This window comes from Myotis nattereri (genome assembly GCF_964212035.1).
Source record: "Myotis nattereri genome assembly, chromosome: 18".
In the NCBI taxonomy this organism is placed as follows: Eukaryota; Metazoa; Chordata; class Mammalia; order Chiroptera; family Vespertilionidae; genus Myotis; species Myotis nattereri.
Window position 1 is genome coordinate 2,278,641 of NC_138093.1, and position 70,837 is coordinate 2,349,477.

The following is a 70,837-nucleotide window of genomic DNA, read 5'->3' on the forward strand; positions in this document are numbered from 1 at the left end:
ATTACGGAAATGGCAGGGAAGCATCAAGTCCAGGCCCAGCTCCAGCTCCGCCGTGAACTGAGCGTTCCGGGGGCTCGGCTTCCCCGCCGAAGGGGAAGGCCGGGCGGCGAGGACCCGCGGGAGCCGGGCATGTCTGCTCGCACCGCCAGAGGCCCAGCCTCCCTCTTGCACAACCGGGAGGTCAGCAAGGGCAGCGTCCCAAGAGCCGAGCGTCATTTCTGACCAAGGTCCCAGGCAGGCCTGCCTTCCCCAGAGACCGGGACAGGAGTTCATGGGGGGCGGTGCGCCCAGGGGGTGGGGAGGGTCCCGTGACAGCTGCGGGGCCAGGATCTCAACAGTCACCCTCATGCCCGCGATTCCCCGCCGCCTGAAAGCTCCCCAAGACTCAAACCACTGCGGAAGCGGGAGGGTGAGGGAGAGGGGAGGCCAGTTTACCACTCTAGCAAGTTCTAAGGGAAGCCTCGAATTCGTCATGATTATCTATAGCCAATCAGAGGAGGGCTGGCAGCAGGCAGAGGCCTCGGCCAAGTCAAGGTGAGGCCCTGTCTTTGCAGAGCGTGGAGGAGAGGGCAGGGGAAGTGCCTTGTACAAACACGAAGACCCCCACAGGGGCCCTGGGTGCCGCTGGCGGAGGCCAGCCAGCCCGGGGAGGACCAGCCTGGGCTCCCCCTGCCAGCCTGGGGAGGACCCGGCTGTGGGCTCCCCTGCCAGCCCGGCAGGACGGGCGTGGGGAAGGAACAGTTAATGAGAGCGCTCGCTGTGCTGTGCACGTTACAACAAAGGGCTGGCAGCTCCTGGAGGAAAGGGCTTGGGAGCCGCGCTCAGACTTGTCAGTCAGCGGAGCAGCAGCCGGCGCCGCCCGCCCGCCTGGCGCACCCTCATTACATGTGTCTGTCTGGCTGACCGGGGTGTCCATCTGCTCCCAGACGCCGCTGCCCCGCCGGCGGCCCCGGCTGCTCCCTGGCGGGACTGAGGGCGGATTTGTCCGGCTCCCGGTCACCCCTGCCCCTCTCCCAGGGAGGCTCCTGACCTATGGTGGCCGGGGACTTCCTGCAGCGTCGGCCGGGCTGGGACTCCTAGGATGGACGAGGCGGCGCTGCTGCGGGAGCGGCTGCAGGCCATCACGGTAAGTGCGCGCTCCCAGCCCCGGGCTGCCTCTTGGGGGGCTGCCTGGGGGCGGTGGCTGCCTCCGGGGGGCCGCGGAGCCCCCGCAAGTGGAAAATGAGCTGTCATCGCGTCTCTGCCGCTCCCCTAGCCCTCCGGACCCTCCCTCACCCCCGGGTTTCCGAACCCCCATGCAGAGTACGCGCTCCTGATTTCTGCAAACACTGTGCCTGCGTTTCCAACAGCCATCGGAGCGCGGAGACAGCCTGGCTGACTCCCGGCGCCTCAGAGACACAGTTTTCCCTGAAATCCCTATTTTGACAGACGTGCGATCCAAGGACAGGTCCCCACCTTGGAAACTGTTTAAAACAATCCCTCCAAAAGTTAAAATCCTTTTTAAAAGCGGGGAGAGAAAAAGACAGAACGCAAACAAGTGGAAACTCCGTGTTTGCGTGGGGGAGCGTGCCCCAGAAAGCCCCGCAGGATGGAAATGACGGTCCGTGGCTGGGCTTGGGAGAAGCGCGTCCGTGAAGCCCCAGCCCTCGGTCTCCAGCGCGGGGCCTGACGGAGGAATGCGGGGCGGGCGGGGCGCTGGTTCTGGAAAATATTCCGTTGATGCCGGGAAAGAAAATAACGCATTTTTTTAGGTGTGTTCTGGGAACGAGTCAAAGCAAGAAATGAATTGCTTTCCTGAGGTGATGCAGCTTTTTAGATTTTAATGTTATTAAATCCTCTGCCTGGCAGGGACTGGGAACTCCGTGTGCCATGATCACTGATCATTAGCTTCACTTCGTTGTCTTTAGGAGAAGGAACTTTGGGAACTGGCACCCCAGCGTCTCCGCGTTTTCTGCCACTGAAGTGAGCTGCCAGGACCAGGGTGCTTTAGAGAAACCCGATGCCACAGCGGGGCGGGCAGGGCGGGCGGGGGGGGGGGGGGGGTGTTGGTATTTTCCTTTGCTCTTCAGAGTCTCCGGCATAAGTAACAGCTAATCCCGGCTCTGGGTTTCTATGAAGTGGACACAGGGTCTCAGGGCCCCCCAGGGGGTTTGGGGAGTGGAGATATTCTCCCGGCGGGTGGGAAGGGCGGCACCGTCCGTGAGACGTGAGACAATGCTCGTGGGACGTCTGGCTTCTCGCGTCCACTTTCCTTTCTCGGGAGAAGGCGGGTCCGAGCCGCTGCTGGCTCGGTGTGCTGCTTCCTGTGTGAGGCCCGGCCACCGGCCGGCTGTCCTGTTCGGGGGGCAGGAGCTGGCCCGGCCGTGTTGGCTGTGGCCAGGCCTCTGACCCAGCAGCTGTGGTGCCAAGGTTACTTCGTGCGGCTGCGTGAGCGGTGTGGGCACGGGCTCCGCGACCTCTGAGCGCCTGTCTCCGAAGGAGCTGAGGGGAACGATGAACCCCACGAAACGCACAAGGATCCTGGGTTCCGCATTGTTCTCTTTTGAACGGTGCAGCCCTGCCCGTGGCCCTGGCGCCCACCAGCGCACCTGTGGCTCTTACTGATTGTGCCCTGCCTTCCAGAGGCAGGACTGTGCCCGGCCGGCGTGGCTCAGTGGTTGAGCATCGACCTATGAACCAGGGGGCCATGGTTCAATTCCTGGTCAGGGCAGGTGCCCGGGTTGTGGGCTCAATCCCCAGTGTGGGGCGTGCAGGAGGCAGCCGGCCCATGACTCTCTCTCATCATTGATGTTTCTCTCTCTCTCCTTCTCCCTTCCTCTCTGAAATCAATAAAAATATATATTTTCAAAAATAATAAAGGTGGGGTGTGACAGGTATTCGGGAAGACGGGGACTCTTCACTGAGGCGCCAAACACAGGTGGAGACAGAGCAGGGGGGGCCACGGCAAGCGAGCGGGGAGGTCCCTGAATATAGCGACGTGCACTTTGGGGACATTTAAAAACTGTATGAGTGTTTGGACCATTCCATTAGCGTCCACGGGCCCCATTAGCCAAGATTAAGCAGATCTCCCAAGTGAGATGCTGAAGCAATGCTGTGTTGGAAGTTATATGTTTGCATAAAGGTCGCAGGGAAAGAATTGGGGGAAGTCTACGGGAACAGATTTCCTCTAGCTGAGTCCAGTCTCCAGGTCCAGGGCGGGCCCATTGGTCACCACCGAGAGGAAGGCGGGAGCAGCGCTGTGACCATGGAAACCACACAGGCCCTTACCTCCCTCCCGGACACCCTGGAAATGCCAGCTTCCTGCAGCCCGGCCTCACCCAGGAAGCCACCTCAGCTGTGCCCCTGCCCCAGGAACACGCACACGCATGCACATACATGTATATTCACACACGCGCACACACACATGCGCATACAGTATCCAGAGACTGCAAGGACTATTCCTCTTTGGGAAGCACTTAAGATCCTCAAAATTTCCGGCCCAGGGACAATCTTCTCATTTTCACTGTTTCCCTCCCATTTCCCTCCGCACTGAAACCATCCTGTGTACGTGCCTCCAGAACAAAATCATCAGGCGATTGCGCGGTGCTTCCAAACACGCCAACTCCGAGACGTCACTTTGTTAGAATGGGGAAAGAATGTTTTACGCTCTGAAATCTATTTGATTTTCATGTCGAGATGTGCTCCTCCAGTTCCTGGCTGTCAAACGCACTAATCTCCAGGCCGAATTCCTTCCACCTGGTTTTGAGTATCCAAACCGTCATTATTTCCACTGCGAGGAACTGGAAAAACAAATGCATGTGCCCGTAACTTCACAGAACCACGGAGCAGCCTTCCTGCTCCTCTTAAAAAAAAAAAAAAAAAAGGATCGCCCACAGTCAGCCGTGAAACGTGGCACTGGGGCCCTCACACCGGAAACCCAGTCGCCGTGATGGCGCCCTGCCGCTCCACCAGCGAGGCGGACTTCAGAGGAGGCAGAAGTCTTTCCAAGGAGAACGACGCCAGCGCCACCCAAGGCGGCTGCTCAGAAGCAGGCACTGCCGATTGCATGCGCGGATCCGGGCCCTGCTGGGCACACGGGCTCTCACCTTCCCCCTCGCCTGCCTCATCCCCGCGCAGCGCTTCCCCTCCCACAGGACGGCCACAGCTCTCTCCGCCCAGGAGCTCAGCGTCCGGCCGCGGCCTCCAGCCGATCACGTATAAGTACTTGGTGAAAACGTCTCTCGAGGCTCATTTCCGGTCGCCCACACGGAAACACAGCGGCTGGTCCACGAAGGCGGGCGGTGGAGGCAGACCGTGGACTGGAACTGGCTTGCGGTCAGCAACCTGGGGCTGAGGACTCCAGGCCCGAGTGTTCTCAGGAGGAGCGAGACGGAGGACCGACCGAGTCACCCCAGAGCCCCCCTCTGCAGGCGCTCCGGCCCCACTGCGGAACAGGGGGCCCGGGCAGCGGCTCTGTGGTTGGAGCGTCGTCCCGTGCGCCAAAAGGTCGCAGGTTCGACTCCCAGTCAGGGCCCATGCCTAGGTTGTGGGTTCCATCCCTGGTGGGGTGCGTACGAGCGGCAGCTGATCAATGTATCGCTCTCACATCAATGTTTCCCCCTCTCTCTCCCTCTCACATCAATAACCAACCATATCCTCCGGTGAAGATTAAAAAAAAAAAAAAAAACAGGGAAGAGGCCCAGGGAGTCCCCTGAGAAGGAGAAGCTCCCGTAAGATCGGCCATGTCCCGTCCGCTCCTGCGGACTAAGGGACACCCTCCTGCTCGCGTCTCCATCCGGCTGTGGGTTGGAAAACACGGCCCCGAATCGCATGGGGACTCAGGCAGGAAAGCTCCGGGTCTGCAGCTGGTGCCTCACACACTGAGGAGCCGGAGGGGGGCTCAGAAGGCTGAGCCCTGGGATCCGTTTTCAGAGAACAGACCAGCGGGAGGAGAGGGCAGGAGGGAGCTGCCAGCCACCCTCTCACCCCTTGTTCAGCTCACGGTGCTGAGCACCTGCTCCGCACAGCCCCGTGCGTGTCAGTGAGAAGGAGTGGAACTCGGGAATGGTGAGCGTGGGGGGCGGGGGGCAGGGCGAGAGGGGGTTGTTATTGGCAGCTGAGTGGCCGGGATCGGCCCGGAGAAATGGATGCGAAGGGGGAGAGCGCTGTCCACGCTGGGACATAACCATAGAGCGGGCACCTGCCTCGGACCGACTCCACCTGGAGAGGAGCCACGGGGAGTTCTGACCCTGGGACCTGACCATGGAGCCAGATGGGCAGCCAGCGCCGCGGGACCCGCGCTCATAAGGAGCTCGCACCCCGGACCCCCTCCCTCCTGCGGAAGCTTTCCCCGGGGCAGAAATCCACCGGACACAGCAGCGCCGGCACGGCCGCCCGGTTCTCCCGCACCCGCTGCCCCGCCACGGGCCCTCCCGGGCGGCTCATCGCCTTTCCGTCACTGTGCGGTCTTCCAGGTGTTACTGAGGCCGTTCACGACCTCCGAGCAGGAACGACCTCACCGTGGGGCCCAGACACGAGGACAGTGTGGGGAGCCCTGGTCAACGGGTGCCCCACACTTCAGGACGGCAGCCGCGGAGCATTCAGGGACATGCTGGGCCCTCCTGGGCCTGCAGTCTTGCAGGGCGTCACAGTCAAGCGCCCAGGAAGTGGCCCTACTCGCACCTCCCCTCCTCTCCTGCCCCTGCACACGAGGGAGTGGAAGCAAGAGCGAGCAGCCGGCTCTGACTATAGGGAGACACCGCGTGTGTTTGGACCACTGCGCTGTTCAGCGTTGTCGGGACTTCTTTTTAAATATATTTTCATTGATGTCAGAGAGGAAGAGAGAGGGAGAGAGAGAAGCATCAATGAGGAGAGAGAATCATGGATCGGCTGCCCCCACTGGGGATCGAGTCCGCAACCCCGGCCTGTGCCCTGACCAGGAATCGAACCGTGACCTCCTGGTTCATAGGTCGACGCTCCACCACTGAGCCACACCGGCCGGGCAGGACTTCTTAAAGCAATAATGGCGCAAAGAGAGCATCCGCACCTGTTTCGGGGCTCAGACATTGTCAGAGGAGGAACTGATTTGTCACGAGCATCTGGGGGTGCGCAGGAAGATGGCACCGGAGCTGTAGGCGTGCCTGCGTGGAGGACGCCTGTGCCAGGAGGTGCGAACCATGAGGCCGGGCACAACTTCCCACCGCGCGGTCCCAGGATGACTCGTTTCTCCCAGCGAAGGAATCGCGTCCTCACGCACGTGCCCTGCACCTCTGTGCCAAGCACAACAGCCACCCACACGGAGACCACGTGGGGAGGCGCCACGATGGTGGGAGCTCACTAAGGAAATGGCGTTCTGGTAACGGGCCAGCTTTCCCATTGCTGCGGGGGGAGAGGGCCGCCTCGCCAGCCCCGACCACAGGATGCCCTGAGCGCGGAGCACCACGGCTCGGTGCTGCTGGAGAGCACTGGGAGCTGCTGGAGAGCACTGGGAGCTGCTGGAGAGCACTGGGTGCTGCTGGAGAGCACTGGGAGCTGCTGGAGAGCACTGGGTGCTGCTGGAGAGCACTGGCTTGGTCCCCGAGAGACCAGCATCTGCGGGGGAGCCCGGTCCCGTGTGGACACTCCCAACCCCGAGCCCCAGAGGACAGAGCTCCTCCTAGAATCAAGCAAGAGAGTATTTTTGCCCAACTGGTGTGGCTGAGGGGATGAATGTCTACTGAATGAACAAGCGGCCACTGGTTCAATTCCCGGTCAGGGCACATGCCCAGGTTGCAGGCTCGATCCCCAGTAGGGGGCGTGCAGGAGGCAGCCGATTGATGATTCTCTCTCATTATTGATGTGTCTATCTCTCTCCCTTCCTCTCTTTTCCTCTCTAAAAAAGTTCAATAAAAAAATATTTTTTTTTAAAAAAAAAGTATTTTTATTCTACTATGAATATTTTAATTAAATGGAAACACTTCAGTTTTAATAAGAATAAAATAAGACTATTTTCACTTATGTAAGTGGCTGTGGGGTCACTTTGGGAAGATGTACCGTACTGCCCTCAGAGGGTATTCCCAAGCTCCCCACCACCACGGCAGCTGAAGCACCCCCTTAGCTCACACGCACCCTCAGCTCACACGCACCCCCTCAGCTCACACGCACCCCCTCAGCTCACACGCACCCCCTCAGCTCACACGCACCCCCTCAGCTCACACGCACCCCTCAGCTCACACGCACCCCCTCAGCTCACACGCACCCCTCAGCTCACACGCTCCCCTCAGCTCACACGCACCCTGCTTGGGCCTCAGTAACGACATGGATCCGTTCTGAGGCCAGTCACTTGTATACATGATTTTCTTTCCTCATGAGAATGTAAGCTCCTTGGCGGAAGCATCTACTTCTAAATAATTTTTAAATGTTACACAACTCCTAGCGTCGCCTTGAACATAGCATGTGTATGGAAGTGCCTAAATGTTGGATAGACTAATAATTCAATAACTCGGGATCACTCCTGCCTTCCTCACAGATTCGGGCACTTTTATCATATCAGCTACATCAACATCAACAACATCTCTCAGATACTCATCTCTAAGTATTGTGCTTACTTTGGGATTGAGGTCATATCATTGAATCATTGACGGTCACAATAGCCTTATAGTTGTCCCAGGTACATAAATTTTCATTATAACTAAGAGGTGGCCATTTACAGAACTGGGATTTGAGGGTGTCACCTGCTGAAACAGTCTAAGTCAAACAACTAAAAATCTAGGCAATTGTTCTGTGAACAAAAAGCCCCTTTGTTAATTGACTTTAGACGGAAACAGAAATAGAAGTTGTCCGTAATGGTTAACACTGACACCCCTCGGGTGCCAGGTCCCAGCAGGTGTCTGTGGAGACGCGCGGGCTCGTGGGGGAAGGTGGGGAAGCAGCTGGCACTTCACATCTGTTTGTTTCATGATGATGTGGGAAGGAATGAGCTGGCGAGGGTAACGTTTGGCATCACCAGCTGTCGAGCTAGACATACAACTTAGACGGGCTGATCTTTTATTTCGCACATTATTTCTCAATCATGCTCCTATTCCTATGAAATCCGGCAGCAGGATAATCGCTCACTGCTGGGGACGATCTCATGAGGAAAAGGTGCTCCTTGCTTCAAGTAGAATCACACCTACGACATTATAAAATTTCCTTCTTAACGGCCTGGGTGATGGGAGGCATCACATTACCGACGCCCGCGTGACCAACAGCGTAGTCCTTAGCAACCCTCTGCCAGGCTGGTGTTGCCAAAACACTGGGGACGCCCCGCCTCCCCCCTCCGCCTCCGGCCACAGCCTTCATTACCTTCTTCCAAACCCCGAGATGAAACCGGCCCGAGTGGCTACGGACAGGGGTGGGGCAGCGTGGCCGGGGCCAGCAGCCACTGCCGCACACACCTACCTGCTCCTCTCTGTGGGCTCCCCATGGAGACAGGTGTGTGACTGCAGCAGGGAGCTAGCAATGTGCTCCCTTCCGAGGAGGCCCCCCCCCCCCCCCCCCCCCGCTGCTGGCTGTGCTGGGGCAGGTCCAGACCACAGTACTCCAGACGGCAGCTGTGGGAGCAGGACTAATTTGGCACCTAGAGGTTAGGGACTCTGCTAAAACCCTGCCATGCAGAAGCCAACACCCAACAGACCACAAAGAATTACCCTGCCCCGCCTTGGCCGGTGTGGCTCAGTGGATAGAGCATCAGCCTGCAGACTGAAGGGTCCCCGGTTTGATTCCGGTCAAGGGCACGTACCTCGGTGGCAGGCTCCTCCCTGGCCTGGGCCCTGGTCAGGGGCGCATGCAGGAGGCAACCAGTGGGTGTCTCTCTCACATCCACAGTTCTCTCTCCCCCTCCCACGCTCTAAAAATCAATGGGAAAATATCCTCGGGTGAGGACTGAAAAATAAAAGAATTACCCGGCCCCAAATGTTAACGGTGCAAGGTGGAGAAAGGGCAGGGTGCAAGAAACCCTAGCACCTGAATCCAAAAGAAAGACTGTGCCCGTCTCCATGGTAATAACGATGCCTATAATTCTTATTTAAAACAAGTACAAACTTTAATTCTACCAACTGGGCAAGGGGAGGAAGACCCTCCCTCGTGTGCCCTGGGAGAGGCAGGGCGGGCCAGGCGGGGTGGGTGGGAGGGAGGGAGGGAGGCAGAGGTGTGATCAGAGCAGTGATTCTGCAGCGGGTGTTGCCAGCTGAGGGGAGAAGGTCTGGGGCTGGGCAGCCCTGCCAGCCTGGGGGGGGGGGGAGGGGATCTGGGGTGCCCCTGACTCATGCGGGGAAGCACTGGGCTCCCGGTGGTGTGAGTCCCAGGAGGTGGGGGCGCCCGGCCTTGACTAACCACTAACCGGATACAGTGGCGACCTCGGGCTTCAGGTTCTCGGGGGCCGGAGACCAGGATGGTGTGGCCGGGGCTGGGGGTGCCCTCACATCGGGGTGGGGCGCGCGCAGGGGCGGCTCAGGGCGGGCGGCGGGGGCCTCCCGTCCGCATGGCTGCAGGGGGCGCAGAGGCCCCGGCCTGGGCACGAGGGGAAGGGCCGCGCCGAGTCTCCCGATGGGCGCGAAGGCGGAGCGGCCGCGCTGGGGGCTGTGCCTCCTCCTCTTGGCGTCCGGGGTCTCAAACCAGAGCGGGCCGTCGAACTTGGCCCGTCCTTTGCTGCACTGGCTCAGCGCCTGGAGCACCGTGTCCCGGGCACAGGGGTCTGGGCGCTCTCGGCTCGGGGGGCATGTGTAAAGACTCCCCCTGCGCTCCGGGGGGGCGATCCTGACGGTCACCGGGCTCTGCGGGCGCCGTGGGTGGCGGGCACCGGGGATCCGCAGCGTCACCATGCCCTTCGGAGCCATGGGAACAGCCCGCCCCTTGGGGCCCGGCCCGGGCGGGGGGCCGGGGAAGCGCCTCCTGGCTTCGGGCATCCGGCCCCTGCAGGCCCTGGCTCGGTGCCAGCTGGGCGGCGTGGGGGGCGGGGGTTGGGTGGGGGCGCACAGCCTGGGGTGCGCACAAGGGACGTGGCCCTGTTCCCCACCCCGCTCCGGACCCCGCAGGCCAAGGGCGGGTCCGGGCGGGGGGAGCGGGCGCCCCCGGGCGGAGGGCCGTAGCGAGGCGCGGGCCATGCGGAGGTACCTGCTCAGGTAGCTGCCCATGATGGGGCGACGGGGTCGATTGGGGTCCAGGGGCCACTGGCTCCCGGACCGTCCGGCTGTTTGGAGATTCCAGGCGGGTAGGCTAGGCTGACCGTTGGCACCTCGGGGCGCAAGGACAGCGCGTGGGGCGCTGGCGTCTGGGGAGGCCCCGAGCGCGGGTCCTGCACGTGCCGGTGACCTGCGCGCACGGGGAACTCGGACCCGCCCCTGCGCTCTGAGGCGGGGAACCCCAGCTCCCACGGCTGGCCCTGGCACTGGGCACAGGGCTTAGGAGGCCTTCACGTCTGCACTCAACACTCAATGGGAGGAAATATCACCATTTCCTCCAGGTTCTGGAAAGTGTAGAAACTTGGCCGAAGGGCGCGTTCTTCCACGTTGTAAAAACGGACACACACACTCGCGAGCTCTTATAGGGAAAACGAGGGGTCTCCTTTCAGTGGGAAAGGGGTGCGTGTGTCTTTCTCCTGGAGCGGTTGCTGATGTCACTTGTTGCAATTCTGCGCTTGAGGAGGAGGCGAGAGCCACTGGGGATTCCATGTGTTAGCACCAACAGCGTGGATTTAACGGGGACGCACATGATTTCCCGTCCGCCTCCATTCACCGGCACATCTGTTCTCTCTGAAGGCCACTGTGCTCACCAAGGCCGTGTCTCTCCATTCGTTTCCGCTGGTGAGGGTGGGGGAGAGTGAGGCACAGCTAACACCATCGTTGGAAACATCCAAGTTCAAAAGCAAAGCACCCGCAGGCCTGGAGCGTTGGTGACAGTGCTCAGGTGCAGAGGCTGGTGGGAGGCGGTGGGACTCAATCCCTTCTTGAGAACTTCCCCCTCAGAAGGCAACTGTTGGGCCGGCCCCAATGCCGGGAGGGGAGATGGACAGAAAGGAAAAGCCCCCAATCAATCACACCCACGAGTGGACAACAGATCCCCCCCAGACCTGAGAGGCAGACAGCTGGATGGTGCGGACGCTGAAGAAGCCTTCATCGGGGGACCAGAGGTCCTGAGGTCAGAGATAGGCCGTGGTCTTGGGAGGCAGGCAGTGCCCAGCTGGTGGTACCTGGGAACGGGATTCCTAACAGTCTCCACTCACTGATGATTTTTTTTTTTTTTTTTGCCAATTCCTTAGTTAAGGGATGACCCCCAGGTATCCTGTGGTATCATTTTTTTCTGAAGACATTTTTCCTAATAGAACGACTCTCCGTAGCTCCCTAACCTATCTCTTACGGTGGTGATGGCATCAGACTACATGGCCTACCGCCATTAGGGTTGGAGTCCTTATCCCGTATTTTTTCCCAGTGTCTGCAGAATTCCCCACGTCCTATCTGCGCTGTGACCCAGTGGGTGTCGTTCTGGCTTGAGGCCGATGCCCTCTGACACACCCGCCTCCTGCCGGGAAGCTAGAGGCATCAGGGAGTCAGCCACCGTGTGCTTTCACCGGTAGGTCAACATGTTGACCCGGTAAAACCCGTTTTCGTGGCCATTGGAGACGTCCTTCTCTTCTCACGCTCCACCACGCAGCGGATCTCACTAGTTGGTGGGTGCTGGAGATTAGCGTCTCTCCGTGGTGCTCAGCCAGGACGTTGAAGAAGAACTGGAGATGTGTTCCGTTATCACTTCTCGGGGGCACTCCTGGCAGCCAGTGGGTGGAGGTCAGAGATGCCGCTCAACATCCTACCACAGGACAGCCTCCCACGACACAGCCATCGGTGCATGGGTGGGGACCACGTGAAATTGATGGAGAACAAACAGTTCATGGAGAATAGCAACTTGTGGGGAATTGGCATTCACCATGCCTTCATGATGTCTTCCTAATCGTAAGGTGGCACCAGTTTTATTAATTCAAGTTTACTGTGTCCCTTAGGAATGTTTCACAAGTTCTTGTTGACATTTTACGTGAAGTTCACTCCCAGGTGTTTCAGTTCTTCCAGTTTCTAGAACAAGTAGAGCACTTTCTTCCCTGGTATCTTCTCACTGTGATTTGTATGCGTCAGAGGAATTGACTTCCATACATTAACATGGGGCCCCACTAATTGTTTCTCTAATTTCCTTTCTCTTTTTCCGTCTAACTTTACTGGCTACTGCTGGAACCTAACTCAATTTAATATTTAAGATTCGGAACCCTTTCCACACTGGGCATGCTGTTTCCTTTTGAGCTGAGATTAATCTAGTTTATCAAGTTAGGGAATTCTTCTTAAAATGTTAATGTCTCATTAAAATTTTTTAAATGGTGAATTTTGTCAAATGTCTTTTAGGAATCTGTGGAAATGGAAACAGGAGTTTCCTGCTTAGATGTGCTGAGGGGATGACGTGTTTTAATCATAGTGTGTCGTTCCTAAGACGGACCCTCCTTGCGATACTGAAAAAATCCTACACGTGGACAAAGTACATAGTTCTTCTGATGCGCTCTGGATTCTGTCTCTAATAGCTTATTTAGCTTTCTCTTTCCTAAATATTCTTGAAAGATATTGGCCTATTGTTTACTTTGGGAGGAGGATCCCAATTTGGGGTGGGTTTTGGTTTCATTGTTACCTTGCCTTCAAAAAATAAGAATTAAAGCCCTAGTCGGTTTGGCTCAGTGGATAGAACGTCAGCCTGTGGACTGAAGGGTCTCGGGTTCGATTCTGGTCAAGGGCACATGCCCAGGTTGTGGGCTCGACCCCCAGTATGGGGTGTGCAGGAAGCAGCCGATCAATGATTCTCTCTCATCGTTGATGTTTCTATCTCTTTCTCCCTCTCCCTTCCTCTCTGAAATTAGTAAAAATATATTTAGAAAAAAAGAATTTGGGGGCTTTTGTTCTTGTGGGGAAAATTTAATCAATAAAAATCCAGTGTAAACCGGTAAAAACAGTCATTATAGTTTAATTTATTAAATGGGACCTTGTGTGTTGGTGCAGTCACCACCACGTATACTTCATTTCTAAAGGAGAAACCAATGCCAGCCAAGCCCAAACTCCTCACATAGAATAAAACTCGTATTTGGGGGGGGGGGGGGAAATCCCGCTCTGCCACTGACGGGTTGTGAGAGCGTGGATTGGCCAGTGACTCCCCACACCCGCTTCTCCTCCTGCGATGCCTCCTGTAACTATGACTATTAAGGGAAATATCACAGCACATCGTGTTGTTATAACTATCGAGTGTAACGGTGCCCGTAACGACGTTCCACAGCGTCTGGCGCAGGAAGTTAAAATATGACTAGTATTTGCTCCATACCAGCCTCCAGAGCGGGTGGCGACCTGACTCATGCGTTTTGGGAGTGTTTCTTCCCAACGGCCAGATCTTATCCAAGGGAAAGAAGTGGCCCGGCTGGTTGCCTGGCGATTGCTTTTCCAAAAGAGCTGCTTCCGGAAGATGCCTGGTGAGGTCATCATCTCCTTCCAGGCAGGGACGAGCAATGACATCAGGCTGGAGCGTGGGGTTGTTTTCCTTCAACAAATGTACCTGAGCTTCCACATCAAAGCGAGTTCTTATCTTCAAAGCGGCCGCCTGGGGAGGCCGCCCTGCTGCAGTCACGCTGCCAAGTGTGTTTGGATCTCTTCCTTCTAACCGCCTTCCGAGCCGGCTTCCGATCCCTCCGATGTCTCCACTGGCCACACACTTCTGTTCTGTGGGAGCCTCCATTTTTTTGGAAGCAGATTTAAAACCATCTCTTATAAGTCAGATGGACCGCATTGCCACCTCCGGTAAAAAATGACAATGGTGACCAGAAGGAAACAGGGCCTTTTGGCGCAGCTTGTAAAATCTCTCAAACACCTCCAACCGCGGCATGCGTGATCAGAATGAGTGCCTGGCGTTCTGTGTGGTTAACAGGTTTCTTTAGCAAATTTTATTCCACGGAGACTCGCAGGAGACCCTGTGCCAAGCACCGTTCTAGGAACTCTTGCACATATCCGCTCATTTCATGCCAATGCCTCATGAGGCAGGTAGTGTAATCACCCATATGGTGGAGATGAGGCGATCGAGGCACCGAGAAGTTAAGCACTTTGTCCGGGGACACCGAGCTGGCAAATGGCGGAGCCGGACCTGGAGCCCGGGCGATGGAGTACACGGGCTGTCTCTTTCTCAGCGGTGCAGGCCGCGTGCAGGACCAGCCGTGCGTTCCGGGTTTTGTGAGGTCCTGCAGTTTGAAGTCGGTGAAAGATACAGTCTCGCTCCATGAGGTTTTTCTAACCTCAGTGTTGACAAGCAGCGCCTCACCCTGTTCTCTCCATCTTCCCACAGCAAGTTACACAAGGAGGGAGCGGTGCCCGGGCGGCCCCCGAGTCCGGCCTGCTTTCCCACACGCACAGCCCTTTTCCTCACCCTCACGCCGGGACGAGTCCCCCTCCCCAGGGTTCCCCCCCCCACCCCCCGGCCTCCTTCAGAGCGCCCTCCCTCAACTCGCTTTCCCATCGCACCTCTCCGTAGCTCCATCTTTCGTTGTCTTTCCTGATCATCTACTTTTGTGAAATGTTTCCATCACAGCTCACACCCAGCACCATTCTGCGTTAGTTTCAGGCACACAGCCCGGCGGCCAGACAACCCCACACGTCACAGAGTGGTGCCCTGGGGCCTCAGGCACCCGCCCGGCCCTCTCATGGCCACCACAATCCCACGGGCCAGGCGCCCCAGCCTGTACCCCGGGTCCCCACATGCCTGCTCTCTAACCCCCAGCCTGTCCTCCACAGCTCGACCTCGCTGGGCTCCTGGGGAAGACAGAGCGAGGAGAGGGGCAGGGGGGGCGGGAGCGGCTTGGTTCTCTTTGAAAAAGCGCCGTGTCCTCCTCCAGCCACAGGTGCCTGAACGGCCCCTCTGCTCTCCTTGCTGTGCAGCAGGAGTTTGCAAAGCAGCCTCGTACCCGTGCCAGGTGCCCGTCGCTGGCCACCCTCTCCACCCCGGCACCAACCCGAGGACACGCGGTTAAGGAAACCGATGTAAAATGGGAAAGGTGACGCCGGGACTTGTGTATTTCAGGATAAAAGGAGAATACAGGAGGAAATCGCCGAGAAGCGCCTGAAGATAGAGGAGGAAAAGCTGCAGCACCAGCACCTGAAGGTAACGCGTCTTCCCCTCCGCCCGGCGGCTTCCGCAGGGCCCTCCTGGCGCTCGGGTTTCAACAGGAAATCGCGTTAGGAAGAAAGACAGCCCCGCACAGCCCTCCTAGCACCCACCCAGCACCCTCCCAGCACCCTTCTAGCACCCTCCTAGCATCCTTCCAGCACCCTCCAGCACCCACCCAGCACCCTCCCAGCACCCTTCTAGCACCCTCCTAGCATCCTCCCAGCACCCTCCCAGCACCCTCCCAGCACCCTCCCAGCACCCTCCAGCACCCTCCTAACATCCTCCCAGCACCCTCCAGCACCCTCCTGGCTCAGAGAGGCCGGCAAGCAGTGCTGTCCGCCTTCCCGGCAGCATGTGCGGAGCTGAGCCTGCCCTCACGGGTCGGCCTTTACTCTGAGTGTCCTCAGGTGCCCGGACGCAGGGAGGGAGGCCTCAGCCCTGGCCTCTGGCCCCGACACGGCCTTGCTTACCATCCCGGGGGCGGGGCCGCGCGGAAGCCCCTTTTCACATCCACGGAAGGCCGGGCCCGCCCTTCCCCAGGGGCCAGGCCCGACCCCAAGCGGCCCACCCACCGAGGACGGGGGGCCTGAGAGCGTGGCCCAGTGGGCGCCATGTTGGCTGAGAGTGGTTTGGGTCTTTGTTTTATGTTCTTCAGACGGAACATGAGGTCATAACCCAAAATACAGCTCCATTTTACCACCAGACTTTCCCTCTCCCGTGGGTGTGGCCACTGTCACTAAAGCAGCTGCGGCTCAGCATTTCCTGCCACTGGAGGCAACCAGGCCACACCCTGGGCTCCCTGAGCCGGCCCGAGCAGAGAGCGGTCGGGTGGCGGGCTGCTACCAGCAGGGGGGACAAGCCCCTCGTGGGATCGGCCTACACTCACGGGGCCCACACCCCGAAGTCAGAGAGACCCGTTCAGCTCAGCCCATCTCTCTGGTGGATAAGGGCCGCCTCTGAGCAGACACGTCGCTGGAGACTCCGGGGCCCTGGTGCTCAGGATTCTGTGTGTCTTTGCTCCCATACGAACCGGCGTGTCCGCGTCTGGCGGGTCGGGGGGAGGCAGGGCTGGCCTGCTACCCCAGGGTGTCCCCTGAGTCACCGAGCAGCGGACACAGCCAGGAAATGCAGGGTGTGCTCCCGGGAAGCCAAGGCAATGAGAACCAGCTTTACCAAGTAATTTCACTGCAACGCGACCGAAGTCAGAAGTCAAACCTACAACAGTTTTTAAGATGGGCCATTTCTAACTCCAAAATCAGTGCTGTGGGTTGCTGCCTCTCTCTCTCTCTCTCTCTCTCTCTCTCTCTCACACACACACACACACACACACACACACATACACACACACACACAGAGTTTGGTCTCCCAGGGAACAAGTTACTGCTCCTAAGCAAACACGTTGCTCTCTGCATTCAGCGATTGGTTTTGCTGTAGAACAAGCAGGTGTGACCATTGCCTGGGTCCCTTGGTGCCTGGGTCCCTCTAGGACAGCGATTCTCAACCTTGGCTGCACATTAGAATCACCTGGGAATCTTTTTAAAATCCTGATTTCTGGGCCTCATCCTCCGGAAATTCTGTTTCTTTGTTACTTATGTTGTGGCCCCACCTCATCACAAAGGAACAGAATTTCCGGAGGATGAGGCCCAGAAATCAGGATTTTAAAAAGATTCCCAGGTGATTCTACTGTGCAGCCAAGGTTGAGAACCACTGCTTTAGGATGTAAGTTTCACACAGGAACCCTCTCACCCACGGGAAGGCCCACTCCGAGGTGGCTGCTCAGTGCAGCGCTTGCCAAAGCCGTCCACAAAGGAGAACATGATCTCCCATAGAACCCAGCGGGACTCTTCTAACCCAGCCCACCAAAGTGCTCATCATGCTTCCGCTGGTCACAGGTGTGCGGGCTGTGCCCAGGTGTGTGGCTGTGCCCAGGTGTGTGCCCAGGTGTGCGGGCTGTGCCCGGGTGTGCGGGCTGTGCCCAGGTGTGTGCCCAGGTGTGCGGGCTGTGCCCGGGTGTGCGGGCTGTGCACAGGTGTGCGGGGTGTGACCGGGTGTGCGGGCTGTGCACAGGTGTGCGGGGTGTGCCCGGGTGTGCGGGGCATGCCCAGGTGTTCAGGGTGTGCCCAGGTGTGCGGGCTGTGCCCAGGTGTTCAGGGTGTGCCTAGGTATGCGGGCTGTGCCCAGGTGTGTGCCCAGGTGTGCAGGCTTTGCCCAGGTGTGCGGGCTGTGCACAGGTATTCAGGGTGTGCCCAGGTGTGCAGGCTGCGCACAGGTGTGCGGGGTGTGCACAGGTGTGCAGGGTGTGCACAGGTGTGTGGGGTGCGCTATGCTCAGGGCTACCTGGGAGCGGGCTGCTGAGACCCTGCCACACCCCCACGTGCACCAGGGCCTGCGGCCGCTTCTGTCTCTGCACAGGGAGCTGTCCACCCCCAGAGCTGTGCACTGACCCCAAGGGGTGGGAGTGGGGAACCACCCTTCCCATCTGCATATTAATGCCATGGAGACCAGCATGGCCCTGGTGGGCTATAGCCCTTCTGCCTGCAACCTAGTGGGAAATTCAAGATGAAGTAAATAATGAGGAGAACTTAGATGATGATTTTTAATTTAAATATAAGAATAGGCAGTAACAGGGTTCTGTGGAAGGGGGTCTGAAGCTGACTCTTAAGTGGAATTGGCGTAGGCGCACATCGGGCCTTTCCATCAATAAATACCTCTTTTACTTAATGTTTTTATTGGTATTTTTAGAGAGAGAGGAAGGGAGGGGGGAGGGAGAGGAAAGGAGAGAGAGAGAGAAGAGAGCCACATCGATCAGTTGCCTCCCATCGTACCCAGACGGGGGTCCGAACCTGCAAGCGGGGCCTGTGCCCTGACCAGGAGCAGAGCCAGCAACCTCTTGGTGTGCGGGACGACGCTCAGCCAACTGAGCCACACCGGCCGGGACAGTAACGATTTCTTAAACACCTACATGTGCCAGGCACTAAGCTGGACGCTCGCCAAAGCTTCCAGAGAGTATAGAACGAAGTCCGGCCTGCGCCCTCACCGTGGAAGCTGCCACGCAACCTGTGAGGCATTTGTGCCACCATGAGACTGCCTGGGAGGCCGAGGGGGCGGGAGGAAAGGGCGTCTGGTGAGCAGGCTCATCTCCCAGCTCTGCGGAAAGGGCTGGCTGACCCAGCGGCCACCGGGCACCCCGCCAGAGCACACTCAGGAATGTGGGCGAGCATTTGAAAACCTATCCCGGAGTAGGCGCACCCCGCCCAGAGCGCGCTGGCCTCCGCCGCGACCAGGGTCCCTTTCACTTGCTCCTTCACCGCTTGGCCCCGCGCCCCACCTCGCTGACCGCGGGCCTGGTCAGTCCACTCCAGCCACCACCCTAAGCGATGCAGGTGCACACACAGGAAGCGCACTCATTTCAAAGAGCTGCAGGCACTCCCTCCGAGCCCCTTCGCTCCGGGTCCTGCAAACATCCTGACCACACGCTGGGCAGGTGGCTTTCCCGGGATGTTGTTAGCGTCCTGACACCCGGGCCTGCCCTGTGGGTCATCTTGCCAAGCATCCTGGTCAGAGCCTCAAGCCACAGAGACACATAAAATACACCAAACCTAGCCGAAACCGGTTTGGCTCTGTGGATAGAGCGTCGGCCTGCGGACTGAAAGGTCCCAGGTTCGACTCTGATCAAGGGCATGTACCTTGGTTGCGGGCACATCCCCAGTGGGGAGTGTGCAGGAGGCAGCTGGTCGATGTTTCTCTCTCACCGATGTTTCTAACTCTCTATCTCTCTCCTTTCCTCTCTGTAAAAACTCAATAAAATATATTAAAAAAAAAAATACACCAAACCTAGAAAATGTCTCTTTTCTGGGAGTCCATCAAATTCATGGCTTGAAAAACAAATTGATTCCCAACGTCTGTGCCATGCTGTGTAGGACGTAGAAGTGCTTCGGGAAACCTTTCCCCAAAACACTGCCCAGCCCGACCGCTGGCTTGGTGGTTGAGCATTGACCTATGAGCCAGGAGGTCACGGTTGGAATCCCGGTCGGGGCACATGTCCAGGTTTTGGGTTCCGTCCCCAGTTGGGGGTGTGCAGGAGGCAGCCCATCAACAGTTCTCTCTCATCACTGATGTTTCTATCGCTCTCTCTCCCTCTCTCTTTCTCTCTGAAAAAATATATATTTTAAAAAAAAAAACTGCCCAAAGTAACCGGAAAATGTAAGCAAATATAATTCTTTAACTGCCAAAATGTCTGACTCCCATACCACTTACATTTTCACATAGTTAATATGCCTTTGATTCTGAATGTCCCTGTGAAATACAGCCTATATGTTCATTAACCTCCTATGCTTAAGTCTAACTCGCGACATAACAGCAAAATAACTGTTTTTATTACTAGAATATGGCACCGCGTCATTCTGATTGCACATCCAAATGATAGGCTTTCCGTTCCTGCGACGAGCTCTCTGCCAGGGGAAATGGCGAGGTGTGGGTGACACACCACGTTTTACGCGGCTAAAAGGAAAATCACTCTCCTTCCCCGCCAGGCTGAGAGCCAAGAAGGCAGCCCCTCGCTGCCGTAACCACGCCACAAGGCTTGCTCTCCGTGTACCGGCCAGCCCGTCCCCACGGCCGGGCAGTGACCAGGCCGCATGTGACTGACACTCCCAGCGAGGGGGTGGGAAGGGCAGCAACGCCCTCTGACAGGGACCGCCTCTGCGTTACTGGGCACCATCGTCCACCAAATAAAAGCAAATTAAAATCCAGGTGAATTCTTTAAAAAGGCGGCAACTCAGGCCCACGGGGCGTCTTGGACTTCGGGAGATCAGCCCTGACCTGTGGGGATAACACCGACTGTGTCTGCGGGAAAACGTTTCCACAGCAGCTCAGCGGCTATAATTAGAGGCTGAGAGGACGCTCTGGCTCGCTGGGCGCGTTGTCCACGTGCCCTTGAACTCTGAGAGGTCAACCCGAACACCGTGACCTGGGAGGAGGGCGTCGCTCACCCCCGTGGTTTGCAAAGGGTGCTCCGTGCGTCCCTGGTGGTCTGGCTGAGTGGATAGAGTGTTGGCCTGGGGACTGAAGGGTCCTGGGTTCGATTCTGGTCAAGGGCACAGGCCCCAGCTGCAAGCCTGATCCCCAGCAGGGGGCGTGCAGGAGGCAGCCGATCCATGATTCTCCCTCATCATTGATGTTTCTATCTCTCTCTCCCTCTCCTTTCCTCTCTGAATTCAATAACAACATATTTTTTAAAAAGAAGGGTGCAGAGAAGGAAAAGGCCAGGTTTATTCGGGCAAGGGGAGGATACTTTCTCTCTGAAGTGCGCCCTAGATTTGAGAGGGGTCAGAGGTCGGGGGCTGTGGACCGGTTTAAGGAAACGTCTCGTGTCCCCTGACTCAGAAAAAGGCCCTGCGGGAGAGCTGGCTGCTGGACGGCGTCGGCGGCGGCGGGAAGGAGCAGGAGGAGCTGAAGAGGCAGAACCAGCAGGACCAGCGGCAGATCCAGGCCCTGGACCAGAGCATCCTCAGGTAGGGCCTCGCGGAGGCTCCCAGCCGCCTGTGCTCTGATTTAGCCCCCACGCTGCAGGGGGAAGAGCCGTTCTCACGTTTGGGGACAACGTCGGATCTTCCGTTTGAAATTTCTCATAGAAGCTAGGGAAACACACCGAGGGGAACCATGGCGACGGTGCTGTAGATGTCCCCTGCGCCTAGCAACGCAAGAGGGATTCGTCAAGTGCAGATCGGTGGCTCCGCCAACGTGCTCATGCACAAGATAGTAGCACTGATAGCCTTTAGAGCAGCGCTTCGCAACCTGTGGGTCGCGACCCCTTTGGGGGCCGAACGACCCTTTCACAGAGGTCGCCTAAGACCATCGGAAAACACATATATAATGACATATTGTTTTTGTGATTCATCACGATGCTTTAATCATGTTCAATGTGTAACAATGAAAATCCATCCTGCATATCAGATATTTACATGATGATTCATAACAGTAGCAGCATTACAGTGATGAAGTAGCAACGAAAATAACTTTATGGTTGGGGGTCACCACCACATGAGGAGCTGTATGAAAGGGTCGCGGCGTTAGGAAGGTTGAGAACCGCTGCTTTAGCGTGATTGGCAGCTTACAAACTCCGATGCGAAGCTAGAAGCACCTTCCTGGCCCATGGCAGGTGACCAAACAACAGGCCTTCGCAGCCCCAACCCCCGCCCGCCCCTGAGGACGGGACAGCTCTACAGATGTGCTCCCGCTGTCCCCCTCACACCGCCCAGGCCTCCCTGGCCACACCCAGCTGGGAGGAGAAGGCGCTGCGGGGAGACCTCACAACAGTGTCTCTCATCTACTTCCCCGATGATTTGGGCACAGGCAGTGACCTCCCTCCCCAGGCCCAACCCTGCCCATCACACCTGCTCAGTGCAGCCGGCAGCTTCTGATCTAACCACGCTTTCAATCGCCTGGGTTTGAAATGAGGTAAAGGGTGTGGGGAAAAATCGGAAAGGTCAAATATACGATAGGATTATCAGTGTTATCACAAAATAGAGACAGCATGGGAGAAAGAGAGAAGAGGAGGAGGAGGAGAATGTATTTTATAGCCACTTTAGACAGGGTGTCCCCCAAAAATGTATACACACTTTAACAGCTGGTAGCTCAATTTAAATGTATATATATATATAAGTTTTTATTGATTTCAGAGAGGAAGGGAGAGGGAGAGAGAGAGAAACGTCAATGATGAGAGAGACTCATTGATCCCCTGCCTCCTACATGCCTCGGATTGGGGACCGAGCCCACAACCCAGGTATATGCCCTGATCTGGAATCAAACCCTGACCTCCTGGTTCATAGGTTGACGCTCAACCACTGAGCCATGCCAGCCAGGCCAGCTTCAATTTCAACAAGGAACTCCATGATGTAGAAATAGAAAGGTGAACGGATTTTGTTGCTGGTTATGGTTTAGCCAAATTTAAGTCATTCTCGTTCCGGTCCACGGTGAACCGCTACCTAAGGCTCCCATCGACCTGCACAGGACAGTGTGTGCCTTAATGAGAGGAACGTCTCCTCACAGCCAGCCAGCCACGTCCCGCATCACATTGCAGCGACGAAGACAAGCCGCTCCCCTGCGATCACATGAGAGGGGAGAGAAACGGGGGAAAGGGCCAAAAGGGAGAACACAAAACACCCACCATTTGTTTCTTCTTAAATTCCCCGTTGCCTAGAAACACTCAAGAAATTAATCGCGGCAATTACAGGAGTCAAACCATTCCCAGCATGCTTCTCGCTCTCCGTGTTTAACTCATTGGTTTACCAGATTTGCAGCAGTTCATCTGTTGTTGTTTTTAATTTCTCAGATATTCTGATCATTTTTAATTTAGGAGCTTTTTAAGTTCAACAAAAGGAGCTAAGTAAATTCATTTTCCAGGAAAAAAGGAAGAAATCTATTCACCACCACCCCCCAAAAATGCCTAATACATGCCTAGCACATAGCATGAGCATGTGACTGCACAGCTTAATAAATGAATGGATGAAAAAAATGGATGATGAAGAGACAGAAGGATGGACAGATGGATGGATGGGTGGATGCATGGATGGATGGATGGATAAATGGATGGATGGATGGATGGATGGATGGATGGATGGATGGACTTAGAAAATATCGATGTGAGGGACCAGGTAAAGACTAGACAATGACTTGAACATTAATGAACTAAAAAGAAAAGTCTTGAAATTCTAAGCTTCTCAAAACACCTCTTTTTATATCCTTTAACTTTTCAAAGTGCTTTTGCATTCAAAACAGTGTAAGGAACTTGAAACATAAATATGAGACCACCCACCGAGGGGACACAGACCTTGGGCTCTGGATGTGACTAAGGAAGGAAGGAAGGGGGAGGGGGTATTGGTTTCAGTGACCCATCCCCCAGGTCCTGGTCACAAAGAAAGAAAGGCAGCCCTGGTTGGCTTGGCTCAGTGGATAGAGCATCGGCCTGCAGACTGAAGGGTCCCAGGTTCAATTCCCGGTCAAGGGCACGTACCTCAAATACAGGCCTTGGTCGGGGTGCGTGTAGGAGGCAACCAATCTATGTGTCTCTCTCACATCGATGTTTATCTCTATCTCTCCCCCTCCCTTCCACTCTCTCTAAAAATCAACGAAAAAATATCCTCAGGTGAGGAATAACAACATAAAAAAGAAGTGCAAGGACAGAGACTCATGGTGAGGGAGGAAGGTGTGTGTGCCGGGGGCGCAGGCTCACTCATTCCCCGGAGAGCTCCATACCCCCCCCCCACCCCAGACGACGGCCTCACAGCCTTGCAGTGCATCTCGTCCACCAGAGGCAGATGTCGCTCCGTCCCTTTAGACCACCCACGACTAGCGGGCCCTTGTGGGTATCTGTGCTGCATGAAGCTAGCACATGGTCTTCAGAGAATGGGGTCCTGCTCTGGGCGTGCAGTGAGCACAGTGAACACTGGGCGAAGCGAAATGCAGTGGCCGGGGAGCAAGAAGACAGTGGCGGCTCTGTTACCCGGAGAGAAAAATGTGAGGGGTGACCAGGACAAAGCCGGCGATTGTGTCCAACAGAGAGTCCGTGGCTACAGGCGTCATTGAATGGGTTGTGTCGTTTCATTGTGCGATTACAAGTAGTTTATTCACTAAAAATATTCTTCCCTGCCACTTAAAAACAAGGAAAGAAAAAGGCTTTCCAAACTGAAGGAGAGGAACATCTGTGGTTAGCTGGCCACGCCCTGGGCACCATCGTTGAAGGCCACTTGGGAATCTCCAGTCCCCTACGCAGAGGGCAACGTGAACTATGATTACACGTATTTAGGTCTTATTAAATGCCGGCACGTAGTACGTGGTTCCCAGCAGGACCTAATAAAAAATCGCACACCCAGCCCAGCCGGTGTGGCTCAGTAGTTGAGCCTGAAGAACAGCGTTATCGCTCGGCCGGCGTGGCTCAGTGGTTGAGCATCGACCTATGAACCAGGAGGTCACGGTTCGATTCCCGGTCAGGGCAGATGCCTGCTTGCAGGCTGGATCCCCAGTAGGGGGTGTGCAGGAGGAGCCGATCCATGATCCTCTCTAATCATTGATGTTTTTCTCTCTTTCCCTCTTCCTCTCTGAGATCAATAAAAATATATTTAAAACACACACACACACACACACACACACACACAGCTTCTGCCTGCCAATGCATTTGAGAGGCCCCCAACCACCCGTCCTCCACGCCCACCTGCAGGGTGCGCGTTCACGGGCACCCACGTGAAGCTGCCTGTGTAGCCAGCACAGGGAAGTGCCCGGCCCCCTGCCAACCAGTTGGGTTCCTGCATTCTGACAGCCGAGGAAACCCTTCCTGTACAAAATCCTGTTCTGACGGAGAGGCTTTGCTTGCCCCCTAAATGATTCTCTCGTGACATCGCCTGCCTACCTGGCAGCCTCAGACCATGGTGGTGTCCCCTGCCCATCAGATAATGACTAACGTTTACGGCATTCTAGCTGGTGATGAGATTCCCCGCGTTCCTCGAGCGTCACTAGGAATTACTCAGCTTTTCCAGGCCTCTGCTCTGTCCCCAGTGCTCAGGGCCGACGCACACTTGTTTCAATGTCATCGAGGGTTATCTGAAGCCGCTGGCTGTGTGCGACTGCTGTTCTGCTCTTAAAGGTTCAGGATTAAACGCAGGAGATCTGGCTCGAGGCAGACTCGCGCTTGCCCTTTGCCAAATGCCCTTCAGTCCCCTGGCGCGCTCCCCGGGGCGTGTGACTGCTCCGGTGAGTCCGCGCTTCCTTATTGTCACTGTCCACAGCCGCGCAAGGCCTGGCCGTACGCGACTCCCGCCCTCCCTCCGTGCAGAGAAGTGCCTTGTCTTTTCCGATAGACTTTCGTTTCAGCTGGTGAGGACGTGTGCCTGCCACGTCGTAAGTGCTTATGAAACGTTTGTTAAATTTTTGATGAAATGTATCGGACCCGTCTTTAAAAGAATACAACAAAGCAGCCCACGTTCGACTAGCCTACACTCTCAATTTTATGGAGAAGGTGTGGCTTGACATTAGCCTTGGCCAAACGATCTCTAAAGATAAAATATCTTTACCGCCGACCCATTAGGAATCATCCACCGCCCATCACAGGTGACCAACCCCCTTCGGTCAGGGTTGCCTGGCCCAAGCGTCCGCTCTGTGCACTGAAGGGCATCGGCGAGGCCAGGGCTGTACCATTACAGCTTCTCCCCTCCTTCTCCCCAGCACCCCCCTCCCCCCCACCCCCCGCCCCCCGACGGACCGGAGGCATCCATATTAACTAGCTCATGACAATACAAAGCATCTCGGATTTGACGGGTCATTCAGAAATATGTAAATTCTTTACCCACCAGAGCAAAGACTGAATTATCTTTTTTCCATTTTTACTGGCTAACTACCCCAAAATGCAAGACCTGCCTGAGCAATCTGCAAACCAATGGGGCCGAGGAGGGGGGGGAAGGGGGGCGCGGGGGGGGGGGCGGTGGTATGATGGGAAAGCTCATGAAATCGGTCACTGAGGTTCCTCCCCATAAGGTTATGGGGAAATGGGGTTGCGATGTTTGACGAGACTCCAGAATAGCAGCGGCCTGAACAAGGCGAGGGAGGTTCGCCTCTGTCTGGCTGGGAGTCATTCCAGGGGACGCGGGCAGGAGGCGAGTCACCTGATCTGCCTGTTGTTACTCTGCTCCCCCACCCCACCCCCCAAGTGGTCCCTTGGTTGCGTGGCCACCGTCAGCTCTCCACTGCCACCTCCGCATTCCAGCCTGGAAAGGGAAGATAAACGGAGGACAAACACCTCTATTTTAAGGATATGACCTGAAAATGGCAGAGGTCGCTTCTACTACTGTCCTATTGGCCAGAATTTAGTCACATGGCACCATTTAATGCAAAGGGGGCTGGGAAATGCAGTCTATTGCCAGGTAGCCAAAGAGACACGTGAAACCCTTACTGAGAGAACAGGAGCAATGGGGGTGGGGTATTAGCAGGTGGCCAAACAGACTAGTCGCTAGCCCGTTCCTTCATTTATCACACGGATCGCATTTATTAATCAAGCACCATCCCATAACTATTACAACAATCCTGGCAATGTTGGAGCGCATTTTGGTTTTCTGTCGAGAGCAGGATTTTCAAGGACAGGGTGTCCCTGAAGCTATATTAGCACCCCTTTGTTCCAAAAGCATCAATATTAAAATTGAAGATCATAAGAGCACCGCCCCCATACGTCAAGGTTTCAGGTCAGATCCCCAGTCAGAGCATACAAAAGAATCAACCAATGAATGCATCAACAAGTGGAAAAACAACTTTTTAAAAATATTTTTTTGTTGATTTCAGAGAGGAAGAGAGAGACAGAAATATTAATGATGAGAGAAAATCATGGATCTGCTGCCTCCTGCACGCCCCCTACTGGGAATTGAGCCCGAAACCCGGGCCTGTGCCCTGACCAGGAATCGAACCGTGACCTCCTGGTTCATAGATCACACTCAAGCACTGAGCCACACCAACCAGGCTACAACAACAAATTGATCTCTCTCTCTCTCTCTCGCTCTCTCTCTCTCTCAAATTGATTGATTGATTGATTTTTTAAATTTTTAATTGAAGATTGAATCTCCAGATGGACCTGGTAGGTTTTCTCTTTCCCTGGAGCTGTCAGAGCCGGCCCTCCCCCCAGCAGACGTGGAGGAGAAGGGACAGCGAGTCATTACTGAGGAACACCTTTTAGGTCACACCCTGTGCCCGAGGCTTGCAAACAGGACCTCATCTACCTCCTCCAGAAAGCCCTCTGGGAAACGATGACCCCAAACGAGGGAGCTGAAGCTTGAGCGGTTCAGTAACTCCAACGGGTGCCAGCTTTGCGCGGGCTCCCTGTCTGTCCGTGGCCAGAGCTGGGGGCGGGGGGGGGGGGGGGAGCGAACCTTCACACACAAAATCACAAAATAGAGGCAAACCACCAGCGGCTTCCCAGTCTCCCGGATCCCGTGGGGGAGAAAGGAACGCGGCTCCCTGGTCCAGAGGCAGGGTCCAGGATCAGGGGTCACACTGCTCAGCACTCGGAGCTGAACTCAACACCTGCTGGAGGCCACCTGCCTGAGAGCCTGTGAGTCCCGGACTCCGGCTCCGTTTGTCCAGCTCCGGGTGTGTGCTCTGTTCCACTCGCACCGCATCAGCCGCTGCCCGTGTCCCTCCTAAGCCTCCATCACTTTGGACAGCGTCGTGTTGAAGCAGAGAAACTCCTCGGCAGGGGCCTCGCCACCAGCGCCTCCCAGGACCAGGCTCGGCAGCCAGAGGGAAACGGCGAAGCCAGGCCTGACTCCTGGGCAGACGGACGGTCCACCCAGCGGAGAACGGCTACCCCGGCAAACCCTAAGGAAGGGCCGGACAGAAAGGCTGCTTCCACATGTGGCTGGGCCCCACCAGCATTTCCATCTTCTCTCTCTTCATTAGCGTGAAAAGTCGGAAACCCTGTCCCACCGCTGAGCGAGGAGAAGGCCTCTGCCTAAAACCCGTCTTACAGGTCTTGCTCCCACAGAGGCTGATGAGACAGGAGTTAGGAGCTCAGGCTCCGAAGGGAGGGGTGTAGGGAGGGACTTGCTTCCCAATCCCGTCCTGCTCGGGCCGGGCCTCCCGGCCAGGGACCTTCCGAGGGCTCAGCTTGCTCATCTGTGCGATGGAACCATCGCAGGGCTCCGGGCTGGTGGGGAGGACCAAGCCGGCCTGGCACAGGTGACGCTCATACATGTGACACGTGGTTCTAGGGGCTGACAGGAGGTGCTGTGACATAGGACACGAGCTGCTGAGTTTGTTTTCTCCTGAGCTGCAGTCTGTCCGGCCCTCATGGCAGCCTGTCGGTTGTGTTAGCCCTTGCTTAACTCCACCGGCAATGGGGAGAGAGAAATGGACCCTGAGCAGCAGAAAAACCACCTTCCGAAATGACCCCTTCTTGGCGCATCCAGCGTTATGTTCTGTCCTTTCTCGAAGATAAAAAACTGCAGCTGTAATGGGACTGGGGACGCTGTCTCGTGATGAGTAAGGGAAGCTGTTACCAGGCCACGGCACGAAATGAAAGCTGCCTGCCCTCCCCAGGGGACTCTCGAAAATAACCCTCCTTCCCCAGCCAGTGGCCATGGAGAAGGTGGACTGCAGGCATGGACAGCATCCCAAGCCCTCTCTCAGATCCTCTGTTATCTAAACTGGCAACTGCCCCTGCCCACCGCCTCTCAGGAGCTGGGAGGGGCTCACGCGTCCATCGGCCCTGCCTCACAGCCCGGGAGGCACCAGGAGGCCAGTTCTCTGTCCCCACCGCCTGGTTCTCGCAGCCTGAGTCAGCACTCCCCCCGCCGCAGCTCCACCCGGGAAGGTGATACCTCCTAAGGAGGGGATGCGGCAATTACGGAAACTCTAACCCATCGCAGAGAGAGAAGCAGTGAAGGTTAGGGAGCCGTCGCCCAGCGACCTCCCCCAAAAGGCCCCAGGTACAAACAATTTTAGCTTTCAGTAGGGAGGGTGTCCCCCCAAAATGTCTACACACGCTCTGAATAATTCCAAAGGCAGTGCTTATTAAAATACATCTCACTTTCAGAATTGATCTATCAGCTGTTAAAGTGTGTGTACCCTGCATATACAGGGTATACATATATCTAAAACTAAAATCTTTTAAATATATACACACATATGAATATGTATGTGTGCATATGCATGTATACACATACTTTGAATAATTATAAGGATGTATATAGATACCTATGTGTGTACATATACATGCAAATATCCTATATAATAAAGGGTAATATGCAAATTGATCCTAACGGTGGAACGACCAGGAATGACCGGTTACTGTGATGCGCACTTACCACCAAGGGGCAGATGCTCAATGCAGGAGCTGCCCCCTGGTGGTCAGTGCACTCCCAAAGGGGGAGCTCCACTCGGCTGCAAGCACAGCCACAGTAGCGGGAGCCTCTCCTGCCTCCTCCACAGCGTAAGGATGTCTGACTGCAGCTTAGGCCCAATCCCCCGGGGAGCGGACCTAAGCTGGCAGGTGGACATCCCCTGAGGGCTCCCGGGCTGCCAGAGGGTGCAGGCCAGGCTGAAGGACCCTGCCCCTCCCAAACAAGTGCGTGAATTTTTATGCACGTGTGTGTGTGTATGTGTGTGTTTGCCTTCTTCACTACACAACACAGCTCTCAGGAAACTGAAATCAGAACCAAGGATCGTGCCCAGGGTTGGGATACAAAGGGTCCTTCCCTGTTAAATAGCTACGATTCTTGAACTGAGCTTAATAATTATAATGTTCTAAAGTGTTGACTGGCTAGAAAAAAAATTGCTATGATTTTTTCCAAATCATTTATGTGGAGATGTGGGTACGAAACATCAGCGAATGGCACATGCACTGTTCCTTCTGTTCAACTTTAAACTTAAGAGTCTTTGTCCAAGAAATTCCTCGGTTTCGCTGGGAAGTAACCTTAGTCATTGCAATGAAGACCCTGGGGCAAGGGCCAACCACTTCACCCAAGAGTTCCTTTTGCCCAGAACACATGGTAACCTGGCACTGAGCACTGTTCAACCAAAGCCGGGTGTCGGGTGCCTCCCACGGGCCCAAGGTGCTGTGTGGTGGGAGCTGTGTTCTCAGATGGTACCTGGATACTTGTATGCCATCGCCCCAGGAGAGGGGGTACGGGGCGGGGGGATACACTTGAGAGCGACGCATTTGTCCTGCCGCAGCAATAAACGTCTCTCTCTTTTGTTGTCAGGCTTGAAAAAGAGATCCAAGACCTGGAAAGGGCGGAGCTGCAGATCTCGACTCACGAGGAGGCGATTTTAAAGAAACTGAAATCCGTGGAGAGGACCACGGAAGACATAATAAGGGTGAGCGCCTGGATGAAGCCCAAAACCAGATTTCCCCTCCAAGGGGGTCCACGAGAGCGTACCATTCTTCAGCGCATACCCACACTCAGAAGCGATCTTGTCAACTGTATTACCCTTAAAGAATTCTTTTTTTTCTCTCTTATAGTCTGTGACGGTGGAAAAGGAAGGAACGCCGGGAGGTACGTTTCTGAGCATTCTCATCTATGTCTCATTCAGATGTGTTTTGACAAGCCCACTGACATGTTTCCATGACCGTCCATATCCTCCAGCTGTATTTTGAATTGATATTAATTTTGCAGAGTCGATTGAAGACATCTATGCTAATATCCCCGACCTTCCAAAATCCTACGTCCCTTCCCGGTTAAGGAAGGAAAGAAATGATGGACTAGAAGACGATGAGCAAAATAGAAAAGGTACACGAGAGATCTGCCTCCAGAGGCAGCTCGCGCCTTCAGAGCTTTGCAAGGTCACGTTAGCCACTTGCTCTGCCATCTACGCGCCCAGCTTATTCAATGGTCTGTTTCACAGACTCCCATGAGGTCTGGGGTCACCTGCACAGGTAGGGGTAACCGGCCGGGTGTTCAGCCCAGGCGCTCTATTCCCTAGCAACGATGTAAGGAGGGAGGAGAGCAAGGCCGACGGGAACAAGCACCTCTTGAAAGCAAAGCTGCTCTACTTGAAAGCGTCTCTCCCACCAGATCCCACCCCATAGACACACTCTTGAGTGACTAAGATCCTCCATCAAAATAGAAACACTCCCCTTGGGCAGGCCAGGCGTAGTTTACCCCCATGGGGGGCGTGGAGGGGGCGCGTGGCTTCCATAAAACAATGCTTCAAAGCTGCTGGGCAAACGAAGTTCTATAGGGGGAAGCTTTGCATTTTAGACCAGAAAGGGCAGGTACCAGCCCTTCGCTCATTCATTCAGCAACTGTTTAGTGACTGTGCCCTGCATGCCCAGCTCCATCCTCGCGCGAGGAGCACAGCAAGAGCCCGGCCTCGGTGGCTCAGTGGTTGGCCGTTGACCTATGAACCAGGAGGTCATGGTTCCGTTCCCGGTCAGGGCACATGCAGAGGGCGTGCAGGGGGCAGCCGAGCAATGATTCTCTTTCATCATCGATGCTTCTATCCCTCTCCCCCTCTCCCTTCCTCTCTGAAATCAATAAAGACATATTTAAAAATAAATAAATATAACAGCAAGAGCCGCTACCCTCATGGAGCTGACATTCTAAGGGAGAAAACAGACAGACATTAGGTAAATAATAAACTCTCCCACATCAGGGAGTGAGGGTGCTGGAGAGAAGGGTGAAGCAGAGACGGGAGGGGTGGGGATGAGGGCTCTGCCATTGTCGTCGGGGAGCCGAGGCCGGGAGCCGGGGGCGATGAACGATGGACAGGAAGGCAGTGGCTTCAGAAGGAAGGTGGGGACCACCAGGGGGAGCCTCACGGCACTGCCATGGTGCCCACCGTCCTATTAGCTTCCTGACACAGTTAAAACGGCAGCCACGGGACCTCGCTGGGCCCTGGCGGGGCCCCAGCTCCCCCATCAGCAGGCTCGCTCCAGTCCGTGGTTGCAGGACCGCTGGCCGCTCTATTTTTAGCCCTTTCTCCACTTGAACATGGGAGTGAAAATGAGAAGCAGCGTCCGGCCAGAGGCGAGGCCTGTGACCCCAGCCCCCGCCCTCTTCACGGCCAGCTGGACGGAGTCCTCTATGGTCTCCCGTGGCCGCGAGGTCCCTGAGCAGCGGGGGCGGGGGGGGGGGGCTTAACCCGACGCGGGACCGAGCGAGGCCTCTGCCTCCGGGACGCAGTGCGGAACACTTCTCCCAGCTCGCGAGGTCTGTGTCCGCCCAGTGAGTCATGCCAAAGAGCGTAAATCCACCTCGTTGGGTTTGTTCCTTAGAAAGAACATAGCTTTGGGTGCCCGGTGAAAAGCCTGACCATCTGAAGCCACCTGCTTCTCTCCTCCAAGCCTTCCCACGTTCCGCTGATGTCACCCATCCTGACCTAACTCCCATCTCACCACAGTCTTGGTCACTGTGTAGTTGATGAATAAAATCAGAAATGCACAAACTAGACCATCAGAAGGGACCTTCATGTGTGTGTGTGCGTGTGTGTGTGTATGTGCGTGTGTGCGTGTATGTGCATGTGTGTATGTGTTTGTGTGTGTGCATGTGTATGTGTGTATGTGTGTGCGTGCACGTGCGTGTGTGTGTATGTGTGTGTGCATGCGTGTGTGCGTGTGTGCGTGTGTGTGTGTGCCATGAGAAAGCAGGCTCGTGTACGAGAGGAAGCGGGAACTGATCGGAGATGGGCTTTGTCTCCGCAGCGCTGTACGCCATGGAAATCAAGGTGGAGAAAGACCTGAAGACGGGCGAGAGCACGGTCCTGTCCTCCATCCCGCTGCCGTCGGAGGACTTCACGGGCGAGGGGGTGAAAGTGTACGACGACGGGCGCAAGTCGGTGTACGAAGTCAGCTCCGACCACCCAGCCGCGCTCAACGGCACGGACAGCCTGGGGCCCGTGGAGGTGGAGGACCTCCTGAGGCAGGCATCCGAGAGGAGCTCCCGGTCCCCGACCGAGTACCACGAGCCCGTGTACTCCAACCCCTTCTGCAGGCCCGCCACCCCGCAGAGGGAGAGAGCAGCCCCCAGGCCTCCCCTCCAGGAAAGGAGCCAGAGGCAAGCGAACGGACTGGGAGGCGACAGGAACCACTCCGTCCACCACGTGGACAACGGGCTGTCGGGGGAGAGGGGCGACCGCTGGCATCCCGACAGCCCCCCTCGGCCGACCCCTCACCCACGCCGATGGGTGATTCCACCAGCAGAGAGGCTGCCGGCCGCTTGGGAAGGAGCCGATGGGACAGACGGGCCTCCGGACCAGCAGGCGCCCTCCCCCAAGGCCGGGCCGGGCCCCAGAGGAGGGCTCGCTGGGAGGCCTGAGCGCCAGGGCCCTTCTCCCACGTGGCAGGGGGCTGAGGAAGACGTGCGCTACAACATCATGCACTCCCTGCCTTCTGACATGGATGGCGCGGAGCCCGTGACCATGATCTTCATGGGGTACCAGCAGGCAGAAGACGACGTGGAGGAGAGCGGGGTCCTGACGGGCTATGATGGCGTCATCCACGCGGAGCTGGTTGTCATCGATGAGGAGGAGGGCGAGGGAGAAGCTGGGAAACCTGCCCCCCAGCCCAGGGCGCACGGTCAGGCACCCCAGCCGGCCAGGCCGACACCTCTCCCCAGGAAGAGAGCGGAGGTCAAGCCCCCGGAGCACGCACGCCACCCTTCTCCCCACAGACACTCCATGTCGCTGAGAGAGCAGGAGGAACGCCTGGGCAGCCCCGTCCACCCGCCTCCACACGCAGCGCCGACGGCCGGGGACGGCACGGAGGACCCATCGCTCACAGGTAATACGCGGGGCAGGGCTTGCCGCTGCTGTGTGGTCATGTGACAGCCCGGTCCTCGGTCGTTAACAAACCCTCTTGCTTTCCGCCTTTCGGACCATCCCACAGACTAACACACACTAAGATTGATCATTAACCCTGATTTCACTGTCACCCAACGTGAGTCAGTCAATTCAAAAGATAACAAGAAATGGGTTGGGGTTTTTTTAATCGTCGCCTTATTTGGGTATTGCATTGGCTGACATTGATAACTTGAAATGCGCCTTCTGTAGGGTGTGTGGTCCTGTGTGTGAAGCTATTTAGATCACTAATAAGTTAGCTCATTAATGTCGTATCTTTTCGCTCCAGAAGCCGATGCCAGCTACTTTTGTGTGCCTCTGTGATTTTAACTTCCTGCATACACTAACAAATGGCCTTATTTTTGCAAGAAAGAACAAGAAACAAATTTTATTTTTAGTGTGATATTTTATCACTTTGCTATACCTTCTTCCTACTTTTCATAGTTTTATTGACTTTACTTCCTTAATTTTTCTATATTTTGAAATAGAATATCACTTTATCTAGTGGACATTATCTACAACATTTGATTTTGCAGAGCCTTCCCTAACTCAGCTCATTTATTTTCACCATTTTCTATATCTTTGCACTTCTCCTTCCCTGTACAGTTTTATGGCTGCCTATCTCTCTTAGCATCGAGTGGAAAACCACACTCTTTTTCTACAAAAGCGACAGCTCTTCAAGTTTAGATTCCTTGGTAGCACTTGGCTAGGGTTCTCTACTCACCATTTACAAATACTAAACAAGAATCTGACAAAATCAATGATGAAAGCCGTACTTGCCTTGCTAAAGACGTAGACCACATACCCAGGCATCTTGTAAGGGACATATAGAAAGGGGACAGTCATTTCAAATGTCTCCAATAGAAGAATTCTCACTAAAAAGCAATAACTATCGCCCCGGCCTGTTTGGCTCAGTAGATAGAGCGGTGGCCTGCGGACCGGGTTTGATTCCGGTCAAGGGCACGTACCTTGGCTGCAGGCTTCTCCCCAGCTTGGGCCCTGGCCGGGGCACATGCAGGAGGCAACCAATTGATGTGTCTCTCTCACATGGATGTTTCTGTCTCTCCCTCTCTCTTCCACTCTCTCTAAAAATCTATGGAAAAATGACCTCAGGTGAGGATTTAAAAAAAAAAAAAAGCAATAATTATTGAGTCCCAACTAGTCTAGCAAGCAGAGCCTGGCCATTCTACAGGAGTTTGCTAGTGCCTGGACCGTTCTTCTTCCTCTGCACCCGATAAACCCAGCCTTGGTTTGCCAATAACACAGTGAAATGGGTCTCTTCCCATCTGTGGCGTAGTTCAATGAGGCTCACCAGCTGCACACTTACTCATCTGAAGCATTTCTAATCTCCTGGCGACTGGACACCTCCATTATCTTCCTAAACCCTGAACTCGATTCCACAAGCACCAAGAGTTGCATGGTGTGTCCCCCATGATGGAGACCTGCTATCAGTACATTCCTTTCCCTTTTCAAGAATGGGCTTTGTCTGCTGAGCAAACTTTGCATCTTGAATTCATTTTTAAAACCACACGGCAGACTTGGGATCGGGGAGCACGCTGTGTATGGCCGGGAGCTGTGACATGACCCACCCCGAAACCTCCCACTTTTTAGTTCGGACGTTAACGCCTCCTGAACGCCCCGACCCTCTCCCCTACCGTGTCCACGCCCTGACCTCAAGGAAAAGCCAGGAAGTGACTCATGCTTCCAGACACTCCTGGCACTGAACTAACTCGGGAAAACAGGAAGCGCCCTCCAGACCGAGGAACAATGCAAAGCCCGCGCCATCGGGCGGAGCATCTCACAAACAGGAGCTCCGAATCCCTCGCCCGTCGGGACTCGGCCACATGTCGCTGCTCTCTAACTCGGTGCATGGCTCGCAGAGCTGCTCTGCTGTGAGTGGGTCTTTTCAATAAGCACATCCCATCGACGCATGCCCTCAGGGAGCCTCTGTGGGCATAGAATACCCAGCCTCTGCTTCACAAGCACCGAGTCGGTTGAACTTCGCCACCCACCCCCCTACCATGCCATGGTTGGTGTTTGAGAATTCACTTCAGTCAACCCCTTTGCTTATGGAATAGGTCCCCGTTTACATATCGATATTTCTGAAAGGCATCATAGTTAGGAATTTTTCTTCTCTTCGTGTAAATGTTGTCATGAGAGCCTGAGCGAACAGCGATTGTGAACGTGGAAAAGAGCCTGGAGCAGGAAGAGAGATGGGAAAAGGTGGAGGCGGGAGGTCCTAGAGGCAATATTTTTCAGTCAAAACTTTGAGCAGCGTACGACACGACAAGAACATGTCGGCACAGTCTGCTGGTGTACACATAACAGGGTCGTGGTCTAAGACAGCGGTCGCCACCCAGTGGCCCGCGGACCATGGGTGATCCGTGAGGTCCGAAAGGCTGGCGACCACTGGTCTAAGATACAGCTCAGTGCCAGACCTCCCGCCAGCGAGGGGCCCCAGCAAGCCCCTACCGGATGTCACCAACCTCCCCACCAGCTGGACGGCTGGCTCTCTTTGGCATCCTCACCAACTTGGACTTGGACTTCTCCTGGCTCTGTTCTCCCCTTAGATATGTCAGTGGCGTTTCAGGATGAGGAGGTGGGGAACCTCAGCTCCAGGGGATTCACAGGCTGCCGGTGCCCATGTGGCCAACCTGTGCCAACCATTAGGAGCCAAGGGGTCCTGAGAGTGAGGGGCAAGCTCTCTCACCAGGTTCAACCAGCCAACGCCATGAGCCTGCATCGCTGTGGGGAGGGGAGGCAGAGAGCAGAGAGGAGCAGAAAGGAGAGCTGAGAGCCCGGCTTGATTCGCTGGGCACCTCAGGGCCTTCCCACTGCCCACGCGCCCTGGCCCCACACATCTACCTACTTGACACTCACGCTACCTATTGCCACAGGAGCAGAGAAAGGAATTAGCACACTCTAACGATTGAGAATTTGAGAATTCTTTTCCCCATTAAGGAATAGGAGAGTGAGAAACGGGACTGAATCACCCCACTCCTGAGCCCTCACACAGCTACATGTCCTCTAAGAATTTCACTGGATGTCATGTACGCTGTGTTTGCTCTACTCATTTTTCCAACCTTTACAGAAAAAGGTTCTTCTAGTCCTGAGTCTGCTTCTGCCCCAGGTTAACAGTCACTTGTTATTCCTACTACCCTTTTGTGCCACTAAAACGATGCTCACATTGTTGGACAGAACCCTCCCCGTGGACCTGGCCCTGCTCCCCTTTGGGGATGGGCAAGAGAGAGGGCCACAAAGCCACGAGGAGAAACGACAAAGCTTGTTCCGCCTCCAGCTCCCTCCTGCTGCGAGAGGACACGTTCTCAGGTGGCACCTCCCGACTTCTCCCAGCAACAGAGACCACCCTCTGGTCTGATCCCAAATTCAAGGGACTGTTCTTGACCCCGCCCACTAGAAATAACCATTCCCCTTCAGGCTTCCGGGGAAATACTACACTTTTGTTTCACTTAGATGCGACCATTTCATGAGTGAAGTGACAATAAACACGATCATGGTTTTGTTATAGTGTTGGATCCTATGTGTGAACAAGAGCTTCTTAGAGGTGTCGTCATTCATGTCATTTGTTAATGACAACTAATCATAGATGGCTGAGAAATGAGAGAGCATGTCTTTCCTTTTCTATTTTTTTTTTTTCATTAAATAACATTTTGCAATCAGTTAACTAGCTCTGTCACACGTGACTGTCATAACCAGTGCCTTGCCAGCCTTTCTCAACTTTTGGAAAATGTTGTGGAGCAGCTGTACTCTGAGCCCTAACTCTGGAGGGCGTGGTACCAGAATATCAGACGCGTCTTATGGATTCTAACTCGACGTGTTATGATTACTCCAACTTTCATTACTGGTTCACGTGCTTTCATTATAAAAAATTTTGCTTTTGTCACTCTCTATGCAAGAATGGAGCCCCTTGGTATAGTCAAGTTCGATGAATTAAAAGATAATGTAACCATGAAATAGACTTTGAGTCGATGCCTTTTTTTAGTTGTGCTTAGCTCAGGAATATGCACAAAACGCAGTCATTGACCTTGATGGAATTTATCGATAGCCAACAGTGAGGCTGTGCGCTAACCCTATATTGACTCCACCTTTGCCTTGCTTGCTCTACTGATTTTCCTAATCTTTATAGTAACAGGCTCCTTCTAGTCTGACCCTGCTTCTACCCTGAGTTAATCATAGCTTATTATTTCTACTATCTTTTTGTGCTACTAAAACAATGCTCACATTGTTGGACAAAATCATCTGAGGTATGTTTCAAACTTTCCTGCATTCTATGAAATGGTCATTTAGAGTAAAAATTAAGATTTCTGTTTATAACTATTTTTCTTCTTTAATTTGCAGCTTTAAGGATAAGAATGGCAAAGCTGGGGAAAAAAGTTATCTGAGAGGTGTACCATCTACATAAACATACTTTGGAGAAGAAACTACGAAATGTTTGCCACTTTCTCTCCTGGATACTGTGTTTCTTTCTTGTTCTTTTCGATCCAAAAAAAAAATTACGATTATATCCATATTAAGCCATGTGGGTAAGCAGTAGCCATTATTTGTAAAAAATATATATATATATATTGCAAAAAAGCTGGGAGAACGAACACCCAGCTTTTCCAGTTACTTGACATGATTCAGTGGGGGTGAAAACCAGAATATTTTTATTGTCTTGATACCAAAGCATTTCTAATAAGAGCTTATTAAATTTAAGAATAAAGTTATTTAAAATAGCCTGACTCTATTCGATTCACTGATGTTGTAATTTTGCGAATACAAATGAAAGATCATCGGGAGCCACTGTCCCTTGTCACAGAAACATCCATCTTTAAGTCTGACACGTGAACGGGCCTTCCCAACCCACCGAGGCTGTAAGACAACCACATCCTCTGCCGGGGAGAGACTTCAGCCCTTGGCACACGTCCAACAGGTGTGTGCGATGGTTACCCTCACATTTGGGGATGGGACTGGGATTATCTTGCCAGTGTGCATGACTTTACAGACGGTAACTGGCATGGTTATTCTTCTTGAAATATCACCCTTTCTGTCATTCAATTCAGTGTGAGCCCCCTGGTTCAATGACTGGGTACGACCCAAGGCTGGTCAATGGAGGGCTTCCCCTGTTCTCAGAGGACACAAATCTGGTCTCAGGCTTGGCCAATGGTGGTGAACAAGACAGAATCCTGTTATCAACATACAATGAGAATGTGTGCATCATACATTCCTAAGGATTCTTGGTGGGGCATGACTCCTAATTTGAAGTATAGTCTGATGCCAGTTCTCTCCTACTCCACCCAACACCCTCACACCCACGCACACGCATCCTCCCTGGGTCACGCCCGCTCCTGGCACCCAGGTCCTGTGGGTCTTCCGGTGAGTTTCCCTACTGAGACGATGAGACCCAACCTCAGTCGCTGGGAAGTAGCAGCAGCAGACTCGACGGACTAGCATCACCCTGAGAGGCATCAGCCTCAGATGAGTTCTTTGTAAAAGCCAGCTGGTCTCGAGGAGGAAAGAGCTCCTCTGCTGGTCTGGAATGTTCTAGAAAATCTGGGGATTCGAATTTCAGAGACACTTTCATGCAAACACCCCAACCCTGGGTCCCATTCCTTCCCCCTCTTCCCTAACCTTAGCCCTAACCCTGACCCTCCTGGGAGAAGTCGGAGGTTGGAATGCAATCTTTCCTTTTTCTCTATCTCCTTCCAGGACGTGCTCTGTCATTTTTGCTTTCAAGGGTTCCACTATGACTGCATACGCCTGCCTTCAGGTTTTCCTGCGCGACACGTCCCCCTGCGTCGGGAGTCAGTAAAGTTATCAAATTTGGGGATTTCCTAGTCGTTAGATCCAGAGCCGCCTCTCCTTCTGAGAGAACACCACGCAGGTTGTCATTCAGCAGGTCCCTGGGGTTCAACTGCTCTCCAGAAGTTTTTCTTTCTTCTCTTCAAAGAGATCGTTTCTATTGATCGATCTATCTTCAAATCCACTGGCTCCTTTTTCTCTGCTGTCTCCATTCTGGTATTAATTCTATCCAGTGAATTTTTTCAAATACTTTTTTCAGCTCTTCAATTCTATATGGTCCTATTGCATTGTTTCCATGTCTGTGCATCTTTTCTTAAAAATTATTTGTATTGATTTCAGAGAGGAAAGGAGAGGGAGGGAAGGAGAGAAACATCAGTGATGAGAGAGAAGCATTGATTGACTCTCCACCCACCCCCTTCCCGGCCGCATGACCCCACACTGGGGATCTAAGCCCGAAACCAGGCATGTGACCTGACCAGGAATCAGACCGTGACCTCCTAGTTCATAGGTCAATGCTCAACCACTGAGCCACACTGGCTGGGCTCTGTGCATCTTTTGATTTGCAGCAGGCATCTTAGCCCAGACTGCCAGGGCAGTGGGCAAACAGGCGCTGGGCTCCCCTCTCTAAAGGGGGTTCCTTTCCAGGACCCCCCCTCCCTGTCCTGACAGCGGCAGGCAGCCTGTCCCGCAGTCCATGCCAAGACCGCAGTGCCCTGCCACCCAGCACCACAGGGCTTCCCAGGCAGGTGGCCAGCGGTGGCCTGGGCCCAGGGGTGAGCCGTGGGGGCCGGGCCAGGCGGAAAGAAGCAGACGCAGACAGGAACGTTGTGGGCCCTCATCAGCTGTGACAAGAGCTGAAAGGAAGCGTCCTTCCTTTCCCTCTCTCCTGAGTATCTCACACGGGGACCTGGTCCTGTCTTCCTGCTCCGCCAGAGTAACAGACCCACAGAATTCCACCCAAGAGCTGCACGTGCCCCAGAACTTTCCGGTGGCAGGTGCTGCACTGCGCCCTGGGCGGGGCGGGCCGGACGTGGAAGGACGAAGCTCACTGGCCACGTGTTAGAGCCCAAACCCTGATGGAAACCACGCTGGCACTGAGGTGAAGTCGTGCATTTATTCACAAGCTTTGCCATAAGCTCCCTGCGCCCTTAAGACCGATGACCACAGAGCAGAAAATCATAAACACAGAACAGGCTCGGCGATCAATGCTCCCCAGCCACCGTCCTCTAGAATTAGTTTCATTTTTCTTCCCCCAAAAAACATACTTATTTGTATTGTATAGAGGAGTCCATCTTTAAGATAAACAAGCACCTGTGATTCTGCTCACTCCCCGGACAACATCGCTAAAGACAGAAAGGCATGTCGTCTAGCAATCACTGCTATCGAAAGTAATGTGTGTGTGTTTGAAAAAGACACCCGATCGTTCATTATAAAAATGGAGAGAAAGATTGAGAAAAGTGAAGGTAGGCATTTTCTTTTATTTTTTTTAATTTATCTTTATTGTTGAAAGCATGATGAAAGCATGACAGATGTCCACTTTGTTTGCTGTTATGCATACAAGTTCCACGGTTAAACTCTCCCCCCACTAGCCCACCCCCGCCTTCCCTCTGAAATGCATCCGTCTGTTCATGGTTCTGTGTCTCTGGATCCATTTTGTTCATCAGTGTATGTTGTTCATTAGATTCCACGTATGGTGGGATCATGTGACACTTGCCTCTCTCTGACTGGCTTATTTCACCCAGCACCACACCCTCCAGGTGCCTCCATGCTGTTGCTGTTGTAAGAGTTCCTTCTTACCATTCAGAGTTCCTTCTTACCATTCCTAGCAGAAGCATCCTGACTTGGTATTACTGAAAAAGTTTCATCAATTAAGATTAAATGACAAAAACTTCACTGGGCAACTCTCAGTCGATCAATGCTATATCCAAAGAGCGCCCACAGATGAATCCGGGAAGAAGAAAAACCGACCATGCACATCAGCAAGTTCACGTACTGAAAACCAAACACACCGAGGTCCCCCTTCCCCTTCAGAGAATCCTTCCCTGACACATGCACAACAGAACTGACCGAGAGAAAGCCACTAGCCTTTAAGCCCCTTAGAGGTGAAAACCGGTGAAAACCAGTTTAGCATACATTTCGTTTTCTAGGCTTAAAAAACTTATTTTTAAACATACATGCAAAAGGAAGGGTTAGGCTGTGAGTAGCCGGGCACGTACGGAAAAGTCACATCTCACCCCTACGCTGCTTGTGAGAAACTCCACTAAAAGGAAGAAAAACAAACCTCCCCATCACTTCACCCAGTCAGAGGCGCCGGAGACACGGCCGAGGCTGCCTTACACCCGATAGAAGTCAGGGCCTCGGGCCAACCAGAAACGGCAACGTGATCAGAACAGCTACAGAAGCGAACTGTGCGCCCTGCACTCCTATTATTTTCAGAGCGTCCACTGTGCTGTGTCCTGTGCCGAGGATCACTGTGTTTCGGCCACAGGGTCAGAGGACTGTAAAGGGAAATATCAAACTGTTGTTACAGATAATCACAGGGAAGAAAAATCAAATGAAACAATGGACTTAATTTCAGTTTCTGACGCAAAATACCGACCCTCCCCCCCAAAAAAGGCAGGATTTTTTTTTCAAATGAAGATCGAGTCGGTGGATTTTAAGGAAAATACATCCATGATGTTATCTAAGTTCTGAAAAGGAATCTTGGCCCAAGGAGGCAGGAACCAAGCTGTACTTCGGTACAGCTGGTATATGGCGCCCCCCACTGGCTAGGAGTCCTCATGGCAGGTATAAAAGGCAGCCCCAAAATAGGAAAATGATTGCAGCAGGAAGGAAGATAACATGATTCCAGCTCATTAGAGCACCAGGAGCTCCCAGCAGAGCAGAACCCCACACGGCAAGAGAGGAACTTAGATGTGTCCACAAGGGTGAGCTTTATTAGTTTTGCAATTCGAGTCTACAGTCTCCAAAGGCTGTCGGATTCAAATCTGATTGTCAAAACACCGAGCATATAAAAGGCCATCAGCTCTGTTGCTGAAAATATAAAGGCAGTTTTTAAGCAGAAGATGCACGCTCACATTTCACAGCTAGGGAAGACATTATAATATCCGTAATATGTTTCAATGTTAACAAAACCTACCGTGGGGTCAGCCCCATTTCCACCTTTACCAAAGAAACAAGATACACAGAGCAAGGAATGAGTCCCCAAAACAGGACTGAAAAATACAGTTTCCCAAAAAGCCCTAGGAAAAACGACCATTGAGATAAACTAGTAAAAATACAGGGTGTCCCCCCAAAAATGTATACACACTTTGAATAATTATAAAGGCAGCGTTTATTAAAATACATCCTATCTTTAAAATTGAGCTATCAGCTGTTAAAGTGTGTACTCATTTTTGGGGACACCCTGTAGATGTTGTCTTAAAAGACCCACAGTACTTCCAGAGCTCTAATATAGTTCCTCTCCTCCCCTTTCCATCCTAAGGTCATCCTTTATTTTCCAAATAGTTCTTGTTTACATTCCTAAATGCTAACATTCTTAAAATCTCAGCATAGAAATACTGGGAGGGGGCTAGGAGGAGGTGGGGGAGGGGAGACGGGGGATCAATGGTGATGGAAGGAGACCTGACTTGGGGTGGTGAACACACCAGACAGCGTACAGATGATGTGTGTGGAGTTGTTCACCTGAAACCTGTATCCTTTCATGAACCAGTGTCACCCCGATACATTCAATAAAAAGGGGCAGAAAAGAGAAATATTCGAGGGTCACTTCTCCTCGACCTTCCCTTTAAGCCTCGGACCTGCACCTAAAGGCTGGACGGTGCGTCACAGTCCACAGGACCCTAAGGGCCAGCCGCCAGAACCCCGCGTGGGCATGGCCTGGTCTCCAACTCGGATTTCCTGCCCACACCCGGCAGGCGGCGCGGGCCTCGTGTTCCTCGGCTCGATGAGACCGTCACCTGGCCGGCACAGCAAGGCCGCGGCGGGCTCAGAGACGGCTGACGGCAGACAAGAATATGACGAGAAAAGTCACGTTCCCACAGACATACACGGCTAGCACCGCCTTCTTAAAGCCGTGGCCCTGAAAGGAAAACGCACAGGTGAGAGGACAGACCGCCGATCCTGAAGGCCTTTGTCAACCCTATATCATAAAAGCCTAATATGCTAACTTTCCAGTCATCCATTCAACCAATCGAAGTGTAATATGCTAATGATATGCTAAGGCCACTCGACCAGTCGCTATGATGTGCACTGACCACCAGGGGGCAGACGCTCCGACCAGTAGGTTAGCTTGCTGCTGGGATCCAGCCAATCAGGACTGAGCGAGATGGGCTGGACACGCCCTGGAGCCCTCCCATAGTCCCTCCCCCACTGGCCAACCTCCCATGTCCCCCCCTGGCCCCAATTGTGCACCCGTGGGGTCCCTTGGCCCAGCCTGCACCCTCTCGCAATCTGGGCTGAGGGCCCCCCCCCCCCAAGTGCACAAATTTCATGTACCAAGCCTCTAGTAAAACTATAAACAAGAAGAACTTACTTCTGCCTCAGCCATGGTAAAGGTCTGCATAATCTGAATTCTAGTGTCATCCAGTATTTCAACTGCCAAGAGCAAAAACATGCGTCGGTAAGGCCCGTGGGTGTGCAGGCGAACACTTGCTCAGCGAGGCTCATGGGTAGGGTTTGCTGAGTCTGTTCTCCCATTTCCAGCTCCCGGGACATTCCAAACGTCCCCAATAGTAAGGCTCTCACACTCCGGACGGGCACTTAAACTTGCTCTTTTCTAGGCAATTCCAACCAGATCAAACCCCCAACAATAAAAGTGTGAAGTACATTTTTTTTCTTTTCTTTTTTATATTTTTTTATTGATTTCAGAGAGGAAGGGAGAGGGAGAGAGAGACAGAAACATCAATGATGAGAGACAATCATTGATTGGCTGCCTCCTGCACGCCCCACACTGGGGATCAAGCCCACAACCCGGGCATGTGCCCTGCCTGGGAATGGAACCATGACCTACTGGTTCATAGGTCAATGCTCAACCACTGGGCCACGCCTGCTGGGCAGTACATGTGTCTTTTAAACAACAAGCCCCAGCTCCGTGGTCAGCAGAAGCCCGGCTGTATATGTATTCTTATCAGAAACCAAGTACGCAGGAGTATTCAGCTCCCAAAAGCCACCGACTCCTAACGTCACAACATACTACATTAGACAACAAAGAGGTTGTGCTCGGAGAGGGCCACCTTGATTTATCACTGGGGGGGGGGGGGGAGAGAATGGGGCGCAGAATACTAGACAGGACACCAAGGACACAGCCCAGACTCCACGCTGGTTGGACATCTCTCCACCCTCGGGCTCCAGGGCAGTGCCCTGCCTGGGACAGACAGCTGGGCAGAGTCAGCCCCTCCCTCATGGCTCACTCATGAGCCCGCTGTGTCCGGCGTGCAAGGCCAGCAGAGGTAGCGCCCTGTAAACTATCAGAAGGGAACAGCTGTCGGCAGCCCTGCCCTGGGCTGACTCTGGGCATCTCTGCTTCCTCCGGGTCGGGGTCCCCCCCAGGCATGCGGGGCTCCCTGTGTCCACTGCCTCCCAGCCAGACCCGCGCAGCGCACGTCCTTACGAAGACGTCCTCCCTGAAGCCTGCAGTCGGCCCTTCTGTTTTACCCACAATTTATCATTGTGACAAACACGAAAGAGAAAGGCAGGAAATGCCCACAGTTTCTAGCCCTGAGTGATCGGGCAGGAGTGTTCAAGGCGCTCCCGGGAGCAGCCCCCCTTAGTATCGGGAACCCGACCGCTCTCCACCGGCTCACGGGACAACGATTCCGGGCAGTACCTTTGCGCGAGAGGCGGTACGCGTGGACCTCCAGCACGATCTCTGCCCCCACATGCCAGGCGACAAACCCCAGCATCACGTAGGTCTTCCACGGGCCGGGAAGGGCCAGTCCCGGCAAATCCATCCCCAGGAACATCGCCGCCACTGTGTGCAGAGGGAAACAGAGCCACGTGTGTATTTCCATGGAGTCGCCACCAAGAGAGGTCTCTGTGTGTCTGCACTACATGCAGAGGGAAACAGAGCTACATCTGTACGGCATTTCCAGGCAGTCGCCACCAGGAAGGTCTCTGTGTGTCTGCACGCACGCGGGTTGTAGCAGAGGACACGTGTCCAAAGAGCTGAGTGAATGAAATCGCTATTTCAGGCCCAACGGTTACTCCGTGTTTCCTAGTCTTAGGACTAGGCTGGGAGGGCCAGAGGGGAGACTGTAGTGATGCTCTACAGAAGAGGCGGCTGCACTTTGCAGGTTTCAAGGCTGCGGGTGGAAGGGAGGCCGGTCCGGAAACCAGTGGCGACTGCGCTCCCCTTTCCACCAGGAGCCCCACGGGACACGGAAACGGGAGGGAAGCGGCGCCAGTTTAGAGACTTGTTACCAAGGCAGCAAAACACGGGGAAGTCAGACCCGACTCTGCAAACCGCCTTCTGGGAGAGGCACCGTCCCCGGAGGAGGGGCCTGGAGGCAGAGGCCTGGGACGCCCCCTCCAAATCCCCCTCAAAGCCCAGCTCAGCCCAGCCCACAAATGACCCTCCACTTGAGCTCCTCAAACAGTTGGCGGCCAGCAGCGTTTATTCTGTTTGCAAAGGCAAAAGCTAAAAAAAAGTCTTAAAAGGAAAGCTTTAATGTCATTTTAAAAACCCTAAGCTTGAAACTGAAATAATGACTTAAATAGCTATCTTGAGAAATTACTTTCTGGATTTCAATGTTTAAGGCTGATTTCTCCTCAACAACCAATCACTCCGATCACTAATGCACCTAAAAAGGCTTTACGCCCAATTACAACTTGCATCATGGGCGACCGGCAATCATATGTGAATGTCGGCATCACAGCCACTTACCTGCCACGATTCTAGCAGCTGTTCCCATCCCCCAATGCGTCCAGTTAAACAGGTGCCTCCTGCCACAATAAAGAAGCGAAAGGATCCTTAAAAGGGACGGAACCACCGTGAATTCCCCAGAGACCCCCCTACTGCCTAGGAATGAGACATCTGAAATCTACTTTAAAGCTTTTAAGTAAATAGAATTTATCACTGAATTTCACAAAATGCAAAGTGCTTCTGCTTGAAAAGAGATTCGTGTGCCGACGAATGCCCAGCACGTGAGGAGCGCTGTGTAGCAAGGCTGCGGGTACCTGGGGTCATGTAGAGGTGGCCTCATGGCTGCCAGCAGGGGCTGCAGAACCGCCAGGACCAGCACCACGCAGCCAAGGTAGGGGTGGTAACCTGCACGCTGAGAGAGGGACCCCACGTTAATGCTCTCGCTCCCGCCCTCGATTCACACCCGCAAGTTAGAAATAATACACATCTATGCATTCTTCATGCTTGCCTGTAGCTTTAAACATTGGAGGATGGTGAGGACAACAGTGATGCTGATGATGACAGTGATGATGGTAATGATGACAGCGATGGAGGTGATGGTGATGGTGGTGATGATGATGACAGTGATGTTGATTATGATGACAGAGATGTTGATTATGATGACAGTGATGGAGATGATGATGGTGATGATGATGGTGATGGTGATGGTGTGATAATGGTAGTGGTGGTGATGATGATGGTGGTGATGATGGTGATGATGATGGTGGTGATGATGGTGATGATGATGGTGATGGTGATGGTGTGATAATGGTAGTGGTGGTGATGATGATGGTGGTGATGATGACGGTGGTGGTGGTGGTGGTGATGATGGTGATGGTATGAGGATGATAGTATGATGATGTCCTTCACACCAGGCACACACTGCACACACTCATGCTCCACGCTTGGTTATGAATAACCCACTTTTAAAAACGGGGGAACTGAGGGTCAGAGACACCAGTAACGTGTCCAAGGACATGGTTGTGGCATCACCCACGCACAGAAATATCTGTTTGCCCATCAACTGAGAATAAAACAGCAATCTCCTTTGACGCTCAAGTGAATTTAAAGGAAAACACCCAGTGTAAGAGGTACTTACGCTACTCCAGCCTCCTCGGTAAATGAAAGGCAGGACGAAAGCAATGCAGGTGAGGAAGGAAGTAATTAGCATGAGCACCCGATGCACCTGCAAGGGTGAAATGACAGTGAGAAGAGAGTTACCTGAGCCAGAGAAAGGACTTGGTGTTACCATGGGGACAAGACCATGGGATGAGATTCCCCAAAGGAATGCTTTTGATTGACACCTGACATGTGACACACAAAAGATAAGGTGTGTTCTGCTTTGTTTTGAGGGGTACCAACTGACTCTCGCCTCCTGGTCCCAGAGAAAGGGGGCAACATGAAAAGAAATGCTTCTAGTTCCCATCCCCCCCCAGAGGAGACAGGTGACCTTGACCAGGGAGTCTGGCGCGGATTGTTGCAGCACCCGGAGGACAGACCCCTGTGGACACACAGGAAGCCCTCGCGATTTCCCTCCCTGCCCTCTGCCTTCCTTGCCCGTCTGTGCTCGGTGCAGCTGGACATGCAGGTCAGGGTCCTGCGGGTCCCAAAGTCTACGGCACACAGGGAGGCACGCGGCCCTGGCACGTCCTCCAACCCGCCCGAGCCCTGCCTAAAGTCGCCTCTGTTGTCACCTCTCTCAAGGACCTTGTGTCTGTTCTCAACTGGTCAGGAAACCAAAGGGCAAGAAGAAGAAATTATTAGGATCCCGAAACCACAAAACTATGCCACACACACACCAAGGGAAAGGAACCCACAGAGTTCATGTGTTTGCTTGCTGCAACGTACAGCTAGTACGAAACCCCATGAACCTTCTCCTCCCGCCTACCTGGAACCAAGTGGACTCGCCGAAGAGAGGCCTGGACAGAACGGGCTTGAAGAACCGGGCAACGATGACACCCACGCTGACGGCCGTCATCCAGCTCACGAGCATCAAGGCCCCTGCAGGGAAGATGCGGTGGTGACATCACCAACTCACCCCGCTATCCTGCAGCGGTCACGCCACGTGCTCGGAAAACAGAAACCACCAGCAAAGTACATTCAGCTGCCATGGCATATCCTCAGAACACCCGGATGTCACAGCTTTCCCTCTCACCACGACTGCTTCTAACAGCTAACACTTCCATAGCCCTACTATGTGCAAGGCACAGTCTCTAAGAGCTCCCCGTGAACTAACCTAATGGATCTTTACCGCAATCCGATGAAGTGATTACAATTATTATTATTCCAGTTTTGCCGGATGGGGAAACCAAGGCAGAGACGCCATGTAAGTCGAGTCCATCCTGGCTTGAGCAATCGTACCCTTAACCATTGTGCTACTAGAGCCCGAGTCACCTTGGAAACGTCTCACCTCTCACTCCAAAAACCAGTGAAAAACCAACAGGTGCCCCGGCCGGGTGGCTCAGTGGGTTGGAGCATCGTCCCACACACCAAAAGGTTGCTGGTTCAGTTCCCGGTCAGGGCACAAGCCTGGGTTGCAGGCTCGATCCCCGGTGGGGGGCGTGCAGGAGGCAGCTCATCAATGTTTCTCTCTCACTGATGTTTCTATGTCTCTCCTTCTCTCCCTTTTTCTCTCCCTAAAATCAATAAAAACATATTAAAGAATAAAAATATTTTTTAAATGTTTTTTACAGAAAGGTAAATACTGCTAACTGCAATGTGAATGGTCACACAGAGATTTCTAAACAGCTGCTAACTTCTGTTCGCCACGACTCCTACCCCAGCCAGCACCGAGCCACCGGGAAGGTGATGGGCGGAGTGAGGCTGCAGCACACACACAGGGAGCAGCTCACCGTGAGCCCTCAGCAGGGGCGGGGCCCGAGACGCTCCCACGTCCTGCGGATCGCCTGTCACCTCATGCTTTTCATATGTAATCAGAGGCTGCTGGGAGTGTCTATAAATTCGACCTGAAATTATAAAAAAGCAGGAAAAAAAAGATGAAGAAGAATTACTTCCTCAGAAGAGAAGGAATGAAAAGACCGTGTCAGGATCCTGGAAACAAAACTTCTCAAAATAATAGAAAATAAATATCAACAGAGATGCCATTCATATGCAAAAGCAACCTAAACCCAGAGGCAGGGTCACATGGCCTTATTGGGGGGGAAAACTAAAGAAATAATTTAGCCAATCAAGACATGAGGCTGGGAAGGTGGGAGTTACAGTGAGACGCCCACAAACAATGTTTCATCCAAATTACCGTTAATGTGACCACAAATGATTGAAAATGGCAAGGATAATTCTTGAAAGAGAATACATGTGAAAAATAATCTAGAATTCTGGATTAAACCGACAGAAGCTGGGCCTGAGAGAAAGACAAGCACATTTCAATGCTCCATTTTGTGGCATTGATCGATTGGGACTGGGTTTGACTAACAAACCAAAGTCCCAAAGAAAAGTGATGTGCACAGTTTGAGAATGGGTTATCATATTATTGTTCATTATGTATAACTTTAAGTCTGTGGATGTAGAGTTATTCCTGTTAGTTTGTATTTGTGAGTATGGGTGTGTGTGAATTCCTACCTTCTGAGAATCTACCCTACAGAAATACCCTTTACCCAAAGGTATATGTACAAGAATGTTCACAGAAATTTGTTTTATGGTAGCCAAAAAAATTTAAACAAGCTGAATGGTCATCACCAGGAGAATCAGTAAATAAATCATGGAGCATAGATTATTTTTAGAATACAATGTGTATCAAAAAGAATAAAAATAATCAAGAAATTTGAAAATATATATATATATATATGATATATCTTTGGCCCAAACAAAAATACATATTAGACCACGGACTACAAGGCAATAATTTCCAAAAAGATGTAACTTTATAGGAAACCAGGTATATCATCTATCCAAAACGCAACAAAACCAAACATCAACAATAAAAAGCAGAAGAGCAATGGTCCCCCTAGATATTTATAAAATGACTTTCCTCGCTCTTCCGGCTTCTTATACCTGGCCCAAATGCTGCTTACCAGCCAGAAATTCACTTCCATCGTGAGCATGTGGCCTTACAGCGTAGTTGACCCTACCCTTGCCTAGTTTCTAGGGAAACGAAGCTTAAAGGCCAACCAAGGTCAAAAGGGAAGGCAAGATGGAAGAGGGTTTTGGTAACTCTTTACCCGCAAGTGTAAATATGTTTTAAGTGGGGGGAGGGGAGAAGAGAGAGAAGAAAACAAATCTTGAAAAGGTCGTTTTTATCAACACATAGGACTTACCATCCTTGGCTGCACCAGTTGCTAGAAATATGTAGTAGCTTGTGTTTAGGTCAAATCTATTCTCAACGCCAGGAAGGGTGATGTTTCTTCTGAAAGAACACTGCATCCCGCCATCCTCCAGCCTCCAGGCCATATCCTCGAGGCCGTCCTACAAGCACACGGTGAGTCTCGTCAGCGCTTCCCCAAGATTTGCTAAAGCCCGATGTGATCGCAGTCCTGCCGTCCAAGCTCCTTTCTCTGAGACCCTCGTGCACGTCTGGTCTGCGCTGGCCTTGCTCCTCCACTTCCCCTTCAAAGAGTACAACAGACACTCCCTCCCCGTCTGTCTTGATCTCACTTGGCACAAGTATTATTTTTACTTTGAGTCAAAACCCCAAAATTCCTCTCCCCAGGAGAGAACCTTTGGCAGACATAAAAAAAAACCCCATCTGGCCATAAACAATCAAAAACATTGAACAAACAATAGCAAGTAGCCCTAGCCGGTTTGGCACAGCATTTCACTGTGTGTATGGATATCAAAGCATCGCGCCCGCCCGGCGTGGCTCAGTGGCTGAGCGTCGGCCTAGGAACCAGGAGGTCACGGTTTGATTCTCGGTCGAGGGCACATGCCTGGGGTTGCAGGCTCGATCCCCAGTGTGGGGTGCGCAGGAGACAGCCAATCGATGATTCTCTCTCATCATTGATGTTTCTCTCTCTCGCTCCCTCTCCCTTCCTCTCTTTCTCAAAAAAAAAAAAAATCAATCAAAACATTTTTTAAAAACACATCATGTTGCACACCTTAAATACACATAAACTTTATTAAATATATATGTATATCTAGTAAAAAAAAAAAAAAGGCAAAGTGCAGAAAAGCTTTCCCAGAGTATTATGAGAGAGGAACCCTTTGGCGAGGCCCCTGCTCAGGCCCGACTAACTGCGGGTTCAAGGCCACTTTGCCACACAGACGTGCCGCTGTGAGCCGCGTGGCCAGAGGGTGGGTGGGCCAGGTAGAGGCTCCCAGAACTTTGACACCTACCCAGGAGTCCAGGGCAGGGTGGCTCCGCCCCGTCAGATGGGCAGGTCGGATGCTCACGGTCTGGTCCTCGTGAATACACAGGTAAGCGTCATCGTCGCCCTGGAGAATGATGGGAAAGGAGAAGAGTCTAAAGCAAGTTCAACGCTGTGCTTTTAAGTCCTTAATAAAAATCAAATAGTATTTGGTATTCTTAAATAATTTACTGGCAGCCTTGATACTATGGCTGTCCGATTTATGAATCAATGATACTATGGCTGTCCGATTTATGAATCAATAGGATTTTGTTATAATAGGAAAGCAATACAATTTCATTATAAAAAAAAAAACAGGCTAAAATAGACTTGACATGTTTATATGCCCATAAACCCATCCCCAATTGAACACCACGGTTAATGCTTTCATATATATTCATCCAAATCTATTTATATTTATACTTATATCTTTCTCTCTCTCCAAATAGAAAAATACACAGTTTTGTTACCTGTTTTAATTTATCATGAACATTATTCTGGATACTTATTTATATATATATATATATGTCTTGAACATTTTCATGATTGTAAATGCGCTATATTATATTGGTTTTGGGGGGTAGCCTTCAAGATGGAAGGCACTGTAATCAAATATTGCTAATATTGTACACATTCAACACCCAATAGGGTAAGCGTTACGTATGGAGGCCACACCGTCTGAGCTCAGGGAGGCGTTCCCTGCCGGTCTGATTCCCATGTGTCCTTTCATCTCTAATATTCTCTAAACTCAGATCTCATTTCAATTACTACTAAAGGGCAGGCTGCCTCTTCAAAGCACCTGGCATCATTCCAAGGTACCAGCGAATCTTCTGGATTTTACGTTACTGTGTGTAGATTTGGTTCTTTCGCCTGTTCTAAGTCGCTCCCCCGAAACTACCTAGCAAGGTGTTTTATAGGCCTTGGTCGCTAAGCTCCTTAAACAAGACCCAAGAACAACCCGTTCATCTTACATCCAACTCGGAATTAGCCCAGCTCAAGATAAGAAATTTGGAGTCGCCGTGAGCGACACCAGGAATGGACAAACCACAGCACACAGGCTCATTCAGCCTCAGCACCCGCCTCCCTCCCCACCCCTCCCTCCCCACCCCTCCCTCAAGGGCCATCATCTGACCCGGAACAAACAGCTGGCCCTCCGGGACTAAGGTCACCCCACGGATTAGTGTGAGGCACCCACCATCCACCGGTCGTGGGAAAGCGCGAAGGACAGGTAGCCTTTGCTGGGGCCGCTCATCTCCACCGTCACCGACTGGCCGTCCGGCATGAAGGACAGGAAGAGGCAGGTGGCGTCCTTCGCTGGGTCGCAGGCCCAGGGGCTCCGCACACAGAACTTCTTGCTCCCACAGCCCGAGGCGCTGAACTGGGAAAATGAGGGGGCGGGGCTTCGTGATCAAACCGGCCGTTCACCCCCAAAGACAGAAGGGCCCCTCCCGGGGCACAGGTCCTAACGGACCCCCTTTTCACAACAGGACCCAAATCAGGGGGCAGGAGACAGGCCCCAAATTAGAAATGACCTGGGCAGTCGTTTTCAAGGTCATGAACTTTTCAGCGTAATTTCTTTTAATTAACATTTGGAAGGCACAGTAGTTGGACTGTAATTGTGCTCGAGTATTAAAGTCCCTTTAATACCCAAATAGTTCATGTTAATTATGTTCCCCAGGGAAGGCTCGGGGAAATGCTAGAAACTCCTCAGGGAGTGTTTAAGCCCACAGGGACAGTCTTGCCTGCAGGGTATCCTCCAGTTTCCAGAGGTGCAATTTAAAAATCAAACAGGCAAAACCTTTGCAAAATTGTGTATTTAGACCCTGGACTCTGCCTCTAGCATTTGGTCCAAATTTAATATTAAAATAATATAAGAGCCCTGGCCTGTGTGGCTCAGTCGGTTGAGCATCGTCCTGTGCACAGAGAGGTCACTGGTGCGATTCCTGGTCAGGGCACAGGCCTGGTTGCAGGTTCATCCCCAGTAGAGGGTGTGCAGGAGGCAGCCGGTCCATCATTCTCTCTCATTAATGTTTCTCTCTCTCCCCCCCCCCCTCTCTTTCTTTCTCTCTCTTTCTCTCTCTCTCCCTTCCTCTCTGAAATCAATAAAAATATATTTAAATATATATTTAAGAGCTCTACCACTACTTCAAGATTGTGCTCCACATTCCAAATCTTGTCTGAATAGAGCTTAAGCTGTAAGCTCCCACTCCATGTTTCATATTTGGTGGTGGAAAGAGAGAGAGGAGGGAGGGAGGGAGGAAGAGAATGTAAGGCGGGAGGGAGGGAGGGAGGGAGTTCGTTGCTGCTGCTTCCCCAGGTCTCAGAGGAACCGCATCCCGCTGGTAGGGACTGTGTCAGTGTGGTAGCCGCACTGGGAGGTGCAGGGCTGCGCTCCCCCCTCTAACCTGCAGCCCTAATGCTGAAGGAGGACCTCCCTCCTCCTGAGACCCACCTGCTGCCACCACCGCTCAGGGCGGCTGCTTCTCCTCACAGGGCCCCGAGCACGGAACCCCAGCTCCCAAGGAGGTGCTCCCCTAGACGGCGTTTGGGGAACCACAGGAGGCGACTCACTGGTTTGGTGAGACGGGAGACTGCAGGCGAGGCTGGCGAAGGCACTGGTGTGGTCCCAGGTGTTGAAAAGGGCGGGGCCTTTGGCTGTGAAATGACAGGACTAGGAATCCTCACCCAGTAGATTTTATACTTCTCCAAGACCGTGGCCCTGAAACGCAGAACCGGGGTGTCAGCCAGAACCCCAACTGTGGCCCAGCAGGCAGATCGAAACTTCCAAGGAGTGAGAAGGAGTTCAGAAGGGACACGCGACTTAGGAGTGCCTACCAGATCTCTGATGGCTCTCTTCCTCCTCCTCCTCCTCCTCCTCCTCTCCTCCTCATCCTCCTCCTCCTCCTCCTCCTCTTCCTCCTCCTCCTCCTCCTCCTCCTCCTCCTCCTCCTCTTCCTCCTCCTCCTCCTCCTCCTCCTCCTCCTCCTCTTCCTCCTCATCCTGCTCTTCCTCCTCCTCCCCCTCCCCCTCCTCTTCTCTACTCTGACTTGTCATTGGGGGGCATGCTCCCAACGTCAGGCCAGAGACTAAACTGCACGATCCCCCCCGACATGCCAAGACTGCACACCCTCATTCACCTCGGTCTCTGTACTCACAGGAACTGCACGTGGTTGGGGGCGCTGCCGGGGGCGTCCCAGTAGACTCTCACTTCTGTCTTCTTGTGCGCACTGGTGTGGCTCACCGCTGACCCCTGTGATGAATGGAAAAGAGCTCTCCGTCAGCCCCTGGCCGGCTCAGCAGGGCCGGAGCGGTCTCATTTGCAAAGGGGCTTATTAGTGCGCGGCCTCAGCCTCTGGTAGAGACCTTTTTATTAGAACAGGGCCTCACGTACCCAGTACATGCAGGTTGACTGGGGAGACCAGACTAGCTCTGGCTCTGAATAAATCCCAGTCCACAGAAATGCAAGAGCTAAGGAGAGCCCGGCCCAGGTGGCTCAGTGGTTGAGCGTCGACCTATGAACCAGGAGGTCAAGGTTTGCTTCACGGTCAGGGTACATGCCCCGCTTTCAGGCTTGATCCCAGTGTGGAGTGTGCAGGAGGCAGCCGATCTGATTCTCTCTCATCATTGATGTTTCTATCTCTCTCTCCCTCCCTCTCTCTGAAATCAATAAAAACATTAAAGAAAAAGAAGAACTAAAGAGAGTTATGAATACTAGGTGCATTTGGCTTGCTATTTCATTTATACTATAAATGTATATTCCTTCCATTCATACATGCAACTAGTACACAGAAGACTCATCAAAAGAAAAAGTATTCCCGCCTCCAAATAGGTGGTGATTATATTTGCATAATTCCTTTCTCTCAATCTTACCTCCCTCTTCCTTTCACCTGGCAGATGCCCTGTGGCCCAGCTTTGGGGTCGGGTCCTCCGAGCAGCTCCCTCTCCATCCCCTCGAGCTTGGGTGTGGCTCCCTAGCTATGCTTCCCCCATCCCGTGGGTGCTTCTAACCTACGTCATCACACTGTTCTACTCATGTGTCTGTCCTACATCCATGTCCTATCCATGTGCCATGTCACGTGTCTGCATGCTTTACTCGTGTCCCCGGCTATGAGCTCTCCAAGACAGTTCCTGGGATAATAAATGCTTACTAAACAAACGAATGAATGACAAAAATTGAATTTCCGTCCCTCTCTAGAACTCTATCTTCAACATTTACACCTTCCAAAATCAACACGCTGAGTCAATAGCACATGAAGTATTAGGAGGCATACACTCTTCAAGCTCTGCCCTGCCTTTCCTAGGATGCTCATGTGTAGATTGCCAGTAGTAAAATGGGGGGGTGAAGGGGGAGTTGGGTCACTGGGCATCTGTTTAGATGTTTGAATCATGTGGGCAATGTCGTTTATCTTGCATGCGCCACCCTCTTGTGACAAGGCCCGTGGAAACACAGAAACCAGTTTTAAACCAGCCACAAACCTGCTTATCTCCGCAAGTCAGAAGCTGGGACTCCTGGCTGTCAATCAGCGTGAAGGAGCCCACAGGAGCGCCGCTCAGATCCTCAGCATCCCGGGCCTCAATGAGAAAGCCTTTAAACTCCGGCCCCGACACCGTAACTGCGGCAACAGAGAGACGGGGAAGAGGTTTGGCACTGCCCAGAGGGAACTGCTGGAGGTGGCGCAGCCGGGTTCCAACGGCTGTCCACACACAGAGCGTCCCCAGGAGAGGACACGGCAGCGATCGTCCCCTAGACACAGCTCCAGGCTCGGCTGCATGGGACAGTCGCTGCGAGAGATGTTAACCACCGTCCCGCGGGGAGAGGTGGGCAATGGTCAGGCCCATGAGGCCAAACTACTGTGGAAAATGCTGGATGAAAGTAATGCTGTTTCTTCACTGCGAATCCTTAGGCCCTTTACTGTCCTACCACGCAGCATGCAACGCTAAGAAGTCTGATATATGCACATAAAGTGTGCTTTCCGAATACTCTTCTGGTTAGAGAGTGCTGGGAATAGCTGCAGGAAGTGGAGTTTGCAGAATGCTGTTCGAGATACACCTTCAGCCAGTCCACATTTTGCCAGAAGAATCAAGGAACTACTAGTATAAGAGATTACACTGTATCAAGAAAGAGAGCCCTAGCCGGTGTGGTTCAGTGGATAGAGAGTCAGCCTGCGGACTGAAGGGTCCCAGGTTTGATTCCTGGTCAGGGCACATGCCCGGGTTGCAGGCTCGACCCCCGGTAGGGGGTGTGCAGGAGGCGGCAGATCAATGATTCTCTATCATCATTGATGTTCCTATCTCTCTCTCCCTCTCCCTTCCTCTCTGAAATCAATAAAAATATATTTAAAAATTAAAAAAGAAAGAAAGGCTCAATAAAAAGGAAAAAGAAAGATAAGGGCTTATGAAACCTCAAACCAAATAAAGTAAACTTTATTTTCCTTTCTGTGGAATAAATAGTATTGTTCATGACAACACATTAAACATGATAGGCACATGTTTGAAAACCAGCCCTGAATGGGGAGCAGACGTACTGCGTAGGTCACAGAGCGTCTGCAGCAGCTAAGCACACGCGTGGGAAGCGTGGGGTGAGGACGATGGCATCTCCCGAACAGGTGAGGGGCCTCCCTGGGACTGGGACTCCGATGGCGACAGCCCCTCGGGCGCAGCGGGAGGATGGACCCCGGCCTGTGAACGGGGAACCCCGCACGCGTACCTTCGATCTGGTCTCCCGGCATGAATGTCGTCCGGGACACGGCCACGCTGTGGACGGGGTCGGGGCGCGGGGCGTGGCCGTGTCTGGGGACCATGTCCCCGCAGGACTCCGTCACCCTGCCGCTGGGATAGCCCGCCACCAGGCTGAGGCGCAGCAGCAGCAGGAGGGCCGCCACGGTGCATCCCGGAGCTGCCATCTGCACAGGAAAATGAAAGGGCGTTATTTTCAGAGGCAACTGAGATGAACGATAGAAGCTTCCACACGCAGGACAGGAGCCAGAGAGCCACTTGCTTTCAGCCGGCAGCTCCCCGAATCCTCAACGACGGGCCGCAGAGGGAGACGGTGGGTGGCGTCTCCACGGGCTGGACCCCAGCTCCACCTCTTACGCGGTGAGGCTCGGAGCAAAGCCCCGAAAGCCAGCACGGGCTCACGGCTTCCTGCCCCGGCGCCGCGACAGGATGAAGACAGCTGGGAGTCTGACCGGGAAGGACCGACTCGTCCAATAAAACCAGAGGCTTTATTCCGCGTCACCTAGAGAGCTTAGCGAGCTCACAGAGCTGCTGCTGGATGCACATGCGTCCCCTGAGCGCATCTGGCCCCTTCTCCGACCCCCTGCACCAATCATGATGGCACAGGCGGCGGGGGGGGGGGGGGGGGGGGGGGGCGTTAATTTGCAATCTTGGAAAGTGACGGCGACAGACCACCCATTGCAAGAGGCAATCTTTCTGTTCCCTGCGGCCCAGAGGCCTTGGATTAGGAAGCGCCATTGTCAGCCAGGTGTTTCTCCTGCATCCAGGTGAGGCCCTCCGGCCACTGGCCTCACAGCGACCACGGGCCTCACGGGCACCACCGGCACCTCCGGCCTCACGGGCACCACCGGCCTGACCGACACTGGCTCCTCCGGCCTCACAGGCACCACCGGCCTCACAGGCTCCTCCGGCCTCACAGGGACCACCGGCCTCACGGGCACCATCGGCCTCACGGGCACCACCGGCCTCACGGGCACCACCGGCCTCACAGGGACCACCGGCCTCACAGGGACCACCGGCCTCACGGGCACCACCGGCCTCACAGGGACCACCGGCCTCACAGGGACCACCGGCCTCACGGGCACCACCGGCCTCACAGGGACCACCGGCCTCACAGGCACCACCGGCCTCACAGGGACCTCCAGCCTCACAGGGACCACCGGCCTCACAGGCACCACCGGCCTCACGGGCACCACCGGCCTCACGGGCACCACCGGCCTCACAGGGACCACCGGCCTCACGGGCACCACCGGCCTCACGGGCACCACCGGCCTCACGGGCACCACCGGCCTCACAGGGACCACCGGCCTCACAGGCACCACCGGCCTCACAGGGACCACCGGCCGCACAGGCACCACCGGCCTCACGGGGACCACCGGCCTCACGGGGACCACCGGCCTCACGGGCACCACCGGCCTCACAGGGACCACCGGCCTCACAGGGACAACCGGCCTCACAGGGACCACCGGCCTCACAGGGACCTCCAGCCTCACAGGGACAACCGGCCTCACAGGCACCACCGGCCTCACGGGCACCACCGGCCTCACAGGGACCTCCAGCCTCACAGGGACAACCGGCCTCACAGGCACCACCGGCCTCACGGGCACCACCGGCCTCACAGGGACCACCGGCCTCACAGGGACCACCGGCCTCACGGGCACCACCGGCCTCACAGGGACCACCGGCCTCACAGGCACCACCGGCCTCACAGGGACCACCGGCCTCACAGGGACCACCGGCCTCACGGGCACCACCGGCCTCACGGGCACCACCGGCCTCACAGGGACCACCGGCCTCACAGGCACCACCGGCCTCACAGGGACCACCGGCCTCACGGGCACCACCGGCCTCACGGGCACCACCGGCCTCACAGGGACCACCGGCCTCACGGGCACCACCGGCCTCACAGGGACCACCGGCCTCACAGGCACCACCGGCCTCACGGGCACCACCGGCCTCACAGGGACCACCGGCCTCACAGGCACCACCGGCCTCACAGGGACCACCGGCCTCACAGGCACCACCGGCCTCACAGGCACCACCGGCCTCACAGGCACCACCAGCCTCACAGGGACCACCGGCCTCACAGGGACCACCGGCCTCACGGGCACCACTGGCCTCACGGGCACCACCGGCCTCACAGGGACCACCGGCCTCACAGGCACCACTGGCCTCACAGGGACCACCGGCCTCACAGGCACCACCGGCCTCACGGGCACCACCGGCCTCACAGGGACAACCGGCCTCACAGGGACCTCCAGCCTCACAGGGACCACCGGCCTCACAGGCACCACCGGCCTCACAGGGACCACCGGCCTCACAGGCACCACCGGCCTCACGGGCACCACCGGCCTCACAGGCACCACAGGCCTCACAGGGACCACCGGCCTCACAGGGACCTCCAGCCTCACAGCGACCACCGGCCTCACAGGGACCACCGGCCTCACAGCGACCACCGGCCACACAGGGACCACCGGCCTCACAGGGACCACCGGCCTCACGGGCACCACCGGCCTCACGGGCACCACCAGCCTCACAGGGACCACCGGCCTCACAGGCACCACCGGCCTCACAGGGACCACCGGCCTCACAGGGACCACCGGCCTCACGGGCACCACTGGCCTCACGGGCACCACCGGCCTCACAGGGACCACCGGCCTCACAGGCACCACCGGCCTCACAGGGACCACCGGCCTCACAGGGACCACCGGCCTCACGGGCACCACCGGCCTCACGGGCACCACCGGCCTCACAGGGACCACCGGCCTCACGGGCACCACCGGCCTCACAGGGACCACCGGCCTCACAGGCACCACCGGCCTCACGGGCACCACCGGCCTCACAGGGACCACCGGCCTCACAGGCACCACCGGCCTCACAGGGACCACCGGCCTCACAGGCACCACCGGCCTCACAGGCACCACCGGCCTCACAGGCACCACCAGCCTCACAGGGACCACCGGCCTCACAGGCACCACCGGCCTCACAGGGACCACCGGCCTCACAGGGACCACCGGCCTCACGGGCACCACTGGCCTCACGGGCACCACCGGCCTCACAGGGACCACCGGCCTCACAGGCACCACCGGCCTCACAGGGACCACCGGCCTCACAGGGACCACCGGCCTCACGGGCACCACCGGCCTCACAGGCACCACCGGCCTCACAGGGACCACCGGCCTCACAGGGACCACCGGCCTCACAGGCACCACCGGCCTCACAGGCACCACCGGCCTCACAGGCACCACCGGCCTCACGGGGACCACCGGCCGCACAGGCACCACCGGCCTCACAGGGACCACCGGCCTCACAGGGACCACCGGCCTCACAGGCACCACCGGCCTCACAGGGACCACCGGCCTCACAGGCACCACCGGCCTCACAGGGACCACCGGCCTCACAGGGACCACCGGCCTCACGGGCACCACTGGCCTCACGGGCACCACCGGCCTCACAGGGACCACCGGCCTCACAGGCACCACCGGCCTCACAGGGACCACCGGCCTCACAGGCACCACCGGCCTCACGGGCACCACCGGCCTCACAGGGACAACCGGCCTCACAGGGACCTCCAGCCTCACAGGGACCACCGGCCTCACAGGCACCACCGGCCTCACAGGGACCACCGGCCTCACAGGCACCACCGGCCTCACGGGCACCACCGGCCTCACAGGCACCACAGGCCTCACAGGGACCACCGGCCTCACAGGGACCTCCAGCCTCACAGCGACCACCGGCCTCACAGGGACCACCGGCCTCACAGGGACCACCGGCCTCACGGGCACCACCGGCCTCACGGGCACCACCGGCCTCACAGGCACCACAGGCCTCACAGGGACCACCGGCCTCACAGGGACCTCCAGCCTCACAGGCACCACCGGCCTCACAGGGACCACCGGCCTCACAGGCACCACAGGCCTCACAGGGACCACCGGCCTCACAGGCACCACCGGCCTCACAGGGACCACCGGCCTCACAGGCACCACCGGCCTCACAGGCACCACCGGCCTCACAGGGACCTCCAGCCTCACAGGCACCACCGGCCTCACAGGGACCATCGGCCTCACAGGGACCACCGGCCTCACAGGCACCACCGGCCTCACAGGCACCACCGGCCTCACAGGGACCTCCAGCCTCACAGGCACCACCGGCCTCACAGGGACCACCGGCCTCACAGGGACCACCGGCCTCACAGGCACCACCGGCCTCACAGGCACCACCGGCCTCACAGGGACCTCCAGCCTCACAGGCACCACCGGCCTCACAGGGACCACCGGCCTCACAGGGACCACCGGCCTCACAGGCACCACAGGCCTCACAGGGACCACCGGCCTCACAGGGACCTCCAGCCTCACAGGCACCACCGGCCTCACAGGGACCACCGGCCTCACAGGCACCACCGGCCTCACAGGGACCACCGGCCTCACAGGCACCACCGGCCTCACAGGCACCACCGGCCTCACAGGGACCACCGGCCTCACGGGCACCTCCGGCCTCACGGGCACCACCGGCCTCACAGGGACCACCGGCCTCACAGGCACCACAGGCCTCACAGGGACCACCGGCCTCACAGGGACCACCGGCCTCACAGGCACCACAGGCCTCACAGGGACCACCGGCCTCACAGGCACCACCGGCCTCACAGGGACCACCGGCCTCACAGGCACCACCGGCCTCACAGGGACCACCGGCCTCACAGGCACCACAGGCCTCACAGGGACCACCGGCCTCACAGGCTCCACCGGCCTCACAGGGACCACCGGCCTCACAGGCACCACCGGCCTCACAGGGACCACCGGCCTCACGGGCACCACCGGCCTCACGGGCACCACCGGCCTCACAGGGACCACCGGCCTCACAGGCACCACCGGCCTCACAGGCACCACCGGCCTCACAGGGACCACCGGCCTCACAGGGACAACCGGCCTCACGGGCACCACCGGCCTCACGGGCACCACCGGCCTCACAGGGACCACCGGCCTCACAGGGACCACCGGCCTCATGGGCACCACCGGCCTCACAGGGACCATCGGCCTCACAGGGACCACCGGCCTCACGGGCACCACCGGCCTCACGGGCACCACCGGCCTCACAGGGACCACCGGCCTCATGGGCACCACCGGCCTCACAGGGACCATCGGCCTCACAGGCACCACCGGCCTCACAGGCACCACCGGCCTCACAGGGACCACCGGCCTCACGGGGACAACCGGCCTCACAGGCACCACCGGCCTCACAGGGACCACCGGCCTCACAGGGACCACCGGCCTCACGGGCACCACCGGCCTCACAGGGACCACCGGCCTCACAGGGACCACCGGCCTCACGGGCACCACCGGCCTCACGGGCACCACCGGCCTGACCGGCACTGGCTCCTCCGGCCCACCTCCCTGTGCGTGTCTAACCCAAACCCTCCGGGCTGGGGATGAGCATTCGGGGACAGGTTACTGGTGGTGAGTAAAGGCAGCGTGTGGGCTCTAATGGGAGGAGCCTATGAAGCAGCTCATTCTCCATATAAATAGGGTTTCTGCGCGGCCGGCGTGGCTCAGGGGTTGAGCATCGAGGACCCATGAACCAGGAGGTCACGGTTCAGTTCCCGGTCAGGGCACAGGCCCAGGTTGTGGGCTCCATCCCCAGAGGGCGGCGTGCAGGAGGCAGCCAATACTGCGAGGAGTGGGCCCTGCGAGGGTTTCCTGCTCAAGCACGGTTCTCAGGTCCCTTTGCTGGGGGCAGACCTGCCTTTGGGACCAGGTAATATTCTCTTGAGAAGATCCGAGTCATGGCTTTCACCAGGTGGCCGTGGCCCAGCCGCCACAAAACTAAAGGCAGGACGGGCCACGCGCCTAGAGAATGGCCCCGAGGGCGGGGCCGGTCCCATCTCACAGTCACTGGGCGCTGACCTCTGTGGGGGGAGCGGCAGCGAGGCAGCGTCTCTGCTCCCTGCTGTGCACGAGGAGCTGGATACCATCGTGAGGTCACGGGACCCCTGGCTCGGCTTCCTCACCTGCAGAACCCCGGCCGTGAGCCGAGTAAACGCAGGGCCACCTCCCGCCTCCCAGGGTGATTCCAGAAGGCACGGTGGGCACGCAGGCTGGGAACCGTGAGAGGAGAAAGCAGAAGACAGGAAGGGAAGTGACTCAGAGGAGTCCACCTGCCAGTCACTAGGAAAATAGGACATGTCCTAGCTGGTGTGGCTCAGTGGATAGAGCATCGGCCTGTGGACTGAAGGGTCCCGGGTTCCATTCCAGTCATGGGCACGTGCCCGGGTTGCGGGCTCAATCCCAGTAGGAGGCGTGCAGGAGGCAGTCGATCCATGATCCTCTCTCATCATGGATGTTTCTCTCTCTCCCTCTCTGAAATCAAAAAATTTTTTTAATTTACTTTAAAAAAGGAAATAAAATATGACAAACAAGGTCAGCGGGGGAATAAACAGGAGCGAGTCCCTGGCTCCGGGTCGGGTGCCACCGCCCAGGGGGAGGCTGTTTCCATATCTGTGGCCAGTGACGCTTCCGGGATGATGCAGGACACTCTTCCTTCAAAGGACACATGCACCGCATCGGCCAACCTGAGCCCCGGGACCACACAGGGGAGAGGGTATGGCAGCCGTGGGCAAACTACGGCCCGCGGGCCAGATCCGGCCCGTTTGAAATGAATAAAACTAAAAAAAAAAAAAGACAGTGCCCTTTTATGTAATGATGTTTGCTTTGAATTTATATTAGTTCACACAAACACTCCATCCATGCTTTTGTTCTGGCCCTCCGGTCCAGGTTAAGAACCCATTGTGGCCCTCGAGTCAAAAAGTTTGCCCACCCCTGGGGTAGGGGGTTATTCGTGGAAGCGTGTGCGCTAAGCCCTGGACTGTGCGGAGTGAGCGGTGAGCGAGAGGCCGCCTCCCAGCCAGCGGGACCAGCTTCGCGGCAGAGGAGAGGGCCGGGCTGGGCATGGGCGCTGCAGCGCGCAGACGGGGACCAGCGCCGATGACCAGAACTGTGAGTCCTGCTCTGTTAACCTGATGGTTCTGTTCGATTAGAGCAGCGGTTCTCAACCTGTGGGTCGTGACCCCTTTGAGGGTTGAACGACCCTTTCACGGGGGTCACCTAAGACGATCAGAAAACACATATATAATTACATATTGTTTTTGTGATTAATCACTATGCTTTAATGATGTTCAATTTGTAACAGTGAAAATCCATCCTGCATATCAGATATTTACATTACAATTCATAACAGTAGCAACATTACAGTTATGAAGTAGCAACGAAAATAACTTTATGGTTGGGGGTCACCACAACATGAGGAACTGTATTAAAGAGTCGCGGCGTTAGGAAGGTTGAGAACCACTGGATTAGAGAAAGCACATCCTCGCCTGCTGGGAGCTGTGTGCCCTGGGACAGGGGAGCTCACATCTGAACGCGGTCCATCCTCCTGAGAACTGCTTGTCATCATGGAAAGATTGACAACCTCGTGGCCGAAATGATCTAGTCCCGGAGGCACCTGCTCTGTACAACCCCCAGCCCCTATGGCCTGTCATCTGGTCCCGGGTGCCCAGAGGCGCCTGCCCTCCTGTTCCCTGCCCCCACCCCCGGCCCCCAGCCCGCATGACTTGTAACCTGTGATTATCTGGAGTCTACTTTCCCACGCCTGTAATCCCTACTTCCCCGCTTCATCTTTGCCCTTCTACCCAATGTAAGCAGCTGGCTTATGGGGGTTGAACTGGCTCAAGTAGTGACAGGCAACCCGGACGCCTCGGTTGTCTGGTTACATTTCCACTCGACATCACTGCTCCCTCCCCGGGGAGGTAGGCAAGTCCCGCGAGGAGCCGCGTTGCACGACGAGCAATGTGAGTGGGGACATGGCTGTGACAAAGGCTGCCGTGTGCATGAGCCTAATTCAGAAGGGCCAGCCACTCTCCGAGTCTGGGCGGCCAGGCAGAGAGCTCGCTCAGGAACCAGCGCTCCTGAAGAACCAGGGTCAATTCCTAACTGTGTTTTAGTTCAACATCTACAAACACTGGGTTGTCGGTAAATCGTAGCTGCCCGTATCCACCACCCCTGCTGCCTTCCCTGCACCGGCAGATGCCCACTTCTGACACTGTTGCGGTGAGACAGCTGGAACGCTCACCTGCTCCTGTTAACGTAAAAACCCATTGAAACTGTAAAGAATTTGTGTGAGTTTATTTGAGCCAAACTGTCGACATATGCCGGGAAGCAGAACCTCAATGAATTGAGATAATGCTCCGGAGAATGGCAGGTTACATCTGTATTTATACATTGAAATCAGAGGAGGGACATAGGTGGGTTACATGAAATCCATTGGTGATGGATTAAGGAGGAGGGTTAAAGCAAAGGAGGGAAACCCCTGGGATTGGATAAGAAGTAAAATGATGGACACATGCTTAGGTCGGTGCAGGATCAATTAACATGATAATGAAGGAATTTGTGGCATCTGTCCTGGTGCCCAGCACATTTGGTTGTGCCCCAGGGGCTCCAGAAAAAGGGAAGTTACAAGTTACCCAGACATTTCAAGAGTATGTTATCATAGATGCAAAAAGACAGATAGGCTCAGTTAAGGTAAAGGTTGACCTTGTCAGAGAAGATACCGGCCCAGGACGTAACTGCCCCCCATCACTGCTTTTAAAGTTTAATTTCAGACCATCCTTTGTGGTGACTTTAGGTCTCTGAGTTTGCAAGACCGCCATGCAGGCCTCCCCTGAGCTGGTCAGTTCAGCATGTGGCCCCTTTTGCCCACACTCCTTTCATCCACACTCCTTTCATCCTCGTCTCCTCCCAAAATAGTCCAGACCCTTGCTTCCCGCTTCCCAGGCAATTTAACTCGCACGTCCTACAAACCCCCAAATCTAGGATTAATTGACCTTGAGAGCTGAATCTCAAACTGCAGGGGAACTGAAAAATGGGCCAAGTATTTCCACTTCCCCAGACGACGACAATGTCTCCGGCTCCGTTCTCACGGCGGGAAGCACAGGGAGGACGATTTTAAGAAATTAACCACTGAATGGGTCCGGTGGGAACATGATTTCCTCCCGCCCTTCCAGGTTCCTCCAGCTGCACTGACAACCAGGTGAACACCAGGCGGGTCAGCAGGAGGAAGACAGGCGCCGCCCGAGACCCAGAGCCCCGCGTGCGGGGCCAGTTCGGCGAGAGCCATCACCTTCACTGCCAGCCTCAGCTGGAGGCAAAAGGAGAGCTTCCCTGAGCCTGTCCGTTGTCTTCCTGCAGCTACACTAACTGACCGGGATGTTAGGGTGACCCCCTCTTCCCACCCCTCAGGGCACATGCTCCCGCCAGAGGCACCAGCCCACGGACCCCTCACTGTTTTCCCGTCCCTGCAGACCCGTGGACGCACAGGGGCCACGCTACCCGACCAGCTCAGAGGCCTGAAGTCACCACAGAGGGTGGCCTGAATGGGAACTTGCCGAGTACACGCAGTTGGTGGTGGCGGGCATGTCCTGGGCTAGAATCCCCACGGCAAAGTCAGCCTCTACCTTGACTGAGCCTGCCTGTGTCTTTGGCATCCAGGGCAGCATTCCTGTGGAAAGTCAGGCTAAATTCCCTTTTCCAGACCCCTCGGGGCACAGCCTGTGGGCGGGCACAGAGCCTGGAATCCTCTCATTGTTGTTGTTATCGCGTTAGTTGTTGGCTATTAACTCCCCAGTACTCACCCCTGTGAAAGACGGATCACTTCACCTTCTACCCCACCTTTTACCCCATCCCAGAGGCCTCCCCGATTTGCTTTCTCTGCCTCTCTAATCCATCCCCGATGGAGCTCACTCAACCCACTTCCGCCTCCTCTGATGTAATGTATGAAACAAGGCGAGGAGCTGCCATTCTCCGGAGCTTCATCCCGACCCATTCAGCTCTCTGCTTTCCCGCAATGGTCAGGTTGGCTCAGATAAACTCGTAAGAATTCTTCACAGGTTTGGACGTTTCTGACGGCGACCATTTAAAATGCCATCAGCTACTGCGCCCTGAGAGCGAACAGTGTGGCCCTGGAAGTCACAGACCTGGGCCGGGCCCAGCAGTCACCGAGGGACCTCGGCAAGCGACCTCAGCTCACCGGGCCTTCGCTCTCTCGTTCTGAGAGACGGTGGAGCCACATCCAGGGCTTCCGTGAAGATTGCAGAGCCTCTGTGAACCCTCCGCACATCGCCTGCCGCAAAGCAGGTCCCCACTAAAGATGGGCCTGCGCCTTCGGTGTGGCTCAGTGGACAGAGCGCCGCCTGCGGACCAGAGGGCCCCGGGTTCGATTCCGGTCAAGGGCACATCCCTCGGTTGCAGGCTCCTCCCTGACTGGGCCCTGGTCAGGACGCGTGCAGGAGGCCACCAATCGATGTGTGTCTCTCACATCAATGTCCCTCTCTACCTTTCCCTCCCCCTCCCCCTCTCCCTAAAAATCAATGGAGACACATCCTCGGGTGAGGATTAACAAGAAGAAGATGGACTGAAATCTCACCTGACTCCACCACGCCCGACTCCACCACCTGCGGGACCACCACCTGCAGGACCTCTCTCTTTCAGAGCCTCCACCCACTCCCTGGTCCCTAATGAAAAACCCGTCTCGGTTTCCTCCCACAACTGGAGATGCGCCTCTGGGCCAATTCCTGGAGGCGGCCGCCCTGTCCCGGTGGATCGGTCACAGTAGCCAGCAGCCCCCGTGGTACAGCGCCGGTGGCTACCTGGTAGGACTCACCCCTTCACACAAAACCGTCCTGAAAGGCTGGCTCGTGATGTCAACAAACCAACAGGCCAGGTCTAGTCCCCGCCCTGCCCACCGAGGCCTCTCCCTCTGCTCCACCTTCTAATTCGGAGGAAAAAGATCTCTGAAGATGTTAGCTTAGTGAAGCAACGCTCCTGACAACTCATTTACAAACGGAAACACCCCCAGTGCCCCTGGGCAGCGTGGCAAGATGCAAAAAAAAAAAAAAAAAGGAAAAAAATTAAGGGCAGAGTTCACAGCTTTAAAGCTGCACCCAGGCGAGGGTGGGGGTGGAGGGAGCTAAAATTCCTACCTTAAAAGGCACTTAAAAAAAAACCAAGCGAGGCCCTAAGTCACCTTCACACAGGTGACTACGTCATGCGGAGTGAATAGAAAAGGGAGTTCCCACAGTTTAAAAGTTAAACCATAAAACACGTGGGTGAACAGCCATTGCCTGTCAGGCTCCACACAGCTCCACTCTCAGCCTTCCCGTGGGACGAAAGCTCACAAGTCAAAGTCACCCGGACCCGGTCAGCCCTGCCAGGCGGTGGGCGCTCGGACCTCCAGACGGGCTCCGGGAGGCAGTTTGCTCACGGAGCGCCCTCCCCTGTCCCCCCCCACCCCCCACCCCCCACCCCCCCAGCCAGTGCTGTCACCTGGCTGAGTTCAACTTTTACAAACGTTTCCACGCTTTGCAAAGAGCTGGGACAGAAGCGGAGAAGACACCCTTACCTTGGGAAGGAGGCGCCGGCCAGCTTCCGGCTCCGCTACAACTCGGATCGCGTTTCAGCCGGTGGGTGGGGCCAGCGGATCCCCATGAAGACGGGCAACTTCCCAAACCCAAGCCCAAGCGCAAGCCCAGCTGCAGAACTTGACCTGCAAGACGGGCCCTTGAGGGTGCGGGGTCTGAGCTGCACATTCTGTTTCACACCAAGGAACTTTTTTCTTTCTTTTTTTGCCAACTGGTCATTGTTTTTCTGAGAGAATTAGGTTTTTGTCTTTAGCTACAAAAGCATGTGAAAACAGGCTATAGGATGCGAAGGCAAACGAAAGAACCTGCTTGCCATTAGGTAGGGTGAACCAGATTCAGCAAATTAAAATATAAGACACATGATTAAATTCGAATTCCAGGTAACCAATCATTCCTCAGCGCCAGTGTTGTCTTACGCAATCTTAGCTGCGAATTATATTTTTTAAAGGGATCCGTTGTTTTTCTGAAATTCGAATGTACCCTGGCAGCCCTGTTACCCAGGAAATAACAGTAAACAGCAAACTCTTCCATTCACTTCAAAAGACACAAGAGAGCCGGACTGCAGAGAACTGAAACTTGAACGTGTGAACGACGTAGAGCAAAAGAATGATTTGACTTTGGATAATGTGCCCTGAAGTTAAGGAGTGCTGTTTCTTTTTAAGCCTTGAATCTTGTTTTTTGACAAGATTCTTTGGAGAGAAAAAAAAAAATGGGGCTGGGAAGGGCAGATGCATGTGACACTGAGACGCCCGGCCTCACACTGTGACTAACACACACGCGCAGACGGGAGAGGCAGGGCCGGGCCTGTGAGCTCTGTAAACTCTAAAGCGATCGATCATAGGAGGCGATTCAGAGGGGGGAGCGTGCCACTGCGTTCATCTCTCTCCTTAGAACTAGTCCCCACTGACCAGAGCCCCTCGGCCCCTGCAGGGTGAGCGGAGGCTGGTTTCCGCGGCTCCCAGTGGCTCCCAGTGGGAGAGGTGAGCAGAAGTCAGCTGACCCCAGAGCCCCCTGCCGCCCCTCCGGCCAAGGCGCCAGCAGCTAGAGCAGACGCTGTCCAGGAGGAGCCCCACTGAGCGACCCTGTGTGAGCCAAAAGCGGAGGAGAAAGAGCCAGAAGCAAACAGCTCTCACTGTGTTACCGCAGCCTCTCACCCCAAGCAGCACCACTCGGGAAGGAATGCGTTAATGGTGAGGCTTAGCACCGCCCCAAACCACCCTCTCCCGGCTTATCACTCCCCCAGAGGCCCCTCTAGTCCCCTGTCGCCGCCTCCCAGCTCCCCACCGCCGCGGCCGGCGGCTCTTTCCTCACCAGCCACTGGCCGGCTGTCAAGAGGAAGCCAAACTGACTGCAAACTGACTGCGATGTTCGGTGGAGCCTGGGCCTGAGAAGCGGGCCCACCGGCCTCCCCCGGCCAGGCCTCCACCTTGGTCCACACCACGGGGTCTCAGGACCACCCTGCGACCGTAAAAATCCCTGTGACCCGGCTGGTGCGGCTCAGTGGGTCGACCTATGAGCCAGGAGGTCACAGTTGGATTCCGGTGAGGGCACATGCCGGGGTGTGGGCTCGATGCCCAGTAGCAGGCGTGCAGGAGGCAGCTGATCCATGATTCTCTCATCATTGGTGCTTCTCTCTCTCTCTCCCTCTCCCTTCCTCTCTGAAACCAATAAAGATAAAAAGAGGCTGTGGAAGCCAAGAGGACACCTTGCCGCCGGCAGGAAGGAGTCTTCAGAGAAGAAGGCAGTGGTGTTGCCCAGCGGACGGAGGAGAACACATCGTAGACAGAAAAAAGGGGCAACAAACACCACTTGTTTCACAGAATGTGTGGGACAGCACCGTGGGCTCCAAAGATGAATGATGACCCTAGACGCCCAGGGAAACGGGAACGGGGCTGTGGCCGCCCTGCAGCGCCCAGGTGAAGGCAGGAGCAGTCCTTTCCCACAAGCCTCCGCTGCAGGGAACGTGCGGGCAAACCCGGAGCTGAGCTCCTGCTGAGGCATCGAGAGCAAACCAGGCGAGCAAGCCGACTCCACCTGGGGCATGCGAGCTGAACCGTGTGGGCAGAGCAAGGGGCCCAGAAACGGGGCGCGGGCGGGGGGCAGTGGGCCAGTGAGTCTGAGAGTCTGACGGATGAGTCTGGATGGAGCCCAGGGCCC

The 70,837-nt window shown here is 55.0% G+C and overlaps 2 protein-coding genes across 4 annotated transcripts; one reads left to right on the top strand and one right to left on the bottom strand.

The window, feature by feature from the left end:
* The first annotated feature begins 487 nt into the window (after positions 1-487).
* PALMD (palmdelphin) lies at positions 488-38,218 on the top strand. Of its 3 annotated transcripts, XM_081113164.1 has the most exons (9): positions 545-1,126; positions 15,079-15,159; positions 20,551-20,678; positions 29,904-30,018; positions 30,164-30,197; positions 30,318-30,431; positions 32,345-32,753; positions 32,793-33,421; positions 37,837-38,218. In XM_081113164.1, exons 1-9 carry the CDS (start codon positions 1,082-1,084, stop codon positions 37,878-37,880), a joined length of 1,599 nt encoding a protein of 532 aa, XP_080969290.1. In that variant the 5' UTR covers positions 545-1,081; the 3' UTR covers positions 37,881-38,218. The 3 variants fall into 3 exon arrangements, with proteins under 3 accessions (XP_080969289.1, XP_080969290.1, XP_080969291.1); XM_081113163.1 differs by having other exon boundaries at positions 488-1,126; positions 32,345-33,421; XM_081113165.1 differs by lacking the exon at positions 30,318-30,431 and having other exon boundaries at positions 551-1,126; positions 32,345-33,421.
* Positions 38,219-42,194: 3,976 nt separating this feature from the next.
* On the bottom strand, positions 42,195-57,383 carry FRRS1 (ferric chelate reductase 1; the record flags this gene model as incomplete). Its single annotated transcript, XM_081111995.1, has 15 exons — positions 42,195-43,360; positions 43,814-43,875; positions 45,107-45,250; positions 46,163-46,221; positions 46,456-46,553; positions 47,280-47,366; positions 48,069-48,181; positions 49,033-49,146; positions 50,455-50,602; positions 51,470-51,568; positions 52,676-52,858; positions 54,052-54,199; positions 54,636-54,730; positions 55,957-56,093; positions 57,188-57,383. 15 exons carry the CDS (start codon positions 57,381-57,383, stop codon positions 43,268-43,270), a joined length of 1,776 nt encoding a protein of 591 aa, XP_080968121.1. The 3' UTR covers positions 42,195-43,267.
* Positions 57,384-70,837: the final 13,454 nt, after the last annotated feature.

What these genes read in the sequence shown, in the direction of transcription:
- PALMD (XM_081113163.1), top strand. Translation starts at nt 1,082, where the DNA reads ATGGACGAGGCGGCGCTGCTGCGGGAGCGGCTGCAGGCCATCACG. An exon ending in AGCGGCTGCAGGCCATCACG is followed by an intron (nt 1,127 to 15,078) that starts GTAAGTGCGCGC and finishes TGTGTATTTCAG; the next exon opens with GATAAAAGGAGAATACAGGA. An exon ending in AAAGGAAGGAACGCCGGGAG is followed by an intron (nt 30,198 to 30,317) that starts GTACGTTTCTGA and finishes TTAATTTTGCAG; the next exon opens with AGTCGATTGAAGACATCTAT.